Raw genomic sequence first — 60948 nt, 5'->3', positions numbered from 1 at the left:
GCTTCTCGTACTAGGGTGTTCGGGTGAGTAAAATTTCCACCATGAATAATATTATTCCTTCGAGTCCAGATGCCCCGAGCCAATATTGCTATACATGCCAAGTCTTCGTCACTGCTCCTCGCAATCAAGGATTCCATAATTTCAAGAAAGCTATTACCAGTACTATGACATTTCTGGATCCATCTTTTGCTCCCTGCCCATACATCTTGGGCACCTGGGCACTCCCATAATGCATGAGAGACCGATTCAACTGCTGTCGTGCAGACTGGACACCAGTCCTCCCTTATTACTCCTCGCGGCTTGAGGTTCTCCTTAGTTGGGAGGATGTTATTACATGCCCTCCAAATAAATACCTTAGTGGAATTAGGCACCTTGATAAATAGTGTCAAGTATCTATAAACATTTAAAATGCATATTAGATTCTTAACATCATTAATTAGAAAAAAAAATTCTTAACATCATTAATAGTAGTTTACTAACTTAGATTAAACTTAATGTGTCTTTTAAATGTTTATAGACATTTATCACTATTTTAAATAGATTGGCCGAACCACTCTCTAGGGGTGGCCGGCCACCCCCAGTTTGACCTTATGGGTGGCTGCCACCCCCAAGGGCCAAGACGGGGGGTGGCCGATACCACCCCCATAGCCCGAGCTACCCCCAGACCGGCTTTGGGGAGCCACCCCCAAGGTCAAACTGGGGGTGGTTCGGCCACTCCCATAGAATTTTTCAAACTGGAGGTGATGATTTGGTCTTTTTCAAAATCTGAAATACTAGTTTTGTCATGTTTTAAAACCTAGGGAGGAAAATTAAAAAACCTCAAAATTCAAGTACCAAAAAAGTTATTAACCCTTTTTTTTTTCTTGTTAACCTTTGATTTTTAGCGAAACTCTTAAGCACCCATATAAAAGGTTTTAAAATGATTTGAAAATATAAGAAAGCCATATACCATGCAAGGGAAAAGAAAAATATGAGAAAAAAAAAATTGGGTCTTACAAATTATGAAGAGACATTTGAAGCAATTAGAATAAATCAACTTGATCAAGGATGTGAAATTTTATTTAAACGGAAAGTTGTTTAAAAAAGATAATTTTTGATAGAGTAATAAGATAAATCAAAAGGTTTTCTTTTTTTGTGAGTTAGATAGATCATAAGTTAAGTGGCATATATTCTTTTACTTTTCTTCTAAAAAAAAAAAAAAAAAAAAAAAAACTTGCCCATTTATTTGTGTTAATTATGAGCTTCCAAAAAAAAAAAAGTTACTTCCTAAATAATTAATAAGGTTAAATGCCCTTTCAGTCCTTGACTTTTATCGACTTTATTTTTTCTTTCCTTTTAGTTTTATTTTGTATCATAGGGAAAGTGCTTTACTAGCAATAACACACTTGTAAAGGCAAGAGTTAATGTCTCTTTGGTAATTTTAAAAATGTATTTTTGTGTCCATTAATTAATAAGTGTCTTCAACTAGAAATGTTGCTTTGTATTTAACTAGAAACAAAATCAATAAGGATGGGTGAGGGAGCTCTAGTCTGAGGAGTCTCAATGTGATGATAATTATGCTTCTTCTACTAGTTGTTGCAGAGGCTAATCGCCCTCTCTCTTTTGAGTGGGTTGACGAGTTTTGCTACAGTGCGTGCAGACTCAAATGCAACTTTCACTTTTCCAAATATCCCAAAGCATTTACACTTTGTTTTGATGTTTGTACTGCAAAATGCTTGAGGTTTTGGTCCTATGTATTACGCGGAGAGGTTTGGTAAATCTTTTCTTTTTCCTTCTTTTTACATATCCCCACATGGGTGATTTAATATGGTATTCTGAGTTCGAACATTGTCTCAATCATTTACACCTTATTTTAATTAAATATTACACATATTAGGCTTTGAAATAGTCATTTTCCGATGATAAAAACTCCCGACTTACAAAGTTATTTTAAGAAAGAAAATCTTTTTGAAACAACGGTGAGCATTTTAAAAGAAAAAAGGTGTATATTATTTTACATGATCAAGAGATTATATACTAAGTTGTGGACTTACACGTCTGCTTTTAAATGCAAATTTGCAGAAAAGGGTAAAGAAGTGTTCAAGGAAGGACCCAGAAGTCCAAGTTGAGCAACAAATAAGAAGAGATAGAGAGCTAGTGGATCTAAGCTTTTGAGATTACTATATTATATCTTTTATGTTTTGGCATGATGTTAATTTAGAGAGGTTGGACTCTCACATGTTAGTGAAATATGCCAAGACCCAAAACCTTGTGGCTTCTATGTTGCAAGGGAAGGTATTATGGCAACTATCAATAAAAGAATAAGTATGTTTACTGAAAGAGAAATGTTAGTTAAAAAGTTTTCTATATTTAGTCTATATTTTCTTACAAATTTAATAGATAAACCATTAGATTTGTGGGGTCTATCATTGACTTATACGAGATCTACATAAGTTCACAACTCTAATGATTGATTTATAAGATGAAATGGACCATATATATATATATAGAAAATATTGACTCTTATCATTTCTCTCAAAGGTAAGTCCACATATGTTATGGTTCTCTCGTATTTTTAAAAGGTAAGTTTGTGGTTTTGTAAGTTATTATGGATTGATATTTATAGTACTCTATCCGGTGCTTTTATATTTTGTGGGTTTTATGCTGCAAGCCCAATAGCTCTACCTCCCTTAAGATGGCGTTAAACACAAAATGAAATATTTTGAGGAGATAGTAATCGAATTGGAAAAAAATATATTTCAACTCGGGCTACTAAACTGATGTATTTTCAAATTATATGTGATTTTTACTAGGAATGAAAATGTGGTTACATGTAAAAAACTACACAATTTGTAACGTGTCTACTGTTTATTACTTTTTGTCACGTTACCATTTAGTAACGTGTCGAAGTACCGTGTCAAATTTGACACGTTACTAAATCGAAAACTTAAAAAAAAAAAAAAAAAAAAATTCGAAAACTTTAGTAACGTGTCAAAGTTGACACGTTACTAAATGGTAACGTGTCAAATTTGATATATTACTAAATCGAAAACTTAAAAAAAAAAAAAAAATCGAAAACTTTAGTAACGTGTCAAAGTTGACACGTTACTAAATGGTATCGTGTCAAATGGTTAGCAGTTATCAGTTAGTGCCATTAACCCCTAATTTTTGCGTGCATTTCTAATAGAGCATCTAAGAATAATATATATTTTATGCACATGTTAATTTAATTGGCTGAATTAGAGAAAAATTTGGAAGAAAACTTTGTCCCACATGGTCCATCCTATCCATTCCTCAGTTCAAAGTCATGCCTGACTTTTCAAAGTCTTGCCTGCCTTTCTTCCTAGAAGGAGAGGAGCTCATTCCTTTTATCAAATTTTCATTAGGGAAATTAAGCATTTATAAACAAAAGCTTTTTCAAGAGCATTTCTCTCTTGTCCTCAAAATCAAAATCAAGCATATCATCATGGCTTCTTATGGAACCATGCACAGGCCAACAGCCTCCTCCTCAACATCACCCTCAAAGGGTGATCGACCAGATGACTCAAAGGACTCAACAAGAAAGAAGCGCAACGATTTCAAGCTCCTATGCCCTTTCAACGTCCCCTTAAGCCCAGAAGCCGCCGCCGTCCGAATCATCCGAAACTTAGGGTATTTTGGATTATACTACACGATTTTTGTATGGATTATACTCTTTACAAGCCTTGTGCCAAAGCGCAAGGTCTCCTTAATTTTCTTGGTTGCTATGACTCTTGTGACATGCTTTTACCTTATACTACTGCGTGCACTTCCAAATTCTGTTGGGCTGCTGGATAAGGTTATTGACAAACGGCTTGTGCTCGCTTTTCTAGCCGCCGTGACGGCAGCGGAGCTCATTCTGACACGCGCAGGAATCCATCTTTGTGTCACTTTAGCCTGTGGAATACCAATCATTTTGGTTCATGCAGTTTTGAGGGTTACTGATGATCTTTTTGTTGGGGAGGAGGCTTGTGCTGCTGGGGAATTGGTTCCTCTTGTAAGCATGAAAAGTAGTGGTGATATTGAGTCTCCCGCTTCTATGTAATTGATAAATTAGAAAAAAATTTACATGGTATTTGAGCTTTCTTAATTTCCAGCTTCTGTGTGATGGAATTACTTTAATTCCAGAAATCCCCATCCATTCGTTTCTCTTATTACAGCAACAAAACCATATCTAATCCAAATGTCAACCAATTAAATATTTAACTTCTTCAAAATAAATTTCGAAGTAGTTAATTTTTTTTTTTTTTTTTTTTTTTTTTTTTTTTTTTTTAACTATCCTTCACTTAAGTAATGGGTAAGCAAGTGGATTCAAATGTCAACCAATAATATGAGAAGCATATGCTTGTTAGTCAAAGCAATTAATCTTGTGGGACATTACCAAGCAGTTGGGTAAGTATTATTTGGGTGAGGGTTCGACTCCCATAATGAAAATTTTAAAACTTAATATTAGCTGCTTTAATTTTCACCGTTGTCCAGATGAGGTCGGATTAGATGTCTCAATCGGACTTAGAGTCTGTTTGTGATTGCTTTTAAGAAATAAAACGTTTAAGTCAAAAAGTATTTTTTGGAAAAGGTTCATTTTTAAGATTTTGCCAAAAGTGCGTTTTGGGGCCATTTTTAAGCTTTTTAAACCCTTAAAAACGCTTTCAATATTTTTACCAAACATGTACCTTTTTTTTAAACGAAATTTTTGAGTGTTAAATGCACTTTTAAGCTCATCAAAGCACACCCAAACATGCCCTTAAGAGAGCTAGCGTTTGTAGTTCTCACCATTTAAGCTTTTTTGGTGTGATTCTTAGTAAGCATGTGTTACTATAAGTTGTGGTTCTTGGAGATTGCTTGAATGGTATTTTTGCTCATTCACATACTGTGGGTTTGGGTGGGGTTTTCTTGTGGTTGGTGGAGCAAGATGGCGATGAAATTATTTCTTTTGATTTCACCGACAAGGTGAATAGGGTTAGCAAAACATTAGGATATGAATTTCATCTAAAACATTAATGCTTAATAAAATAACGCTAAAACAAGCAAAACATTTTCAATATCGTTTTTAATAAGTCCTTAATAGAGACCGAAAGAAAGCCCAAAATGTCCATTATCTAATGTGGATAATGCATACTTAATAACTGCAATAACTACGTAAATAGTGATTACTAATCTCATGACGCAGATGTGATTACCTAATAAAAAGAGATTGATAGGCGATAAAAAAATAACATTTATTTTTTTAAAATTATTAATAAATTTAGGATGAATCACTATTAAATTTTAATTTACTAATAAAAAAAATTAAGAATAAATAATAATAATAATAATAATAATAAAAAAGATACAACTCTTAACGTATAGCATTACTAAATCTGATGTTGTCAAATCCTCTAATTGGAGGCTGCTTTGCAGGAGGTTTCCCATTCACCTCTGCCTCCGCGGATTGTCCAAGTCCCTGTCAAGTAATGTGGGCTGGACAACGCAGCCTTTGAAGACCAAATTATAAGTCTGCATTGGACAAAGTCTGAAATGACTGGTAATTACTTGGGAGTTTCATAGGAAACTCTTAAAAAAAAAATTAAATTTGAAGGGAATTTTTTTCCTTTAAATTTTTTCTTTTTGAAAAGTCATTATATATATATATATATATATATATATATATAGGGACTCAGGACATCTAAAACTCTCAATTTCCGCCTTTGTTCATATAATTGGCTAGATCGTCCTATGTTTTAGCTAAATTTGAGAGATTGTATGCGATTTTTATGGTTTAGACTCTTCCTGTGCAGCTATTAACAAACAAATACTACTATGGTCACGCCTGCCTCCGGCGTGCCTTTGCCTTATTTTTAATTTAAAAAAAAAAGAAAGGTTTCTGTCCTAGTTTATTATACTGTTATAAAACAATAACAAGAGGAGAAATATAGAGCTGAGCTGAGCAGAGCAAAGCAGGACTTGGGGAACCATAATGTCAACCTCTCTACCTGCAGACGTGGTGGTGGAAATCCTCTCGAGGTTGCCGCCAAAATCCCTGCTCCGATTCAGGTGCGTCTCCAAGACCTGGCTTGCTCTTATCGGAAGCCATGATTTCTTCTCTAGAAACCTCCTCAACGACTCTATTCTCACCCCCCAAAACTCCAGTCAACCTCTTCCTCTCATCCTCGTCAAAGCCACGGACAAATCCGACGCCGAGAAGCTTGTGTTCTACTCCCTCTCTTACGATACCCTCGACTGTGTTTCTCAGATCCCCATGAATCTCCCTCCAGGACCCGTTGATTTCCTCATAAAACCAAATTTTTACCTCAAGCTCGTCGGTTCCTGTAATGGGTTGCTATGCCTTTACAATTTCCGATCCAGAGACGTCTATCTCTGGAAACCCACCACACCATCTGCAGAATTCAAGGCTATCCCGCCCTTGTCTCCTCATCCGTTCAGCGTGGGGTTCGGGTTTGACCCAAAGTCCGGCGACTTCAAGGTGGTTAGCCTTCGTTACGTAGCGGACGGCACCGAAACTTCAACGCTGGCAGCGGAGGTGTACAGTATGAGCCGTGGATCTTGGAAACGGCTTGACCTACGCGTGCCGTATGGTATTTTTGCCCACTCACAGACCCTGGCTTTGGGTGGGGTTTTCTTGTGGTTGGCAGAGCAAAATAACGGCCAGATTATTTCTTTCGATTTCAGTGACGAGGTGTTCCGTACGACGACGCTTCCGTACACTAGAGATGCATTGGGTTCTTATCACCAATTGATGGAGCTAAACGGGTATGTTGCAATGGCCCTTTTTCCTCTGTCTTTTACGAATATAAAGATGTCTTTGGAGATATGGGTTTTGCTCGAATTTGGTGTTAAGGAGTCTTGGATTAGATTTGTCAGCATTGAGCCTCCCATGGATTTGGAAAGGCGATTGGGTTTTTGGAAGAACGGGAAGTTGTTCATGGAGAATAGTGAGGGGCAGTTGGTGTTGTATGATCCTTTTACACAGACAAAGAAGAATCTTCAGATTGAAGGGCTTAAGGAATCGTTTGAAGTTGTACTCTACACGCAGAGTTCTTCAGTTGCCATCAATGGAGGGGAGGATAATCCATGAGGTATGGCTCATTGGACTCTTGTTTGATATGGATCAATCAAAAGTTTTGGTATTAGATAGCATTCAGTTCCATCTATAATGGTAATTAATAGCTGAAATCACGTAATGATTCGATATTGTCTCCAATTTTCAATCTAATCTCCATAATTTTAGATTCTGCAGAGAGGTTCTGGTTGATTATGATTATATCAGCAGACAAATGTAGAATTTGTGTGAATCTTTTTATTATCAGAATGTGTGGTTGGACATTATTATTATTATTATTATTATTATTATTATTTTTCTGATAATGCCATGTCAATTAGGAGAATAAGAAGGTGCTGGATCCGTAGGCTTTGCTTTTGGGAAAGTTAGATTCAAGAGTTTTTACATCTTTAATCATGTAGAACATCAAGATTTTGGGAAAGGCATCACATTGATAATTCTCTTGCATAGTGTATAACAATAATCAATAGTCATTAGAGTAGATGTTTAGAATTCAAATTTTATCATTTTAAACACCAAAAACAAAATACTTTTGTCTTTTATAAATGATTAGTCACCTCGACTTGGTGAAAGGGTCACTATGGCATAGAAAAATATGTAAGTGTTTATATATATATATATATATATATATATGTATATTTTTCCAAAATATAATTATTGAAGCAGAAAAGGGAATGCGAGAAGTATATATAGAATTAAAAAATGGGAGTGGTGACTCACAAAAAAAAAAGAAAAAAAAAAGGGAGTGGTGAAAATTGAGGGCAGAATTAAGAGAGGTGGCAATTTTTTTTTTTTTTTTTTTTTTTTTTTTTTTTTTTTAAAAAAAAAAATTAAATGATTAATTACTTGAACTACATAAAAGGTTAATTTTTACGGAAACAATGTATGGATAACAAACCCCTCCATGGCTAAGGCACCTTGAGTTGTTGAATCATAGGTTTTTTTCAATTATGTGTACCCAGCAAACTATTGTGCGTGCCATATGACTATTTTTCACATGATTTGTTAACACAGTTTTCGGTCACCCCGGAGAACTTGGATTATTTTAAGGTGATATGGAACACTGGGTTCTATTTGCCATTTGGGAAAGATCTTTTTAAGTGGAATGGTAGAAGGAATGAAGAAGATGATCAGAACTACGGCTCAGTTTATTAAAGAATTCTCCTCTTTTATTAAAGATGCACATTTTACATATATACATGCATACGTCTGACCATTGCACGTTTCACATACGTGTACACAGTATAGTGCCATGCAAGGGATGGTCGAAATCTTTTGTTAGGTGGTGTAGGGACGTGTGCATGTCAGGTTGAACATCCTCCTCATACGAACGCCCTTGTGCTGATGTGGGGATGGCATGGCCATGCTGTGGGCCCCGCGAGACATGTTTGCTAGGCAAGAGGGGCTCAAGGCGACCTGCTCTGGGAGAGCCCTCGCCTCGCTTATGGCGAGCCATTTTTCCCTCCAACATAATTCATTTCACTTTTGAGGTTCCAACTTTGGTCCTCAATATAAAATATACTTTGGTTAAATTGTTTGTATAAAAAAAAAACAAAAGAAAATTCTAATTTTTAATTGACGTTTGAATTGTGTTGAATCTCATATAACCTCAAATTAGCCCCATTTTTTTTTTTAGTCAAATTAGCCCTCTTACAATCTCATTGTTTCTGTTCATACGTAATTTTTTACAAACTTTTCTAGAAATATTTTTCTTCACTAGCCATTTTTTTTTTTAATTAAAAAGGGTTACAATTGAAGGGGAGGCTGCCTCTCACCACAGGAATTAGGATCTTCTCCATTTCATTTGAACTAGAAAATATCCAATTAGTTATAGTAGATAGACATTTTTGTTCAATCAAAAAGTGAAAAGACAAAAATACACTTTTACTATAACTAACTAGATATTTTTCAGTTCATTTAAATTGGAGAGGATCTTGGGGTGGTTTAGGACTGTTAAAACGAGTTCATGTCAACCGGATTAATCCATCAATCAATTTATCTCAACTCAAACACAACACGTTTATTAAACAAGTTTATAACCCGTTTATGACATAAATCCGTTGTGCTCGCGTCGAGTTTATGGGTCGCAAGTTTTGAAAACTTTAAAACTAAATTGAAATAGCACGGAAAAGATAAAGACTAATAAATTTGTCCTAAAAAAGCATTTAAATTATATTTTCTTTTTGCAACTTTTTACTTTCGGTACTTTTTCATCACTCTTCTACAATGAAAGCAGAGGAGAGCAGAGCAGAGGATTGCAGAACTAGGGAGAAGAATGTTGACCTTTTTGCCTGAGGACTTGGTGGTGAAAATACTCTCTAAGCTGCCACCAAAGTCCCTGATCCGATTCAGGTGCGTATCCAAAACCTGGGATGCTCTCATTGGAAACCCTGATTTCTTCTCTAGAAACCTCCTTAACCAATCCATTTTCACCCCCACCAAAAACCCAGATCGTCCACTCCCTCTCCTCCTCGTCAGCGCCACCGACAAATTCAACGCTGAAAGGGAACTGTTCTCTTTCCTCTCTTACGACACCCTCGAATGTGTGTCTCGGATCCCTCTGAATCTCCCTCCCGCACCAAACAATGACTGTTTCGTTACAATTCCAAATTGTAACCTCAAGGTCGTCGCTTCCTGTAAAGGGATACTCTGCCTCTACGATTTCCGAACCAGAGACATCTATCTCTGGAACCCCGCCACGCCGTCGGCAGGGCTCAAGGCTCTGCCGCCCTTTTCCCGGCACCCTGAACCCGGAGTTATTGTTTATCTGCTCGGCGTCGGGTTCGGGTTCGACCCCAGATCTAAGGACTTCAAGGTGGTGAGGATTCGAAAAGTTGCGCGCGGCCCTGATGCCACAAAGCGGGTGAAGAAGGAGGTGGAAGTGTACAGCGTAAGTGATGGGTATTGGAGAATGATTGATGTAAGCGTGCCATTTGGTTTTCGTGGAGGTTGGCGGACGGCGGCGTTTGATGGGGTTTTTTTCTGGTGGTCGTTGGGTCTAATAACCGTTGCTTTCGATTTCAGCGACGAGGTGTTTCGAACGACGCCGTTTCCGCATGCTAGAAGTGCCTTGTATTTTTCTCACAAATTGATGGTGTTGAACGGGTGCATTGCTATGGCGGTTTTTCCTCGTGCTTCAGGGAAGGTAAATATGTCTTTGGAGATATGGGTTTTGCTTGAATTTGGTGTTAAGGAGTCGTGGACTTTATTTATCAACATTGGACTCCCGCCGGATTTAGAAAGGCCATTGAGGTTTTGGAAGAACGGGGAGTTGTTCATGGAGAATAGTGAGGGGCAGTTGGTCTTGTATGATCCTTTTACACGTACAAGGAAGAATCTTCAGATTGAAGGGGTTAAGGAATCCTTAGAAGTTGCTCTCTTCACGCAGAGTTCCGTCGCCATCAATGGAGGGGTTGAGCTTGAAGGAGGGGATAATCTGTGAGGTATGATTTCGTGTGCTTTTGTTTGTTTCATATATGTTTTGTCATGAACTAATTTTCCTTTATTCGTGAGTACGTTTGGTCCTAAATTTGGCTTTCGGCTTTTACATTATTGTGTACAATCTTCTTGAAAAGCCATTTTGGTAACATTGGCTGGTTTGATATGGATCAATCAAAAGTTCTGGTATTAGATGGCATTCATGGCATTCATTTTATAGTCTTAGGTACTTTGAAAATGTGAGGTGTTGAATATATATATATATATATATATATATATATATATATATATATAAGTAATGTTGAATATATCAAAAAGCGCAGAGGGGCACAACTCTAATACACGGGCAGTATACAAAAGAACGCCTAAGAGGGAGAGGAAAATAGAACAAGAAAGTCAAAATGGTTAATCACTAAAGGAGCTAGACAAGCAAATGCCCAAGTATAGAGAGAGAAGAAGAAAAAGGACTTGAGCTCCTCCTAGGTCCATTTCTTTCCCTCCACAAGCACCAAATAATGCAAAAGGGAATCATCTTCCACACGACAGCGCTCCGAAAACAACCACTTGTCCACCAACAAGCAAACAAATCCGCCACTCTATTAGGCATAACCCAAGAAAGCCCAAAGCGGCTGAAAATGGTGTTCCATAAAGCACTGGCAACCTTGCAGTGGAGGAGAAGATAATCAACAGTCTCCCCATCCAATTTGCATTAGCAGCATCTATTGACCACGATTAGATATCTCTTTCTAAGATTGTCCATAGTGAGAATTTTCCTCAAGAACCGCCAACCAAGCGAAGAAGGCCACTCTCGGGAGAGCCTTGGTCCGCCAAATACTCATTCAAGGGAAAGAGATAGCCTCTTTGCAAGCAAAGATCTTATAGAAAGATCTAACATCAAACTTCCTTAGGCGAGATGGAACCCACCAAAGCTTGTCCTCTCCTTCCCTTCTCATTATGTGGAAATACAACAAGGTATAGAAGGAAGCCACCAAAACATCCACTCCCCATTCCCAATCATGATGCCAGACAAATGAATATAATTCTTTTTTCCCATAAATAACATAATATTCTATCTATGAACCCTAGGCTATAAAGCTTTAGTAAATGTCATGTTAATTAGGGCATTAAGAAGGTGTTGGATCCAGAGGCTATGGCCTTGGGAAGATTATATTTCAAGATAGCTCTACAGGAAATATGGAATGGCTTTGCGGTTTAATGTCTGGCTGGTGCAAGAACTGTCTTGGTGGCTATGACAGTTGTGACATGCTTATTACCTAGTACTATTACGTCCACTGGCCAATTCTATTTTGCTACATAAAATAATTGACGAACAACTAGTGCGGGCTTTGCTAGCCATCGTGTCTGCAGTGGAGCTCATCCTGACATGCACAGCCATTCATCTTTTTGTGGGTGAGGAGGCTTGTACTGCTGGGGAATTGGTTCCTATATTGTACTCATGAAAACAGCTGGGGAATTGAGTCTTCAGCTTCTGTGTGATTGAATGTCTGTTTGATTTGATTTTTTTTTTCTTTCTAAAGAGTAATTAACTTTAAATTTCACTCAAACATGTGCGCTTAAATCAATTTTTATTATGCATATGCTTATAATCAAATCATTTTTGGGTAACTATATTTCCAGAATTGCTTGTGCTTGATTTGCTCCATTCAAACAATATTTTTTCACTTCTCTCTCTGATTCTGTCCTTAAAAATTGAGTTTATTCACCTAGCCATCTTCATTAGATGCTCAAAAAAATCATGATGTTATTGTAGTGCACTGGCTGATTGAATTATGTGTGCCATGCTTCAATGTTTGAATGAGCAACATTAGGATTTTGGTATTGTTACTTTTACTGACTTTATCCCAACATGCAGAGACAAGATTCATGCCCTTTTTTTCTTAGGGCCAGACCCTCCTCCAACTTGTCATCAGGGATTAGAAATCTTACTGGGATGATGAGAAGAGTTAACAAATTAGAAAATGAAAATTTTATACTGAAGGCAAAAGAGAAACGCTTGATGTTTGATGTTTGCTCTGGAGTCGCCATGATTTTTATTTAACTATTGTTTTTTCTCTTATTAAGTGATTGTTAGATAATGGAAGTTGTTATATACCGTGAGTGACTCAGTGATATGTAATGGAAGTTGTAGCAGATTTGGATTATCCATGTGTGATTGTGAGTGGTTGTTTGATATATATAACTCACTAGAAGTACATATAACAATAAAACATAAATTAAAAGAGAATGTGTTAAATAAATGACACGGCCTATGTATTCTTGGCACAAAAGCCAAAAATATTGGCCGCCAGTCATTTTGTGGTTGTGTACTAGAGCTAGCACAGCCAAGAGGCACGATGAGGGACACGATCCTTGAAAGGTTCTTTAACTCTTCTTGAACCCAACCCCCCCCCCCCCCCCCAGCAACAAAGATGACGCTGAAGGAGGTCGGAACAAACACAACATAGCATGAACAAACACAATGACACCAAAAGTTCAACTAGCTGTCCCATAACACTGAACAAAAAAAGATGTTCCATAACATCCTTGCTTGGATCATATTAATACCACAAGTTCAACTGTCCCATAACACTGAACAAAAAAAGATGTTCCATAACATCCTTGCTTGGGTCATAGTAATACCACAAGTTCAACTGTCCCATAACACTTAACAAAACAAGATGTTCCATAACACCTAAAAACAGGATATGAGAAAAAAATAATAATAATAAAAAAAGGCATAAACAGTGTCCATTGTGTGATCCTTTGTTGGTTGGCCCTAGATTGAATGTCATGTTGCCCCGATGATTGAAATGGTTAGAAGGAGACCAAATCATTGCCACGTGGTTTGTTTGTTTGTTTTTTTTTGAATATATGAATTTTTAGGCATAATTACTTAAAAACATAAATAAATTAGGGATATATATATTTCAAGTAAAAAGTTAGCACGTGCACGTCATGTGTGGCATTTTTATATATTTTATTGTCAAACGCTAATAGCAGGGCCTCTCGATAAAAATTTTGAGGCTTAAGGCGACAAGTTTTAGTGAGACCATTTCTTTTATATTTAAATGTTAATCAATTTATATCTATTCCTTAGCATGTGAAAAACACATGTTTTTTTAATAGCATTAATAAAAAAACATATACTTCTCTCACCTGCTTAAATGACACGTCACTTTTAGAGATTGATTCGTAAAAACTCTTATTTCATTTTGTAATTCTATATGAGAGAAGTACTTTTAATCAACAATTACAAGAAAAACTAAATTGGTGACCTTTCCAAATTACAAACATGACTTAAAAGAGAAATTCATTTGCCTTAAAGGCTTTGCAAAAGTCACCATTTTAAAATGGCTCTTCGACTAGATCAATTTATTTATTTTTAATTAGTATTTTTTTTCAAAGTTGAATTTATATCAAACTAAACTAACCTTGTGTTCAGCCTTTATATAGAAATTTTGCTTTTGTATTTAACTTCAAACAAATCAAGATGGAGAAGGGAGCCACAAGTATTAATAGTATGAGGAGTCTCAATGTTATGATAATGGGATATATTATGCTTCTACTAGTTGTAGTACAGGCTGAGCACCCTCTCCCTTGTGATCTTCTTCTCTGTTCCTCTATGTCTCCCGCTTTCCGGCTGCTTACCCGTTGGCTTGAGACTCTCAATCCGCCCGAGATTCCTCCGTTCTTGGAGGAAATTTGCCACAAAATGTGCAAAATAAGATGCCGCTTTCACTTTTCCAAATATCCCATAGCACATACAATTTGTATGGATCATTGTGGACCGGCATGCTTGCGTTTATGGAGCTTTAAATTGGGTTTAAATCATGAGGTTTAATGCAAGAATTTGGTAAACCCTCTCTCTCTTTGGAAGCACATCTACATAATAATACATTTGGAGCTTTTCTCGAGAATAAGTGCAAATGAATGGACAAATATTTTCTCTAAACTAGGTTGGAGGAACTTCTGCTAACTTAGTATATAAAAGTACAATGTGTTCATTTGTCTATGAGATGCATATGTTTTTTTAATAAATTTTCTTCCAACTTTGTCATTGTTATTAAAAAAAAATGTACTTCCTACATACAAAAGGGCATATGAAATTTTTATAGATTGGATTAGAGTATGTTTATCCAGCCCAATTTAGAGGAAAACATCATTCCAAATTGGATATACTACCCTTACATTTTGAATTTGAGGTTGAGTTAAAATATTTTTGGGGAAAATATTTTCATCAATGATTTTTATTGTTTGGTTGGTATTACAAATATTTTTCCACAACAACTAAAAAGGAACTGAAAACCACTCAAAATTGCCTAACAACATCAAGTATTGTCATCAACAATTCAAAAAAGAAAAACACCCCCACAAAAATCATAGACAGGAAGGGGGACATCAAATTTGTTATTGACTAATATTTTCTATATGCATCAAATACTTGAACTAGGAAAATTATTTTTCAAAAAAGATGATTTACGCCAAAACAAATGTAGTTTAAGTCACTTTTTTTTTTTTTATAATTAATTAATTAATTAATTTTAATCCTAAGCAAATAAGGAAATGGTACTGAAAAAAAAAAAAAAAAAAAGAAACTAAAAAATGGTGGGTTCTCCAACAACTAACAAAAAAAAAAAATAGTGCTAAAATGAGTTTATAAATGATCTCAAAAAGACCATAAACGACCCAGTCCTTTGAATCTTGGGCAAAAGCCAAGAAAAGGTAAGCAAATAAGTCGTTTTGAATATGATACTTATGATCTATTTTGTTTGCAGTTGATCTGATGCGAACCAACTAGTAACAAAACATAGGAAATCATAAATCGAATACTTCGAGAAAGCCATAACCTCTAATGGCTACTTCGAAGGAGCCTTAACCTCCAAAGTACAATAAATTGTATTGTAAATTAATATTCAACTCATACCTTTCTTATGATAGTTCTCTTTTAGGGAAAAATCCACTTTACTACCTGAAGTTTAGAAGTTTTTTAATTTGAATCCAAAAGTTTAAAAATTAGTAATGTACCCCCCTAATGTTTCAAAATTTTTTAATTTAAACATTCCATTACTAATTTTCTGTCAAATTGGATGAAATTACGTAATTACCCTCAGGCTTTTTTTTTAAAAAAAATTTCCGTCCAATTTAACGGAAATTAATAACAGAAGGTTTAAATTGAAAATTTTTGAAACGTTAGGGGGGTACATTGCCAATTTTTAAACTTTAGAGTTCAAATTGAAAAACCCTTAAAACTTCAGGAGGTTAAAGTGAATTTTTCCCTCTTCTTTAAATAGAGAAACAATAAACCATTGATTACATAATAGACCAATTAGGTCTTGATATGGATGACTCTACTAAGGAAGGAATGTAACTGTTTATTGGACAAAAAAATCTACGGAGATATACTCCTTATTAGACTCTAAAACATATTAGACAATATCAAATAATATTTTTTTTTTTTTTGACATGTCCACACAAGGGAAGATGGAAGATGGATTCGAATTAGTGACTTCCGCTTCATGAGGCGTTGTTCATAGCCGATTGAGCTACTCCTTGGGGACACAATATCAAATAATTATGATCACATCCGGCTCCTTTACGGTACTTAATAAATAGGTAAAGGATTCATAAAGTCGAATTGTTCTCTTAATATATCTTTGAGAAGAAAAGTTTATATATTTCCCTCAAACTATTCACCAATTAACAATGCCTTCTTCAAAATTTTAATTGGGACAATGTTCTTGTCAAACTACCAAAAAATTGACAATATCAAAAAAAATAAGAAGACAAAAATGACCCTAAAATTTTGTCAATAAGACAAAAAAAGCCTCTATAAATTTGAATAAATAATTTAATTTTTTTTCAACCGCCTGCCTTTCCACCCCTAATTTTTTAGGAGAACATTGTCGCAATTGAAAGTTTGGAGGGAGAGACATTGTCAATTGAGTAATAGTTTAAGGGGACTGGGGAAGTATGCGGACTTTCCGGTATCTTTTACATGCATTTGTTCTAGATCTAATATGGGACCTTATATTTAACTTACTACATTTTTATTTTGTCTAAACTACACTTTATCTCCCTAAACTACTATCGAAATTGTACTTGAGTTTCTAAATTATGACTCACTACAATTTCGACGAACAAACAACTAAAATATTCCGAGTTGCCCGTGTTAGATTTAACCGTTACTAATGTCACATGTGACTAGAACGTGCACAATTGGCCTAAGCTCAAAACTCTCATTTAAGCATCAAAGCTATTTTGCACCAACACCCACAAGCAAACTCTCGTGCTTACCTTTAACTAATCACTGTCGTCAAACCCACACGGACATAGGTGGTGTGTAGCTGAACAATAAGCTAAACCTCAATTTAACTTTGACTAATTACCATCTCATGTATATTCGACCGTTAATGTTCCTGAAGACTCTGAATACCTTCCACTACAACTTGCACATTTGAGGAGCTTAGACCAAATGGGAGTGTTTGGGGCAAGTTTTCCATTTTGAACAAATGTCACATTTCTCACCTACGTAGCTACCATGTTGTGCAATGTATGAGAGGAAGGTTGGTGTCGCATGTTGCCTTTCTATCTTCTTTTCTACCATTGGAAGGGCTACCGACAGGTTTTCGGGGTGGCTAAGCTACCCCCAAGTGGTTTTTTGGGGGTGCGCCTCTTTCAGGGGTGGCATCAATTTCGAGGGTGGTTCAAAATCACCCCAATTTTTTTCTAATATTTTTTAAAATTTTATTTATATTCCTTAAAATACCTAAACATTATCTCAACTCTTTTTTATCCTCGATATTTACAATTTTAAAAAAAGTTGAGAAGAATATATAAAAAAAACCGCACACTCAAAGGACCCCAAAATTGTAAAATAGAAAATTAAGGTATATATGTTTAACGAGGAAAGTGCCTTATTGGAAATAATATGCTTAGAATGACAACACCTATGGCTAATTTATGCTTAGATGTCTCTTTGTATTTTTAAAACGTTATTTCTGATCGTCTTTCCTACTTTTTTTGAATAAAAAAAAAAAATGGTTTTGACCCTTAAATATTTTAATTTTTTATACTTTTTTATTCCCTCTATTTCTAGGACATGGATACTCAATAGAAATTAACCCTTCCTTATGTTTTTGGCTAATTCACACATTCATTTCATCTAAATGCTATCGCTAAATATATTGTGATGATCAAGTCACAACATATGGCCAATTTATAGCAACAACATATAAAACAAAAACAAGGAATGCTACACGTGTTCTTATTTCTTTATACAACATTTTTACACTCATAGGTGGCTTTTAATTTAAAACCATTACTAGATTAAAAAATCCAATAAAAATCAATCTCATATCTAATTGTGGTTTTAAAAGCCACTTATGTAGGGTAACTGCTAACTGCTTATAACCACTAACCATTAACCGCTTTGGTAAACGATTATTAAAAACCACTAACCACCTAGGGTGGTTGCGGTTAGCAGTTTTAGAGGTAGGGCAAGGCGATTATAACCGCTAACTACCTTCATTTATATATAATAATATAAATATATAATAAATATTTTATATTAATTTTTTTCATTTGTATTTGTACTAATGGATTTGGGCTATTTATGACTATGTATGTGAAATATATAATAAGGTATGTGATGTTTTGGGCTAAGCCTTATTCAAAAATATTGGCTGGCTCAAAAAACAGCACGTTTTTTCCCCTTTTTTTGGAACATTTTTACTTTAAACCCTTAAAATAAGTCCAAAAAAATAAGCAGATCTCATAAAATAAGCCCAAAAAATAAGCGAAGGCCCGAAACAAAAGCCCAAAAACCTATATAAAAAAAGCGGTTATAAAACCGCCAGATATTGGATTGAATAATCTCTAACCGCCGGTTATAAAATAACCGCTAACAGCCTAGGCGGTTGTGGTCATTAAAAATCGATAACCGCCCAAGGCAGTTGCGGTTGCAGTTATAACCGTTTGAGCAACCCTACTTATGGGTGTGAAAAAATTGTGTAAAAAAGAGGGAGTAAATGTAACATCATTATTATTATTATTATTTTACATGTAAATGTAACATTATTAAACAACAATTACAAGCAAAACTAAATTGGTGACCTTTGCAAATTACAAACATGACATAAGGTTTAAGGTTTTCCAAAAGTTACCGTTTTAAAATGGCTCTTTCACTAAAATTAATTAATCTTTTTATTTTTTTTCAAGTTAAATTTATATCAAACTAAACTATATATAACCTTGGGTTTAGTCTTTATATATAGAAAAATTTCTTAGTATTAACTTCCAAAAAAAAAAAAAAACAAAAACAAAAACAAAAATCAAAATGGGGAAGGGAGCTACATATGTTAATATGATAATAATGGGGTTGATTATGCTTATACTAGTTGCAGTACAGGCTGCTCCTCCTCATCTTCGTCCCCATCTCTCTGATCAGAACGTGGCTTCCAGGCGGCCGATTCCCCATCCTTGGAATTTTCGGGACTTTCGCATTATTCCGTGCCGGCAAAGATGCGTCTTTCACTTTTCCAAATCTCCCATATTATATAAAGTTTGTTATGATTCATGTATGACGCCATGCAGTCTTAGATGGAGTAATGCATTGACCATATTCCATTAATTAATGCGAGATTTGGTAAAACTTTCTCTCTCTCTCTCTCTCTCCATATATATATATATATATATATATATGTATATATGTATGTATGTATCTTCATGGATGCACATCGATATAATAATGCATCTATGTTATGAAGCCATGTGAGATTATTCTCCCCAAAAAAAAAAATTAATAAAATAATGTTTGGCCCATGTAAGGACAAAAATTATATTTATTTTGATTGTATGGTAGTGAAAATAGCACGATAATAAAAGTGGAAAAATCTATTGACTTTAATTTTATAAGTGAAAATAATACAATAATAAGGCTTCGTTTGTTTTGACGCACGGATGAAAAACATTTTCTCTATTTTTCGGTGTTTCGTACGACTGAAAATCGTAATTAATTGTAAAATTTTTCTTTAAATATTTTTGAAAAATGGTTTCCCTTTTTTAAGAACCGAAAAACATCTTTTGAGTTTTACTTTCGCCTTCACAAATCATTAGAGTTCGTCAGACCACTGCTAGAAGATGTCAAACCACTATTAAAAGCTATTGAACTACCACCGGAGTTCAATGGACCATTGCTAGAAGCTATTGGACCTCTGCCAAAGTTCACTGGACTTCCACATGAGGCTTTCAGAAGTCGCCGGCAAAAAAAATAATTTTGTTGAAAATATTTTTTGAGGAAAAGTATTTTACCTCGAAGTAAACAAAACCTAAAACCAAGGGGGTGGTTTTGACAACCATCATTTGGCCATTTGAGGATGGCCCAACCACCCTCAATGGCCATGGGGAGTGGTTTGGCCAACCCAAACCGACCATAAAGGTAACCGAACTAACCCCATGGCGAGCAACCATGAGAGGTGGGGTTTATGACAAAGTAGGTGGATGGCGACATGAGGAGGCTAGGGGTTTTGGGTTCCTTTTGTTGAGGAGGGGGGAGAGGAGGAGAGAGAGAGTCAATGTGGGGGAAGAGGAGGGGTAGGAAGGGATTGGGAGGATGGTGGCCGACAGTCAAAGAGGGGTGGTGCCGAGGGAAAGGGGCAACTGAGTTCCTTCATAAGGATGGGTGGTGGGGTGGTTCAAGGAGAAGGGAGTGAGAGACAGAGGGGTGCCAAGTTTATGAAAATAGCATAATATTGATCTTGAGAGGTGTAATCCTTTTCCCCCCAATAGTGACAAATTTGTTATTAGTATTTTCTATACACCTCAAACACCAAAAAATATGAAAAATATTATTTAAAAAGACATTTTACGTCAAAACTAACGTAGGTTAAATAACTTTGAACATAATACTTATGATCTATTTTGTTTGAAGTTGATCACTTACACTCAATAAATAGGTAAATGATTCATAAGATGGATCTGTTCTCTTAATATATAGTTTATAGACATTTGTTCTAGATCTAATATGGAACCTTATATTTAAAATACTACATATTTTCTTGGCTAAACTACACTTTATCAGTTTATCGCCCCAAATTATTATTGAAATTGTACTTAAACTTCTAGATTATTACTCACTGCAATTTGGACTTACAAACAACTAAAACATTCTGAGTTGAGAAATGATCTTTTTACATCTCCTATACGTCTCCAGTACATATAACATGTGTCTTCCGAGTCGTCGTGTTAGATTTAACCGTTATTTTGGATTAAAAACGTCACATGTGACTAGAACATGTATTTAAATCATTTTTGCATGACTAATTTTTAACGATTGTGAGTTACTATTTGATGCAGGAGTACCGTTCAACCTGCAATAAACAAGGTCTTGCAGCAAAACTGAAGAGACCCTTGAGGAAGTGTAAAAGAGCCATCAGGAAACAAGTCTATTTACTCTAATTAAATAAGCAGGGAAAAGAATGTGAGGGGTTTGAATACAGAAATGATAGAAGTAGAACTAGAGTCCTCCTAGAGTCATGCCAAATGTCATGTGGCATTAAAAATCATCATTGAATTTGAGATGAAGTAATGCTATAAGTTTTCTTAGAGTCTTCTTAGAGTCATCACAAATGTGATGTAGCTTTTAAAATCACCAATAGATCAAAAGTCAATAAATCACATCTTAAATTCAACGGTAATTTTAAATGTCGGCCCACATCACATTTAGGATAACTCTAGGAGGACTCTAGGAAGACTTATAGCATTACACTTTGAGATGATCATTATTAAATTTTGATCTGTTAGTGATTTTAAATGTCACATCATATTTGGGATGAGTTTAGGAGGACTCTAATTCTACTTATATCATTACTCGTTTGAATATGAAGAGTCTTAGAATAATTGATAAGTACTAGGTCGATGTTTATTCGATCTATAAATTGTTGTCTTGTATTGCCTTTTGCAGATCATCATTTATCATATTTTATCAACTGAATTTCAAACATTGAGTTGAGTTCAGATTTTCTATCTTTTTCTTTGTATTTTCCTGATAACCCACTGCACTAATCAGCCCTGCATCACACGACGCTAGCTAGCTGAGTCGTCGCTAATACTTTTTTTTTTTTTGAGCAAATAGAAAAAGGGTTACAAGAAATTAAAAAACTGAAAAAATGGGTAGGCTCTCGGGATAGGCTCTCCAACAGTAAATTCAAACGAAATACTGAGACTAGAAATAAAAATTAAGTCCATATATAAATGATCCATTTGGATCATAAACGACCTGATCCTCTAAAGCTTGGACAAAAGCCAAGAAAAGAGCAGTATAGAACAGTAAAAACACCGATACTTGAAATTGTTCTATTGAGCTATATTTGTTGCTAAACAATTAGAAAAATTTATGCAGTCACAAGTCATCACTTGAGAAATCCAAGAGCTAGCTGATTTATGAATTCTTTGAAATTGAGATTCTCGCTTACACTTTTTTTTTTTTTTTTCTTAATGAATGAGTTTTTCCATTAATCACAACAAGGAATACTAGCAATAGTTAGAACCCAGCAATAAACAAATGACTCTAGCAATATAACCAAAGCCACCCAAAAAACCAACCAAAACTATCAACAAGCACTATAACAGACAAGAGAATATGCTTGATATCTAGAGCTGAATAGACAAGCGGTTATTAACTGCTAACTGCCTTAAAAGCGGTTAGTAGCGGTTAGCGGTTATGGGGTTTACAAACCGTAACCGCTAACCGTCTTTTTATATAATATTTTATTATATTTTTATAATTATTATAATAATAATATTTATACTTATAACATGATCATTAAATTACAATTTTTTTTTGAGATAATTAAATCACAATTTAAGTATTAATATATAATTTATATGATTATATTATATGATAAATTGATCATTAAATCATATGATTATATAATAACAAATAATACATATACAATATGACATAAGTCATAAGTCTACAAGTTAATCATATGATTCATATTATTTATGTACAATGATAATCATATTTCACATAATATCAAATTAATTATTAATTGGCATTGGATTAAACATTGTGTTACTTATAACCACAATTGAAGTATTAATGTATTATCATTATAATTTATATGATTATGTAGGCTCCGTTTATTTCGACGTAAAATGGTTTCCGTCGGAAAATATTTTCAGGAAAGCCATTTTCCCTGAAAATATTTTCTGTCGAAAACATTTTACGGCGTTTACCTTGCACATGGAAAATAATTTTTTTTTTAATATCTTTTTTTTTTTTTTTTTTTTTTTTTATATATATATATATATAAAATTTTTTTCCAATAAAGTCCCCGCAGGAACCTGCACAGGACTTGTTCGAGACCCAGCAGGGACCTGCCCAGGACCCCGCCGGAACTTATCTAGGACATGATCGAGACCCGCCCTGGACTTACAGGAGACCCGCCTAGGACTTGACTGGGACTTGACCGAGACTTGACTGGGACCTGACCGCGACTTGCTCGGGACCTGCCTGGGACTTGATCGAGACCCCGCTAGGACTTGACAAGGACCTGCCCGGGACCCCGCCGAGACTTAACTAGAACCCGCCCGGGACCCGTCGGGACTTGACTGGGACCCGCCCAGGACTTGCTCAGGACCCCGCTGGGACCTGCCCTGGACCCCGACGGGACTTGACCGGGACCCGACCGGGCAAGTCCCGGGCGAGTCTTGGGCAGGTCCGGTCAAGTCTCGGGTGGGTCCCGGCGGGGTTCCTGTCAAGTCTTGGGCAGGTCCTGGTCAAGTCTCGGGCAGGTCCTGGGGGGGTCCCGAGCAGGTTCGGTCTAGTCTCGAGCGAGTCTCGGTCAAGTCCAGGGCAGGTCCCAGGCGGGTCTCGTCGAGGTCCCGGGCGAGTCCCGCCGAGGTCCCAGGCAAGTCCCTGGCAGGTCCTGGTCAAGTCTCGGGCAGGTCTTAGGCGGGTCCTGGGCGGGTCCCGATCAGATCCCGGGCGGGTCCTAGTCAAGTCCCGGGTGGGTCCCGGTCAAGTCCCTTAGAGGTTCTGGGTGGGTCTTGGCAAGGTCCATCATTTTCTGAAAATTAAAGAAGAATTTTCGATCAAAAGGAAAATATTTTCCGTTGACCACTATTTTACGTCGAAGTAAACATCGTAAAATACGGAAATCATTTTCTAGAAACCATTTTACGTCGAAGTAAACGGAGCCTTAGTTCCAATTTATGTTATAAACTTATAAGTCCATATATATTATAAATTATAATTATACATTATGCATATTGATTAATATAAATGTATAAGATTAATACTTAATCATATGATTCAATGACAATTTAAATACTTAATCAATTTAATCATATGGAACTTGCGTTAGGAACTGGCGTCCGAGGAAATCGAAGTTGTTTACGAACTTGGGAAGCAGCTTCCCGAACCATTCTCTGGCATCTCCCTTCAAGGTTAATGGGAAGGCTCAGCATGTGATCTTGTCGAGGGTGTCATGGAGGATGAGATGAGCTCGGAAGCTTTCCATATGATCGGTCGGATCTCCGCTCCCATTATATTTATCGACCCGTGGGACTTTGAACTTCTCGGGCAAAGGAAACCTCATTATTCGATCAGTTAAGGGCAAGTTTATGTTCTGCATTAGATACTCCACGACCGATCGGTCTTTTCCTCCTTGACCCATTTCTGGAGCCATCTGTGCATACTTCTTTTTCAAATCCCTCACCTCATCATCAACGTTGGCAGTTTCATGCCTCTTATGATGAGGACCACCTTGAACGGTTGTTTCATGGTTGTCCTGAGTAGAACTTTCTTAGTCCATGTGTGGCTGCTTCTCTTTACGCCTTTCTTCACGTTCCCATTCCCCTCTCATTGTGAGTCGGGAAATGAGATCTTCGTTCTGCTTCTTTAGGGCCTCTATAGTTTCCGACATTCGCTTCATATGATCTTCCAATGAAGTGATTCGGCTTTTCAGATCGACTGATGTTCCTGGTTGTCCAGCTTGGACATTTGGTTCAGGATCCCTCGAACATGTAGTCACCATACCGGATTTTGAATGTTGAGAATTGATGAAAATCGAAGTTTCCCATAGATGGCGCCAAACTGTTGATGACAGTTTTCCGAGGAGTGACGCTGTACGGAATCTGAGGAGTTGTTGTTCTGCAAAAGAGGAAATTTAGGATAAGGGCTGCTGGGGTGTGCCGGCGGGGATAGCTCCGATGCCTAAGTCAGTGTTTGATTTGAGAGAAGGAGTGTAAGTAAGCAATGATGAGCTTGAGAGATTTGTGATTACCAAATAATGAACTGTAGCATCCCTTTTATAGGCATTAGGTAGCGGTTGTCATTCCTCGATTCTCTGCCCCACATTCCCGAGGATCCACTGTGTGCAATGTATGGTGAAGTGGATCATGGGTTGTAGGTTATTCCACGATCATGAGATTGTGGGTTTGGAGGGTGGCTTGGCGACGCTTATGTTGGATGTGGGCTCTCGAGTTATCCTCGAGTACACGTGGCTCGGCTTGGCGCTGACAGTTGGGCCACATTCTGGTGAACGTGGAGCTTTGCTTGGGTGTTAGGTGTATCCCACGTTCATTAGTGAATGTGGGTTTCCTTCACATGCCGAAGGACCATTATACCCTTGGTGGGCTGGCCATGCCTTGGTCTGGGCCGACTATTTCTCGGTCTGGGCCTGTCTTTAGTAGGCTTGCACAATGGACTGGGCCTAGAGGTCTGTTGGGCTTCAAGTGGCAGATCCATTACCCAACAGATTATACGGAAAATATATAATATTTTCATCATAATTAGGTTGATATCAAATATTCTCTATTTATGGGTTGATCCTAATGAAATATTGGGATTTGAATCAAATCAAAAAGATTTTATTACTATTTTTGTATTTAGACACTACCCTGTAAATAGGAACATTTGTATTGTAGACAAATCAAGTTAATAATCACAATGTAACCCTTAGGGGAATTCTGAGTGGTGGACGTAGATGTCTAACATCGAATACCTGTAAGTTCTTTGTGTTTATTTTCTATATTGCTTCCGCTCTTATTTCCACATCATCATTATTTCAACATGGTATCAGAGTCATTTTCTTGTGGCCTTCAATTTTATTGACGTTTAGTCACGCTCGGCCCACACTTTCTATCCATTCAGCCACGTGCCCTCAAGTTCATCCGAACACCTTGGTGTTCGGACCATTCAATAGATTAGACGCCATATATTTCATAGCTGCCAAGAGCAGCCAAAACAGACACTACACGCACTCCCACGCGCCATCTCTCATTGTGAGCGTGGGATTCACATGCCTCCACCGCCACTGTCGTACACGTGCCGCTACCAAGTCCGGCCAGTCCACAGATCCACCGTCCCACCACTCCACAAATCCACTGTCCCGCCACTCCACAAATCCACCATTGCAGATGCCAGATCCGCCGAGCATGCCATCATCAAAGGTTCCACGTGCCACTTGAAGCTTCTGTGACTTTGCCTCATGTGCTACCACCGGGTCTCCTCTACCCCGCTGTTAGCCACTTTAAGAGAAAACCATCGCCGGATCCTTAACCAGAAGCTGTCGATATACATGGAGAGCAAGCGCTCAGAAGACGCTTGACACACTGCTGTCTCTTTGCCCATTGTCGTCCATCTCCTCAACTGTCACTGTTAGCCATTCTGTCCACCTACACTCGCCAGCCATCATTAGTCCAAGCTCTCCACTACCGCTGACAGTCCTCTAGTTACTAACTCCGCTGTGTAAGGCATCTGCTACTGTCCCCTGCATCCTTTCTAGCCTAAGCTCACAATCTAGTTTGGTTTGTGTTGCACTGGATCAGAATCTCTCTTCATCAGTCCATGTCAGGTTTGTCAACAATTTACTAGCTTGAGCTCACACTTAATTCTTAAGCATTGCCGCACCAAATTCCACCCTCTGAATCAGGCTCACAATTGCAGACGCACACACCCGATCCGCATCAAGTGAAGCTCACAAACGAATAATGCATCTGTCCGCACCAAATCCAAACAAAAGAAAAAGAAAAAAAAAAGAAAAAAGAAAAAAAAAAGGAAGGGTCCAAGTGACCACATCACAAGCGCCAATCAGGTTTAGTGCGCCTATCTAATAACCACCCAAGTGGGCTTATTCTTTTTGGTTACAGGCCCAAGCCAGCCCCACTTTTTTTAAGTTTGGCCCATTGTCGGCTCTGGCCCATAGTCGGCCCTTTTTAATTTTGACCTAAGCCTATTATTGGCTTGAAGTTTAGCTTATTGTCAGCACTGGCCCGTTGTCGATCCCTTTTGAAGTTTTGGCTCATTGTCAACCCTGGCTCATTGTCGGTCCCTTTTGAATTTTGGCCCATTGTCGACCCAATTGAATTTGCATTCACCAGCCAGCCTTTATCTCCTCTGACAGTCGCCCCCTTCTATGGCCCGTTCCCAGCCTCCCCCATCGCTATTGTCATCACTGTTTCTGATTTCAAAATCAAGGTTCCAGAATCTTCCACCTTGAGTTTAAAGGAGGATGTTAGATTATACGGAAAATATATAATATTTTTCGTATATTCTATAATTAGGTTGATATCAAATATTTTCTATTTATGGATTGATCGTAATCAAATATTGGGATTGGAATCAAATCAAGGGGATTTGATTGCTATACTTGTATTTAGACACTACTCTATAAATAGAAACCTTTGTATTGTAAACAAATCAAGTTAATGAGCACAATGTAGCCCTTACGGGTATTTCGAGTGGTAGACGTAGGTGTCTAACACCGAACCACCCGTAAGTTCTTTGTGTTTATTTTCCATATTGTTCCGCTCTTATTTCCACGTCATCATTATTTCAACATATTTATTCATTTTTTTATAAAAAGAACCCATTTGTTAATGCCCATTTGTTGCTCAAAATAAAAAAAGAAGACCCAAGTAATTTGTGCATTAAATTATCCTTGCAATAGCCTCAGATTTTTTATTTTTGTGACATGTCCGCACAAGAAGAGGGAAAACTTCATTTTAAAAAAATTGGAGTTTGAAATAATTATTAGACCAACATTTTTAGGCTATTTGTAATTATAAGTCACAAAATTTGTAGGTTGCCTTAATAACAATGAAGTGTGCTTCAAGCCATGCAACCATGTTGAAACACACTATCCTGATACACTCTTGATTTAAGGGATATGGGATGCTTAAAGCTAGGACATCGTAAGGAAAATTCCCATGATTTGGCTAGGACATGGCACGAAGGAAGTTAGGTTAAGAATATTATAAAAAGGTAAGCTGAAGCAGAGTAAACAGAACCTTTGGCCTAAGCTCAAAACTCAAACTTAATGCGTTCGTCTATTATTTTCAAAACATCCTGATTTAAGCATCAAAGCTATTTTTCGCCGGCACCCACCAACAGACTCTCGTGCTTACCTCTAACTAATCATTGTCGTCAAACCCACACTAACAATTCCTGGTGCTTGGGAACTTAATGACAGAGGTGGTGTGCAGCTGAACAATAAGTTAAACCTCAATTTAACTTTGACTAATTACCATCTCTCATGTATTTTCGGCCATTAATGTTCCTGGAGACTCTAAATACCTTCCTCTACAACTTGCACATTTGAGGAGCTTAAACAAAATGGGAGTATTTGGGCAAGTTTTCCATTTCGAACAAATGTCACATTTCTCACCTACCTATCATGTTGTGCAATGTCCGGGATCCCGGTTGTTGTCACACGTCGCATTTCCATCCTCTTTTCTACCATTGGAAGGGTTCACTCTCCTAAATAAGGAAGATGATTCCAAGCCTCAAGTAGCAACATAACTTAATAAGACCTTTGTAATACTACAAAAAAAGAGAGAAATAGATAACAAAAGAAAGAGAGAAAAAAAGATCAATTTGAAAGTAGATAGGAGTGTGGAAAACAAATAGCTTAGGCCGATCAAGTTATTGCTAGAAGCTTGCCAGGTGATCATTGTTAGTTTGAGGTGATGCCATTCATTGTCAGTTTAATAACGGTCCTAGCCCCCAAGGGGTAGCTCAATCGGCAGTGGACCATGCATTATGAAGCGGAGGTTACTAGTTTGAATCCCCTCTCCCTCTTTCCTTGTGTGGACATGTCAAAACAAATAAATAAATGAAGGTCCCATTTCTCACATACCTATCATGTAGTTCTAATTAACCTAAATTCCTCAAATATTAATGTGACTTAGGACTTTAAAATGAGAAAATTATGTGGAGAATGCAATGAGAAAAAAAAGAGAAAAAAAAAAAAACTTTGGAATCAAACTTTTTCCAACCTTTTTATTTGCACCATTTTTACTTAACTCAACTCAACTAATAAAAATTAAAATAAAAAAAAACAAAAAAAATTTAAAAAATATAATTTTAGGAGTATTAGCCAAACCGCCCCTAAGAGTCTGGATTGGTTTTGAGGATGGCTAAGCCACCCCCAAGTGGTTTTTTGGAGGTCGCCTCTTTCAGCGGTGGCTGACCAACCCCCAAAATCGTTGTTGGTGCGTGGCTTAGCCACCCCCATCAGTTTCAGGGGTGGTTCAAAACCACTCCAATTTTTTATTTTTTATTTTTTTATTCTTTTTTTTTTCTAATATTTTTTTAAAATTTTATTTATATTTCTTAAAATTCCTAAACATAATCTCAATTTTTTTTTTTTCAATATCCACAATTTAGAAAAAAGTTGAGAAGAATATAAAAAAAAGGGCACAACCAAATGAGCCCGAAAATTATAAAATAGAAAATGTTATATATATGTTTAACAAGGAAAGTGCCTTATTGGAAGTAACATGCTTAGAATGACAACCCCTATGGCTAATTTATGCTTAGATGTCTCTTTGTATTTTTAAAAAGTTATTTCTGATCGTCTTCTTCTACTTTTTTTCTTAATAGAAAACAAAATGGTTTTGACCCTTAAATATTTTTATTTTTTATTCTTTTTATTCTCTCTATTTCTAGGACATGGATACTCCATATAAATTAATTCTTCCTTATGTTTTTGGCTAATTCAGACATTCATTTCATCTAAATGCTATTGCTAAGTATTGAAAGCGTTTAAAAGTTGAAGTGTAGCATTATTAAACAAAAATGACAAGCAAAACTAAATTGGTGACCTTTGCAAATTTCGAACATGACGTATAAGGTTTAAGGTTTTCCAAAAGTTACCATTTCTTTCACTAAAATTAATTAATCTTTTTTTGTAAGTTGAATTTATATCAAACTAAACTATACATAACCTTAATTTGTGTTTGTATAATTAAGTTGAAAACAACATGAAGATGGGAAAGGGAGCTTCAAATGTTAATATGATGATAATGGGGTTGATTATGGTTGTATCAGTTGCAGTACAGGCTGATCTCCCTCTCCCTCCTCATCTTCCTAATTCTCATTCCTCTCCCTCTGTGGCTTCCAGGCCGCTTACCCGTCAGTTTGAAGTTGACACTCACATTCCGCCACCTTGGTCTTTGGAGGAGTTTTGCATTATTCCGTGCCAGAGACGTTGTGACTATCACTTTTCCAAATATCCCGGAGCATATAAACTTTGTTTTGATCGATGTATGATAACATGCAGTCGCAAGTGGCGTTATTTGTTGACCATATATCAAGTTCTGTTCCATTAATGCCAGATTCGGTAAAACTTTTGCTCTCTCTCTACAGAAATCTTATACATCTCAAATTTATTTTTCAAAAGTTGGTTCCAAATGATGTGTCATCACCATCTCATGAGTTGATTAAGTAACATTGAACATAATACTTATGATCTATTTTGTTTGAAGTTATCATTTACACTCAATAAGATCGAACTGTTCTCTTTATATATGTTTGATAAACAATTGTTCTAGATGGATCTAATATGGAACCTTATATTTAAAATACTACATATTTTCTTGGCTAAACTACACTTTTTCCCCCCAAATTATTATTGAAATTGTACTTAAACTTCTAGATTATACTCACTGCAATTTGGACTTACAAACAACTAAAACATTTTGAGTAAAGAAATAATCTTTTTACATCTCCTATACATCTCCGATACATATAACATGTCTCTTCCGAGTCGTCATGTTAGATTTGACCGTTATTTTGGATGAAAAACGTCACATATGACTAGAACATGCACCTAAATCATTTTTGCCTGACTAATTTTGAACGATTGTGAGTTACTATTTGATGCAGGAGTGTTCCACCTGCAATAAAGAAGGTCTAGGAGCAAAACTGAAGAGACCCCTTGAGGAAGTGTAAAAGAGCCATCAGGAAACTAGTCTATTTACTCTTTTTAAATAAGCAGGGAAAAGAATGTGAGGGGTTTGAATATGAAAGTCTTAGAATAATTGATAAGTACTAGGTTGATGTTTATTCGATCTTTAAATTGTTGTCTTGTATTGCCTTTTGCAGATCATCATTTATCATATTTTATCAGCTGAATTTCATACATTGAGTTGAGTTTAGATTTTCTATCTTTTTCTTTGTATTTTCCTGATAACCCACTGCACTAATCGGCCCTGCATCACATGACACTAGCTAGTTGGGTCGTCGCTAATACTTTTTTTTCTTTGAGCAAATGAAAAAAGGGTTACAAGGAATTTAAAAACTAAAAAATGGGTAGATTCTTCCGATGGGCTCTCCAATAACAAATTCAAATGAAATACTGAGACTAAAAATAAAAAATAAGTCTATAAATGATCCATTTGAATAAAAAATGACCCGATCCTCTAAATCTTGGACAAAAGTCAAGAAAAGAGCAGCATAAAATGGTAAAAACACCAATACTTGAATTTTTTTTTTTTTTTGAGCTATATTTGCTGCTAAACATTTAGAAAAATTTATGCAGTCATAAGTCATCAATTGAGAGATCCAAGAGCTGATTTATGAATTCTTCGAAATAGAGATTCTTGCTTACCTAACTTTTTTTAATTTTTTTAATTTTTTTTTTTTTTTTTTTTTTTTTTTTAATTTTGTAATTTTTATTTAATTAATGAGTTATTTCATTAATCACAACAAGGAATACTTGGAATAGTTAGAACCCAGCAATAAACAAACCACTCTAGCAATATAGACAAAGCCACCCAAAAAACCAACCAAAGCTATCAACAAGCACTATAACAGACAAGAGAATATGCCTGATATCAATGCAAAATATACCTAACAAGCGGTTACAACGTTGTGGTTTGGCCATACATAACTTGCTTTCGGAGGAATAAAGTCTCAGTTTTGTTCTCACTACTTACTTCGTGATAAGGATTAGGAAAAATATCGGCTTGCATATGAGGGACAAAGGGAGAGTGTTGAAAAATAATTCCACATTGCTTGTGGACAAGACCTAGGTCATGTTTATAAGGAATGAACAACTCTCTCTTATTGAACAGGTTTTATGAGATGAATTAAGCTCATGAATTTCTTTAGAAACATATATAATAATTCTCTTAAATTTTGGATCTAATGATAATTTTCACGACCATTTTGAGAATATGCACTTTTTTTTTCTTTTTTTTTTGAGAAGATTTAAACTAATAACCTCTGCTTCATTAGGCGTGGTCTATAGCCGATTGAGCTACTCTTTGGAGACAAAATATGCACTTGAGAGTGTGAGAATAAAAGTTTGTAACATTTTTGTTTTTTCAATAGTTTACATCTAATTCTAAAACTTAAAATTATATCTAAACTAATTAAAAAAAACAAAAAAAAAAAAAAAACAGTAAAAAATTGTTTTACAATACCTAGACCAAATCCTTTTTCTTGAAACCTAGCCAAAAAAAAGATAAAAGAAAGAAATTAACACGAAAGAGGGACTTTGTGGTAATTTCTCAAACTTATCCACAAACTCGAACACAGAGAGCAAGACCAGAAAAGACACAAATCCTGGGTGCTGTGTTTTACACTTCCAACCAATCCACAATCAAAAAACCCTACCAAAAATGCTTCTCCAACCGTCCCTTCACCACCACAACGTTTCTCTTTCATCATCCCTCTCCTACGCTCGGCCCCTTCCCTGCAGGGTTCCCAGTTTGGCCCTCCCCAAAACTGCAAATTACCGGGGAGTCCCAATCACAGTCACCTGCTCAATCTCACAAATTCATAGCTATGGGACTGTGGACTACGAGCGCAGGCCAATGGTAAAATGGAACGCCATATACAAGAGAATATCTTTGATGGAGAATCCTGAGTTGGGTTCTGGGAGCGTGTTGAACCAGTGGGAGAAAGAGGGCAGGAAGCTCTCAAAATGGGAGCTTTGTAGGGTGGTCAAGGAGTTGAGAAAGTTCAAGAGGTACAAGCATGCTCTTGAGGTAAAAAGAAAACAAAAATGACAGATTGGTTTTTTATTTAATGTTTGTGGTCTATTTTGGTTAATGGGTATCAGCTATTTTTTTGGCTGCAAAGCCAAGCTCTAACCAAAAAAAAAAAAAAAAAAGATGGTATTTTGTGGTGTTTGATTCTTTGGGTGTGTTTTGGCTGAATGGTTTGTGCTATTTTTGGATAGAAATTGGTTAAATCGACTGCTTGGATTTATGGGCTGCGATATTGTGTAGCATTTTTGTTCTTTATGATCTGATTTTGGATTTTGGGATTGCATTTGATGTTTTCAGTGTGTTCTGCTTAGTGAGTATGCATTGCTTTTGGTGGGAATTCTTTGAAATGATGTGCTTGTTCGATGGGGTTGTGAGTTTGTGCATCCTTGCTGTTTCTCTTTCTTGCTATAATCTTGCTCTTTAGGTGAAAGCTAAAATTTCGGAGTTTATTTCGTGCGTTTTCAGCAAGTTCTCTATTTTTAGCAGAAGTCAGACTGATTTGTAGGCATACAAATCAATTACGTTTGATTAAGTAATGGACAAGCAAACTTACTACACCCCCCAACCCCACCAACCCCCCCCCCCCCCCCCCCCCCCCCCCTCCCTGCCAAATGATGATTTTAAAGCCAACGTTAGAATGATAGAATGCATTATGCGAAAAGGAAAAGAAACTGAAGATTAAGTTATTACCTAGTGCAACTATATAGAGAGATTCAAATTTACGGATCCTTGAGAATCCAAATTTTGGTCATTGACCATGATCGTGTGCTCTTGTAAATAATCTACACATATTAGACCAACTTGAACAAGAGTAGGATAATGCTGGTTTACAACCTGAAAAAGATGTGGGACAAATTTTGCAAATATGAGTTTTCTATCCGGTAAAAGCACATAAAAATTACCCTTGCTTTTGGATTTTTTTTTTTTTTGGTAATAATATGTTGAGTTCTTCTGTTTTTCTAATTAAATGGTGTTTTGTAGATTGTCTTGCATCAGATAGCAGTCTTATGTGCTCACTGTCTAGCATCATATTCATGTAATTGAAAATATATCTCAGAGCAAGGTTTGGTTTCTTTATCTGGTTTTCCTATATTTTAAAGAATGAAGAGCATCTATTTTGCTGGATTCTGCTGTTCAAAATTCCTCTTTATTGGATGAGGGCTTAAAATTTCTGACTAGATGCTAGGGTTATCATAAATGATTGGTTCTTTGAAATTGCGTGCTAAGATTTCATTAATTGTGGTGGATTTTCTGTTCACAAGCTTCTTTTTATTAATGCAGGGCAAAAAATTTCTAATGAACGTTATATGAATGAGTAGATGCTAAGCTTAAGCTTATCATGATTGAAATAATTCATTCTGTGCAATTGCATGTGAACTCTCAACTCTTGGAAGAATCTGTTAATTGATGCTCACAGCCATCTCCCATTCTAGTTCGTCTTTTAGCTCTTTTGATTGCAGCATACCCTGGTATATTGGGTTACAGCACTGTATCTCTTTCAGTGACTCGTCTTGCTATTTCTATTTTTAGTTTTTGGATGAAAAGCCATGTCTTGCATTATTCTTAGCTTTGAATATTTTTTTTCACTTTGCAGGTGTATGATTGGATGAACGATCGAGGAGAGAGGTTTAGATTATCTGCCAGCGATGCTGCAATTCAACTAGATCTCATTGGCAAGGTTCGTGGAATTTCTGGTGCTGAAGAGTATTTCCTGATGCTGCCAGATGCTTTGAGGGACAGAAGGATATATGGCGCTCTTCTCAATGCTTATGTGAGGTCTAAAATGAGGGACAAGGCAGAATCTTTACTTGACAAAATGAAAAGTAAAGGTTATGCCACGCACTCACTTCCTTTCAATGTGATGATGACTCTCTATATGAACCTCAATGAGTATGATAAAGTTGACTCGATCATTTCAGAAATGATGGAGAAAAGTATACAGCTGGATATATACTCTTATAATATCTGGTTATCATCTCGTGGATCGCAAGGATCTGCAGAAAAGATGGAACAAGTATTTGAACAGATGAAACAGGACAGAACCATTAATCCTAATTGGACTACATTTAGCACGATGGCTACAATGTACATTAAGATGGGGCAGTTTGAAAAAGCTGAGGATTGCTTGAAGAAGGTGGAGAGTAGGATAACAGGTCGGGATCGAATACCGTATCATTATCTAATAAGTCTTTATGGTAATGTTGGTAACAAAGAAGAGGCTTATCGTGTGTGGAAGGTTTACAGAGCAGTTTTTCCCAGCATTCCAAATTTGGGATACCATGCTATAATATCCTCTCTTGTTAGACTAGGTGATATCGAAAGGGCAGAAAAAGTTTATGAGGAGTGGTTGCAGGTAAAGTCATCTTATGACCCTAGAATAGGAAATCTTCTCATGGGTTGGTATGTTAAAGAAGGAAATTTGGATAAAGCTGAGAGTTTCTTCAACAATATGCTCGAAACCGGAGGGAAGCCAAATTCGAGTACATGGGAGACTCTTGTTGAAGGGCATATGGGAGAAAGGAGGATTTCCGAGGCCTTATCCTGCTGGAAAGAAGCTTTTATTGCTGAGGGATCAAAGAGTTGGAGGCCAAAGCCTTCCAATGTGTCTACCTTCTTTAAGCTCTGTGAGGAAAAAGATGATGTAGAGAGCAGGGAGGTTTTGGTTGGATTGTTGATGCAATCTAGACATCTTGAAGATGAAGCATATGCATCACGCATTGCCTTAACCAACGGAGACATCCCCGGCAATGAACTGTCGGCGGGGAAAGATAGAGTCCTTGATAAGAACGACAATAACGAGGACGAGAATGACGGGTCTGAACTTCTCAACCAACTTCAGGGTAGCCTTTGATACTTCTGCTTCTGTGTTGTACAGGAAGATGCTTCTTTGGACTAAAAGCTGTGGGGAAGTTCCCTCTCTAGTGGGTCTCTTTCAAGTTTCAAAGAGCTCCTACCAAAATGTCAATCTGGTACGCCATATATATTTCTGCTAATCGTTGCCATGGATATGGATTTTGAATTTCTCAGTGGGGCTTTGAGCCTTAATACCCATGTTCGTGTTGATACATGAAGACTTGCTCAATCTCAGATGTTTACGAGGTCCGAAACTTCATGTGTGTTTCCCTGCTGTCCGACTCTTCTATATAATTCTCTTACTGTGGCTTTCCGACCATATGGGTCTCAATTTTATTTTTATATTTTCTGTTTTTACAGTTTTTGGAAGGGACAGGAATCATGTTACCAAACGTCTCCGAGTCTTTTTTGCGAGGTGGTCCATTAATCATAGGCTTGTTTTAATTCCCAACCTTTCTCTCTCCTGTAATGATATATGGCATTTCTCTATAGTTGTGCAGCTGAAACTGTGTTGAATTGAGGCCTGCTGAGTTTTTTTTAGTACTCTTTAAACCATTGCTGCATATTAGGTGCAGGGAAATTCTTAATTGAACTATTGAATCCGTTTTATTTTATTTTATTTTGGGTAATACGAAAATTTTATTGCGGGAGACGTTTTTGATGATGTTTAGAGAGAGGTGGCGTCTCGTGGTGCTTGATGCTCAAGCGACATTGTTGCTTGAAGCCTTCATTTGACAAAATAGGACTCACCTATTGAAATGGGGTTCTACATTTGCCTCCTAGGGGTGAAAATGTGGGCTATTATTAATTTCCCACTAACCGCTAACTGCCTTTAAAGGCGGTTAGTAAAAATCACTAACCGCTTAGGCAGTTACAGTTAATGGTTTTAGGTTTTGAAAAAATTGCTGATCGTTAACCACTAACTGTCAACCGTATAATATATATATATATATATGAAATGACTTTTTTGTGTTTAAATATATAAAAATTTAGAAACAATATCATATGTTGTAGGGTATTATCGTATTACCATAAAAATGACGTTTTAATATATATTTTTTTAAAATTGTTTTGATATATTTTTTTAATTTTTTCTTTTAAAAAACGGTTAGCGGTTATTAGTTAACCACCGGTTAACCGTCTAGGCGGTTAGCGGATGCGGTTAGTGAATTTTACTAATTGTTTAGACAGTTACGGTTAACGGTTTTAGCCAATAACCACTAACCGTAACTGCATTTTCACTCTTACATTTCAATGGAACAAGGCATAGGTGCATGAAGCTCACACACATATAAGGAGGTGCGTGGGTGCATGAAGCTCACACACATATAAGGAGGTGCGTGGGTGGCGGGGTGGAGCCAATGATGGGGCACGTTGGTAGGGGTGATCAGTGATGGCAGAGAGAGAAAGATAGTAGGTGTCAAACAAAAGAAAGAGGAAAAAAAAGACAAGGGAAGAGAAGCTAGAGATGGAGGATGGATCCTCTTTCACCTCAGAGAGGAAAGGGGATGTTTCAATATTTATTCGATTTTGGAGGTTTACTAACGGTTTTATCTGTTATTCATCTTTGGATTCTTGGACACCCCCCCCCAACCTCTCCAAGAACAAGAAAGAAATTAAAATAAGAAATATATATATATATATATATTGCTTTCCAAATGATTATTATTTTTTTAAAAAAAAATTTTAAGTTAATTACCTTATGCTCCCATAAACTAACAAACAAAATCTCAAGGAGTTAGGCCGAGGTGATAAAGGCTATGTACTTTGGTGGCATAAGCATCAAAGCCTAAGGTTCAAATTTACTTGGTGCAAACAATTCTTTGGGGCCACACCTCTGATAAAAGTCAAATTTAACCCATTCGTGTGATGAGAGTGCACTACACGGGTCTGGGTTTATTCTTCAGGGCTAGATACAAAAAGTGGTATTGTCTTGATGGAGTTCCTGTCATTAAAAAAATAATAATAAATAAATAAATTTAAGTTTCCTTTATGAATTGATATTGTCACGCTCAGTTGCACTAAAGTCCCATTTTGTTACAAAAACACTCCGTTAATCAAAATCATTTAAAAAAAAAAAAAAAAAAAAAAAAGACCAAATACCCTAAGTTTAGAAACTAAATTTACCTAAATACCCTAAAAATGATTTTTTTTTTTTTTAAAAAAAAAATAGCTAGACACAAGAAAAACAATCGACCACTCCCAAGTGGTTTGAGATGGCTGATCCACCCTGAAAAGCGTATGGCCGTGGCTCGGCCACCACCCATGACTTTCAGGGGTGGCTCAAGCACTTATGGGTGGTTCAACGACCACCCCTTGTTCTCTCTCTCTCTCTATTTAATTCTTAATTTTCAACTTTTTTTAATTTTTAAATTTTTTTATTTGAGTGTATTTTCATCTTTTAGAGAGATTTAACGTCTTAAAAAGGCATATTCCATTTGATTTAACTAAATTCCATAACGGCAAAGTTTTTTTTAAACAAAATGATACTTCAATGCGACTTAGTTTGACTAATGCCCGTTAATGGGGGAAACTTATACATGCAAAAAGTAATAAACCCAATATTTTTTTAGAGAAATGTTTGGTTTCGATCTTTTGTTTATTTCTTGTTCATTGCCTATTTCTTGTTCATCTTCGTATGAGAGATAGACAAATTTATCATTAGGTCTATCCTACATATTTAATGATGAATTTACGAAAAGATGAACAAAAATTATATAAGAGAATAACACCAAATATCTCTCTTTTTTAAGCTTCCACCTAAAAATGATAAAAGGACCCTTTGAAGCAAAAGACTCACTCCTAGTTTTCTTTCATATAAGAACATTAATATGTAGCCATTTTTTGGAATTATATTTTAAATCCATTTTCATGGATAAACTAATGATTTTTCAAGTGGCTTTATTCTCGAATTAAAATTTGTTGAATTAGGGATATAATGGTCTATTTGTTGACCTGTATAGGTTGTCCCCCACGTCGTTCTAGGGACATCAAACCGGCCCTCCATTGGGAAACACTACCATACTTTAATTTTATTATATTTTGATGATATAGCGGATCGCGTGGTTGCTTTTATGTATAAGGTCAGATCGGAGCCTTATCGGAGTGCCAGCAAGGGATAGTTTCGTTGTTTAAGTTGGTAAGAGTAATCGCTCAATACTTTTCTTGATGAGAATGAAGGAATACGATTCATCTTGTATAGTGAAGTTATAGACGATATATAAAAGAAAAATGATTAGTGTCAATATTTTGTCTATATTTCTTTCATATCATCTTATAAATTAATCATTAGATTTGTCTACTTATGTTGACTTTACGTAAGTCAATGGTGGATCCCACAAATCTAATAATAATAATTTTTTTTTTTTTTTTTTTTTTCAAATCTAATAGTTAATCTATTGAGTTTGTAAGAAAATATGAAAATGGGCCAATTATTAACATCAATCATTTTTCCATACAGAATTAGCCAAATGTCATTAGGTGATTGGATAGGACTGTTATTCCTTTTCGTGTAAGAGTACATGCTCACCGACATGTTTAGAGCATTGCCTAATTTTTACTGAGAATAATGGAACAATTGAGGCGTGGCAACAGGAGGAGATGAGACACGTGACTCTTTTTACTAATCATTTGAGTGAGGAGATTGTTTTTTTTTTTTTTTTACTCACAAAAAAAAAAATAAGGGTATTTTTTTTTGCCCCCTTTTTAGGTAATAGAGAAGTTTGGGAAAAATATAGTCCTCTATTGTCAATGAAAGATTTCTTTTTTGTTTTGTTTTGTTTTTTTTTTTTTTAAAAAAAAAAAAAAAAAGGCAAAGTGCCTTATTAGTCATACATTTATTTCATCTAATTGCCTTCACTAAGTATATTGTCACCGTTGAGTCATGGATATCAAGTTGGGGTCACATCAACACAAATAATGTGTATATATATATAGTACAAATAATGTAAATATAGCGACAACATAAATCAACAATAACAAGATAAACTAAATTTGTGACCTTTGCAAATTCCAAACATGACTTAAAAGAAAATTTCACTTAGCCTAAAGGTTTCACAGAAGTCCACTTCAACCAAAAAAAAAAAGTTTTGCAAATGTCACCATTTTAAAATGGATCTTCTGCTAAATCAAAAATTTTAATTAGATAATTAATTTGTTTTTGCAAGTTGAATTTAAAATTTATATCAAACTAAACCAACCTTGGGTTCAGCCTTTATATATAAAACTTTTCTTTGTATTTAACTTCAAAAAAAAATCAAGATGAGGAAGGGAGCTACAAAGAGTATCAACACGATGATAATGGGGTTGATTATGTTTCTACTAGTTTCCGTACATGTTGATCTTCCTCCCCGTCCCTCTCCCGTTCTCGCATTCCAGCCGCTTACTCGCCGTCTTAGCACTCCTTGGTGGATGCCCAATCCGGACCCTAACACTTATAATTAGGCTACGGACTTGTGCATCATTCCGTGCCGATTAAAATGTGGCCACCACTTTTCCTCCCATCTCAAAGCACATGCACTTTGTTACGACGGATGTATGCAGGCATGCATACATGTTATTAGGTGTATATCAAGTTACGGCGTGAAAAACATGTACTATTAAAAAAAATATGTATTTTTCACGTGTTAAAGGTATACATGTTATTTTTAGAAGTTTATTTGTAAAAAAATGGTGTCAATTTTTGTTGTCATCTCTCTTTACGGTTGCGTGGTTGGTATAAAAAATATTCGGAAAAAATAAAAAGCCAGTCTCTATGAACTATGGTGACACCGATTTGCAATCAACTCCATGACGTTTTAAAATGACTTGAAACTCCTTATGATAAATGTAAATGACAGATAACTCCTCAAGTTGACATGCTGTTTGAATTGAGAAATTCTATAGTGCAATAAACAAACTATTTTTGGCCCATAAAAGTTATAGGTGTCAAAAAGCCATAGACTCCATCCGTAGTTGCTATGACCCCACTCACTGATGGCCTATTGACTTCTTGCCACTTAAAACTTTTATGAGTAAAAAATAATCTTTTTATTACACTATAGCATATTTGGTTTGAATTCATGATAGAAACGGTCACTGTGCAATATCATCCCCGACCCCGATCAAAATACACATGCCCCTTATAATAAAAAATATATATATATTACAAAAAAAAAAAAAAAAAAGAGAAATGTGTTATTAAAAAATGAGATGATTAAATTACATGCGTGGCCATGAGAATGGTTTGGTCACCTCTAATTTGCCTAGAAGGAGTGGCCAAATCACTCCATGGCCAAATTGTCTGCATGACCATTAGGGAACAGTGCCTCAACCTTAAGGAGCTTATTGCAAATTTGCACAACCATAAGGACTTACTTTATATTTTCCCATAATATTTTTTCACTGCAACGAAAAGATAGCTAAAACCCACCCAGAATTGCTTGTCTTCGGTTTTACACGTCGCCTAGTACTACCATTCAGATGATATTCATTATTATTCAGACCAATGAGACGGTACCGTTTGGATGGTCCGTTTTGCTTCTTTTTCTTTTTTTGCAAGTTTTTTTTATTTTTCTTTCTATTTTTTTATTTTTAAACTTTCAGTGTATTTAAGTAAATTTTAATCTAAATTCAGGGTATTTTTTGTCATTTCACATCTAAAAAATGAACGTGTATGGCACATGGTCAATGATCCTCTACAATTTTAAAGAAATAATAGTGTTAAATCACCAGTTTTCTTAAAAGTTTAAGCTGATAGGAAGATGTAAATTTAATTACTTAATCATTGCTTTAACACTCCCGCTTACGTGTGGGGGCTCAAACTCCTTTTTAATATGTAAGGCCCAACACATGGAATATTTAGCAATGATTAAGTAATTAAATTTATCTCTTTCTATCTGCTTAAACTTTTAGGAAAATTGGTGTTCTCAAGCGGTAGCTCAATTGGCTGGGACTACGCCTAATTAAGCGGAGCTCACTAGTTTCAATCTTCCTCCCCCCTCTTGTGCGCATATGTCAAAAAAAAAAAAAAAAAAAAAACTGGTGATTTAACAAGTAGATTCTCAAATTATGCAATTTTGGTCTTTTTAGGCATCAAAATGTTTAAAAAATGCCACATATTAAAGCGTCTCTACAAAAATGAAGATGAAGTTTTTTGGGAAAAAAATTATTTTTAGTTACTTTTATAACATGCCACATTTTTAATATTTAGCATTTTTCAAGTGTTTCGATGCTAAAAAAATGCCTAAATTACGTAATTTGATAATCTAAATTTTTTTAAAAAATTATAGGAGACCTTGATCCCAATATTCCACCCCTCTTAACGATCTTGGCTAACTAAAGAGTTTTTTACTTTTTTTTTATAGTAGAATTGGTACTTGAAGGGGTTTAGTATGATAGCTGCAATTTGTGGAGGCAATGTGTAGATGAGGAAGGTCAAGTGTAATTAATCCTTTTTATTAACCTAAATCCTTTAAATATTAAAGTGCCTTTTCAAAATTCCAACATAAAGAGGAGAAAATACTGGATAATGGAAACCCAAAGAGGTTAAAAAAAAAAAAAAAAAAAAAAAACATTTTTATCTCACAACTATTCTAGAATGTTGAGGTGGAAAACACAACCAACCTTTAGACCAGTAATTGTTTTTTTTTTAAAAAAAAAAAAAAAAAAACAAAAAAAAAAAAATCTAATAGTTGATTGAAATTTGCTATGAAATAATTGTAAAATAAAATGTGGTGTATAACATTACTCTTGAAAATTATATAACATAAGTGGTTTAGGGTGTTTAGCCTTAAAAAAAAAAGTGTGCTTTGTGAAGTTGGCAGTTACGCTATGTGAGGACCAAGTGTGGAGGGAGACATTTCCAGTCTGTGTAACAGATATTGTACTTGCTAAGCAAGCTTATATTGACGCATGGGTCTTAATTGTCTCTTGGTAATTTCATAAATCCATTTTATAATTACTTGAATCATGTTTCATTTTTTTTTTTTTTTTTGACATGTCCACACAAGAGGGGGATGGAGAATTCGAACTTGAATCGTGTTTCATTTAATTTAAAAGGTTTTCCAAAAGTTGAAATGGCTCTTGGTCCAAATCAAAATATTTTAATTAATTAAAACTTTCTTCGCTAATATCTCCAAGCAACTTTGCTAATTTTGTATTTAAACATCCCATTTACTCATTTTAATTAAGGGTATATGATGATAATCATGAGATTGATTATGCTTCTACTAATTTTACTATTTACTAATCACCCTTTTGCTTTTAATCCTCTCACTTTTACCCGTCGCCTTGAATCAGAATCTCTCCCACCACCCCTGCCCTTCAAAGTCAAGACTCCATATTATGTGAGAAGTGACTGCTCAAGAATGTGTGAAAGAAGATGCAAATTCCACTTTAGACGCTATCCCAAACTCTATGCACTTTGTTTTGATGCTTGTGTGCCGGCATGCATATTTAAAGGTCATTATATTATGAATAAAATAACTAGAGAATTAATCATAAACTTTGTGTTTGAAAAGTCTAAGTTCTTTTAAAACCTAATTTATCCCGTTGCGAACTTAGGTTCGTAACACAACACCTAAGCTGAGGCTACCATTTGTGTGTCTCTTAATTCCATGTAAGGCTTCAACCATTTACATCCATTTTGCCCCTATTTCTACCCGAGGGGTATTCCATTTAAACAAATAAGCCTTTTGTGTTTGTGTGTGTGTGTTTTTTATTTATTTATTTTTTATTATGGACTAATTAACACATTCCGTCCATCTAAATGCTTCAACTAAACACATACGATGTGTAAGAAAATACATCCTCATCAAATCAAAATATTTTAATTAAATAAAACGTTCTTAATTTGGTACGTAGATGATTTTATATATTTTTAAGCTAGTATATATATATATACATCCTTAATGAGTTTGAAACTCTCTCGAAGAGGCTTTGCTTTTGTATTAATTCAAACTTGCCATTTACCAAACAATACAAAATCATGAGGAGTCTAAAGGTGATGAATCTGGTGATGATGGGATTGTTTATGCTTCTTCTATGTGCTCATCACCCTCTTGCTTTTTATCGTCCACTTTCCCGTCGCCTTCAACTTCACCGAGCGCCCGTCAGATTCAAATCTCCATATTATGTGAATTATGATTGCTCACGATGGTGCAAATATACAAGATCCAATTACCACTTTGCAGTCCATACCAAAGCCTTTCAACTTTGTTTTGATGCATGTGTGCCAGCATGCATTCGCCGTCATTACCTTGAGCTTGAGATATCAAAGATTCATAATTAGTCAGAATTTATGGGGATTTATGTGAATTTGGTAAAATCTCTCTTTCTCTCTCTCTCAAAACAATTTTGTACAATTTTGGGTTTTGACTTCTGAAATTTTTAGAGTCTTAAAACAACACAGTATTATTCTTAAAAGTTTTTTTGGGTTTAGTTTCTTTTGTGGGTGTTCTGGCCGGGATAATGTCCAAATGGTGAAAATTGTTGTTAAATATATAGATTAGATTTTCTTTTACAAAACTTTTTGTGGCCGCCAAATAGGCACCAAAAATGCTAGAGTACCTACTCCGGTCTTTCTAGCTTCCATTCTTCTCCATCTTCCATTTTTTTTAAATCAACCATTTGATTCACCTTTAGTTAAATGGGTCTTACAAATTTAATGGTTAATTTTAAAAAAAAAAAATGAAAAAAAATTGGTATAGATTCTCTAGCATTTATCGTTTATTTAAAAGAAAATTTTTAAGGGGGGTTTATCTTACACTAGCTAACAATAATTGGTGTGAGCGATATTTCTAGGAAATTGCTTTATTTCCTTTCTTGATTCTTCGCATTCTCTCACTTTTTAAAATTACTGTTAGATTTGTGGGGGTCATATGGGTCCAATACATACACCTCAAAGATCCAATGGTGATTTTAAAAAGTAAAATGAGAGAAGGATGAGTGAAGAACGAATAGCAAATCTCATTTTTCTATTTTGAAAATCATGATGTGTCAAAAACCAATTTTCCATGATAGGCTTTGCTCAAAATGTCAGAGGTCTTGAATAGAATTTTCAAGACCCATGATCGTAACACAAAAGAGGGTGAGACCAGTAGGTACAAAAAAAACATAGCAGCCATTATGAGATTTTTGTTAAGAAAATATTAAGTAGAGATTCATTTTAAAGCTAGGCCTCTTGTCTTGTATTTTTCTTTCATAAACTTAGCAAAGAAATTCTAGGCTAATGTTTAGTAAAATTTCCCAAATCAAACGTATGCTTTGCGGGTAGAGTGCAATAAAATTGATTGACCCTATATATATATATATACTTGATGTTTTATTGCATAAATTGTATAATGTTTTTAGTATGAGTACGAGCCCTGTATATTTTGAAATATGATTATGATAGATTATATATGTTGCCAAGATATATTACATGTGTTAAAAGAACATGAGTTTTAAAGGAAAATGAAATGTGAATATATGTGATATGTTAAAAAGTTTGTGGAATATGGGTACTTATTAAATATATGTTTATCAAACATGTCAAATAGGTTGTATCGGGTCACCTACTTATTTAAATGTGCCATGTTAAGGTTAAAGAGTATGACCCATTTAACTAAACGAGTCATCATGGTTGACCCTTAACGAGTTGGAGGGTCAACCTAAACCCAACACGCCAATCTGAATTATCAGTCCTAATTTACAAGCGACCTCCTATTGAGGTGGCCACCCAACTCTTTCTTTCTTTTCTTTTCTCTTTTTTTTTTTTTTAAAAATAAAAAAAAAATTAATAGGAATGACACAATTGTATTTTATGTTATTTATTTGAAGAAAAAATAGGTGAAAAATATTAAATTTAAAATACTTGTAAACTGGGATATTAAATTTCCGAAGTGTTGTCCATTTCTTTTATAATATAAGATTCTCATGACAATTCTTGGTGTGACATGAGTCAATGCAGAAATCTCACAATGAAGAAACATCCTCAAAAGCAATAAGAAGAAATATTAACGAGTGAGATGCAGCATGTACTTTGTTCAAATAAATGCTTTAGATATTATGGACCATGGAACCTTATTGTGATTGTACCAAGTTTTTTTTTTTTTTTAATAAAAATTCTTGTGATGTGCAAATTATAAAAATTTTCTCATCATCTATTACCATAATTACCATGAAAGAAATAGACATAAATTAGCTAGAAACTGGTCATAAGATTTTTGTTCACTGCTATCATGTTTGGATTTGAATCCAACACAAAGAGCCTTTGGGTGAGAGAGATTAAGAAGGGTTTTAGAGGGTAACTTAAGTTTTAGCTTCCTAACATTGAATTCATGGAATTCATGTACGGCCTGATTTGATTGGCTAGGGACCACGTCTCATGAAGCAGAGATTATTAGTTCGAATCCTATTGCTCTTTTTCTCTCCCGTTGTGCAGACATGTAGAAAAAAAAAAAAACCATTTATAAAGATCTAAATTGCACAACATGTGCTCCCGCACGTTGACACATTGAAATCAGGAAATTGCTTTCTAACATGTTGACATGAGAAAGACATGTTAGAAACTCGTGGGTTATTGGGTTCTTTCTTCCACAATGACTGGAGCACCATTTTCTATCAATATAATCAATCAAATTAGGTACATTAATATAAAGAACTTTTCAATTTTCACGTTTCAAGATAGCTTAATTGGCTTTAACAATAAGAACGTTCATATTAATGAAAAAAATTTCCTTTTTTTTTAAAAAAAAAAAAAAAAAATGTTTCCAATATTTGTCTGTTACTTGACACAAAAATAAAAATAAAGAAATAAAAAGCCGTGGGTGACATAACCATACATCGAATGTAAAGGGGAAAAAGGAAAATAAAATTTAACAAAAATCCCTTAATTAATAAGAATATTGTACAATTTTATTGGTAGATATCCGAAATCTAAGGTTGGTCAGGTTGGTAATTTTTGACATGATCCGCGAATCTGACACTAACTCAACACGCTTAACCCTTTAGTGACCTGCATAAATTATTAGTATTAATTTTTTTACTATTAAAACTAAAAATCCTAAAAGTCTAAAATTCATTTTCATATAAAATTCGTTTTTAAAAAAAATTCATAAATTCATATAAATTAGTATGTCGAGTTACCGGCTAGTTTAAATGAGTCGTGTCAAAATTAAAATACTTAACCCGTTTAAATCAAATTGACCCATAAATCAACCCGATACCAATCTTCCTAAGATTCTTGTTTGGTAAGAGCTTATTTGTGGCTTGTACCCTGAAGGGCCATATTGTGTAGGAGGCCCACTATTTTGAATCCAAATGAAGAACATGTTGGCTGGTACCATTTTCGAGTGTATTTTTCATTTATTGTATAAAGAATTTTTAGGTAATTAGAAGCCAATAATGCAGGGCGATAGGCAATAGATATTAGTGGAGGGGACTCACATGGGCAGCACATGGGGTCGGAGAAGCACATGAAAACATGCTTTGCGTACTCTCTTTATCATCCAAGATAAACATGCTTCCAGCTTGGCATTTTGTCTCTTGATTACCATTTTCTCAAATTACCCTCCATTTATTAGGTAAATTTGGGATTTGGGGTAAACTGTGTCATTATGAAAAAATTGTGGGTATAGAAATGGTTTTTTTTTTTTTTTTTTTTGAATTCTTAAACTACGACTAGAGGATGGAGTAGAGAACGAAAACAACAAAACAAAACATAAGACATAAAACAGGCTGATCATTTCAACAATAAGTGCCAATATAACCAATTCAGTACATGAAAATAAATTAAAAAGAAATGTGCCAAATGAATGGTAGGCCCATATGTTTTCTTGACACAGAAACTAAGAAAATTGACTACCAATTAAGACGGTTTGTGTTGGTCCATCCTCACGACCCACATACAGGAGAGGAGGGGTCATAGGGATGGGGTCCCTAGCAACACCTCCCACGCGCAAATCCACTAATTTTTTTAATGGAATATACACAAAAGAGTAGTTTGTTAAAACTGCAAAGCACATGGACAAACAAATATTAAACCCTAAAAATAATAACAATTAACAACCTAATTACCTAATTGCAAAGCATGGGTATTTCGGTCACCCCATGAAAATGTTTACAACATGGGAAATGCCGGCTAGTTAAGACAAAGGTGGTGGGGGTATAACAAAAGGTGATAGCGGCCGGATAACAAAATTCGTAGGGTTGCCCATCATTTAAGAAAAGCCACAAAATGACATATTTGCTGTAAAGTCACTTCTCCTCTTCTTCATTGTGACGCCTCCATTTATTGTCCTATATATATATATATATATATATATATATATATATATATATATATTTAACCCTGTGTTTCCAATACTATATGTATGCCCTAACCAGTCATTTGGGCCACCACAAGAAGTACCTTTTTGAGTATCATATACAGTTTTCAAGCATAAGGATTTTTTTTTTTTTTTTTTTTTAAATAACGTGAAAAATTACATTTTTATTTTACAATTATCCTAAATCTTCGATGTTAAGGTCATTGCGACATGAGAGAGGTTGAGACAGGGAGAACCGCATGATGTGAGATTTGAGAGGAGAAAAAGAAAAAACCTAAATTAAACGCTATACCAATTACCAAAGGTCCAAATCGACATTGTTTTCGTATAATTGTTTATATATATAACGGTATGCGGTGAAAGATTTTATGAAATAATATTTCTTCCTTACTAATATTCACGAGCTTCTCATGTATTTATAGAATCAGATATCCTAGCTAGTTTGACATATACTAGGCTATAACATAAAAAACCTTATTCAACTAACTACATAAATTAATAGTACTTATTCATCTAATTTCTATGTTATTGGAGTGGGTGTAAACTGTAGACTTCTGCATTGGATAAACTTAATCTTCAACATGTGGATGCCGTTATTAATTGCTTTCGCTTATCCTAAACCGTTATCTTCATCCTTATATGCGGTTAATTAGTTCCTGCATATACGGATATAGCGGTTAGTTGCAATTAATAACGACATGTTTGTACAATCAGTACTTATATATTATCCCTTTATTGGGGGTTTTTAGATGACAAATCAACTTTATGTGACAGCTGGTAATGTTTGGTGGTTGAGGTCATCACGTCCATATGCCTGTCCCTTAAACTCAACCTGCCAGCTTGAAAAATAAACATAAACACAAATTAATGAAAAATACAAAGCATGTTTGGATATAATCCCCATTATAATATGTGGCTACAAATTTTGATTCTGGGTGTCGGTAGATCTTATCAAAAGCCAATTTGGGCTGGAAAAAGCTCTAATGCAGCACGCGATGCACGTATTTTGTGTAGGGTCTTAAGTTCCAGCGACAGAATAAGATAGATTGCACTGATCATGCAAAAAACATATTTATATCAAATCCTAAAGCATGCATGAAGTGTAAAGCTTTCTTCTTCTTTTTTCTTTTTTCTTTTTTTTTTTTTTTTTTTGTTTTTTAAAAAAGGAGTTAATATGTACATATTTGTAGGGTTAGTTACATTTTTAGTACCTAGGTTTTTACATTTTTATTTTTTCCCACCTAAGTTTCAATTCGTATCACAGATGACACCTGACTTATAGATAAATACCAGCTTAGTACCTCCATCACCATTTCATCAGTCAAACTAACGGACTGCAATGGGAGTGGTTTCAGCCACCCCCTTTTTGGTCATTGTGGGTGGCGAACCACCTCCAAGAGCCCTAATTAGGAGTGGTTCGGCCACCTCTAGACGGGCAACAAGGGGCAGCCACCCCCATGCAGTAGTCAGTTAATTTGGATGACTGAATGGTAACAGAGGTACTAAATTGGTATTTACCCATAAGTCAGATATCATCTATAATACGAATTGAAACTTAGGTGTAAAAAAATAAAAACGTGAAAATATAGGTACTAAAAAGGTAATTAACGTATATTTGTATTTGGCAAAATAATGTAGATTAAATTTACTGTATTTTGATCCTAAGAGCAAACAAAATTGTTAGATGCACTCCAATTTTAAATTTTGACCAAGATTCAAATGAAATCCAGAGTATCGTTTTCCATAAGCAAACACATTCTGGTTGATTTTGAATGCTTAAAAATTGTAGATAGATTTATTATACCATTAAAAGGGTAATGTTACTCTACACACTCATTTTATATCACCTGACGTGACATATTTTAAGTAGCTTATCATATCAGCCAATAAAAAGGAATAAAATGTAAGTTACTTAAAACACACAACATCAGTCAATATAAAATTAGTATGATAAATCGTATTACTCTGGTCAGAATTCATTATTTGAGAGATCTAAAAGAGATTATGTTAAAGTTGCGATGCTTGCCTGTCCCAAGATTAGTACTGGTGAAGCTTGGTATTGACCCAGATCACATGTCTCAAACGTGAATCCAACGAGCCAGTTCTAAATTGACAATTCTCTGTATGTTTGGAACAATGTCAGCATATTCTAATGCTATAAATCAACATTGCAAATCCATGTTATGTCACCCAAATGTATGGAATCAAAACACATGCAAGACCTCCCAAAAAGTGGGCCCTTCAACTACAATCACTAATTTCCCACATGTAATCACATGATGGGTATGGCATGCCATCACCATTGTCATAATAAATCAGCCGAAAACCCCAAAGTTTTTCAATAAAAAGACACTAATCCACCTATGTTCCCTCCTTCACAAGTTAAGTTTTGAAATTAAAAATCATTACCCAATTCAAAATCACAAACTTTTGATTCATAAAGAACACAAACCCACTAATAGAGACTTCCCAATCATTGTTTAAAAAGTAATATTATCAGTAAACTGTTATACAACTGTCACGTTATCTCAGTAATACTATCAGTCTTATTTAAATTAATTGAGGGTGTTTTGGTCCATTAAAGTACCTACCAATTAACGACCACTATATATGAGAAGCTATGACCCAACAGAATTTCGAACTCAGAGAATTCAAAACCAGCTCAACAATGGCGGATTTAGAGAACCCAGATGTGATGCCAAAGCTCATAGCATTTCTGTCTTCTCTTCTCCAAAGAGTGGCGGAGTCCAACGATCTCAACCCTCGGCTCCAACCGCAGAAAATCTCAGTCTTCCATGGCCTCACTCGCCCTAACATCTCCATCCAAAGCTACCTGGAGAGAATTTTCAAGTACGCCAATTGCAGCCCCTCTTGCTTCGTTGTGGCATACGTTTATCTCGATCGCTTTGCTCAAAGGCAAGCTGCTTTGCCTATCAATTCCTTCAACGTTCATCGTCTGCTAATTACAAGTGTCATGGTGGCTGCAAAATTCATGGATGATATGTAAGTTTTCAAGTTATTGTTTTGATTTTCCATGACCTTTTTCTAGATAAATTTTCTATCTTTTTCTAGAAATTAAGATTGTGTTTCAAATTTCTGTGGAATCATAATTAATCTGATAATATCTATAATAATCTTTGTAATAGAATTAATGTTTGCGTGTGGGAATATATACGGCCATGTGAAAACCTGGTTCTCTTACAGATTGCCAACCAAGATGCATATGATTCCAGCAATTTTACAAATAACTTTGAAGTCAATGAAGATTATAAAAAGATTGCCTTTTGTCACTTCATTTGAATGGCCTTTGTTGGAACTAGTGGCTCATATTAGAAGATCAATGGTTGGCCAAGTAAACGGGGCGGAGTGAACGGAGCAAAGCAAAATTCACGGAGGGGGTATTTTGGAGATTTTCAAAATACAGTCGTACAATTAGGGTTTTCTTATATATATGCTATGACATAACTCTAAATCATTAATATAAAAAATACAGCCGTACTCTCTGTGACAATGTAGACACATTGCCGAATCACGTTAAATTTGTGTCTCAACTTTCTTATAATCTCTCTTTAATTCCATATTAGTCATCATTGTTGTTTACGATAACAACAGCCTTACATAATTTGATAGGCATAGATGAAATGAAAGTTTGATATCATGTTAAATCACGAGTTATCTCAAAAGTTTAAACTGATCGATGACAATAGCAGATGAAAATAAATATGGTAAATTCTTTTTGGTAATTATGTATCTAAATATTAAATTATTGTTTATGCTGTGAAATTCTTCAGGTTCTACAACAATGCTTACTATGCAAAACTAGGAGGAATCAGCACAACAGAAATGAAGTTTCTTGAAGTGGACTTCCTATTTGGCTTGGGCTTCCGATTAAATGTGACACCCACCACCTTCCACACCTACTGCTCCTACCTCCAAAGAGAGATTATTCTGCAGCAACCTCCTGTTATTGTAGCAGAACCTTCTCTAAATTTAGGGAGATTACTAAAAGCCCACTTGTGCTTCAATGAGGATGAACCCTCCTCCCATCAGAAGCAACAACTAGCTATTTAACCTCTAATTAATGCACATGATCTCTAAATGTAGTTTAGACATAGAGGTAGTTTCCTTTTTCTCTATATTTTGGGTTGGCCAAACGAGCACTTGACTTTTGTGTACTAAGCCGATCGGATCCAAATCTCCAGCACTTTACTGTCTAGATTGTAACAAATGTAAGAAAGTTTTTATAAGAATCAATCACCCGTTCAAACAGATCTTGGACAATCCACTCACTAGTTGGAGCAAGTAGGTTGTATCATATAGACTCTTATATTTGTTACGGAAATTACTAACAGTTCGGACCGCAAAATCGTTGGAACATGTATTCTTGTTTTTATTCTCTTTTTACCTTTTGGGGGCTTCGGATTTGAAGTTATTTGCTATGTACAGATGGGAGTTTCCGCTTTACAGACTGGCTATCAATTTCTAAATTGTTAAATCTGTGGCTCATACTTGCTCTTATCCACTATTGGGTTCTCCAGCTTCTTGGATTGCCTTATGTGTTGAGGTGGCAAAAGAATTAAGGTAAAGGGCAGTCTGGTAATTTGGGTAAATGGCAGTTTGGTAATTTTGGTAGCTTTCAAAAGAATTAGGGTACACGAGCGACTGAGCGAGTACACGAGTACAAATTGTTGGGGTTGTTTTCGGTAGGAATGACAGTTTCTTCTATTTGACAGTTGTACAGATTCTATAAAGGGAACAGACAACATGTGCAATCATGGGCAACTAGTTGGGTGAAGAGAGAGAGACAGTGCAAGTGCATGGCAGCAGAAAAATGCTGGCAATGTTTTTTTTTTTTGTTTTTTTTTTTTAAATTTTGTTTTGAACAGATAATCTAAAATATAAAACCTTTTTTATATATATATATATAAATGTGTCTATTCTTGAGAAAGTAGATTTTAACTTTTATTGTATTAAGCTCTAACTTATTATTTAAAATATTAAATAATTTTCCTAAAAAAAGTTTGGATAATTATATGACCACTCTAAATAGAGAAAAAGTAACTGCACCGTCGTACTAATCTAGTAGGGTTGTCTGCCTATATATATAAAAAGTGGTTATTAGTTTTAATAACTTTTAACCGCCGGTTATAAAAGAACTGTTCACCACTTAAGCAGAATTATTAAAATTCAATATTTATTGCGGTTAGCGATTTTAGCCAACAAATTCTAACCGCAACTATTTGTACACCCCATAAGAAAGTAGTAAGAGTAGCTTCTTTTGCCCAGTGGCCCAACTCACCACAAACACCCAAAATTCTTTCCTTTCTTCGGCTGTTGTGGGCTTCGATTGAGGGTTTGATTTTGGTTGGGTTGCTTGGATATGGTGTTCAACAAAAGAATAAATTAAAAAGAGTAATATTTAAATAAAATAGATAGTAGAATAGATAATATGTTTGAGTACATATAAAAAAAGTAGTAGTTCAAATAGAAATTTATACCTTTTTACTAGGTATTTTAGCTACTATTGTTGATGATGCTCTTAGAGCATTCACATTGAGTTGGCTATTTTGTTGAGCCATGTAACTAAAAACACTCCCAATCTTGCTAGCTACAAATGGTCAAGCCATTGTTGAGCAGCAACACTCTTCAAATTGGACAGCTACAAATAGTCAAACTATTGTTGAGCAGCTACCGTACGTGCTCAGCAAATTTGCACTAACTTTCGACTACTTTTTATTGAATAATAAAACACTACACTACAACGCCTTTTACAAGGCTGCCAAACCTAAACATCATTGGACTTAGAAGTTAGAACCCTCAAACAGAGTTCCACTTAACTTAACAGACAAGTAATATAAATAAAACACACGGGATAACACCAGACGTTTAACTCTTTAGTGTTGGTAGTAGAACTAGAACTGCATAATTAACGGGCAATGCACCATGATTCCGTTACGCTTCAAAATTCAATAGTGTTCTGTCCCGATTGAATTCAATAGTAATTTTGAAAAGATGATATATAGCCAAGGGCAGACCCATGTGCTAGGGTGGGGATGAATGCGCACCCAAAATTTTTACTAGTTTTTTTTTAAAAAAAAATTACATATTTAATGAATTCGTCCTCCCAAAAATGATATATTTATCCTCCAAAATTAATATATTATGCATTATTCCATTTGTAATTTTTTTTTTCCTTAGCCATCTTCCTCGCATCTCCTTTTTCCTTGCATTTATTTATTTATTTTGTGTATTTTTAGTGCAAAAATGTGGAATATGATGAAAATATCTGTTTTTATTTTATTTTTTGAGTAATTATTTAGCAGTAATTTGAGTTTACAATATTTAGTTATTTACCATTTTTCTTAACTCTATAGATCGTGTGTTAGTTTATTTTGTTAATTTTTTATACTATTCTGTGTTTATGATGCCATGAGATTAAATTTAATACTTCTATATTTTTTTTTTATACAAACAATCACAAACACACATATAGAGAAATTAGATGTATTTATATAAATCAATGTTCACAACTTATCAAAAAAAAAAAAAAAAATCGTTCCACACAGCATAAATTCTGGTTCCGCCTCAATATAAAGCATCAATTCTTCTCGATCACTTTATTTTTACACTTTTTAAAAAGATGACACATTATGACAAGAATAGATGCAGAAAATGCAAAGGTGTTAGAAATCAACAGACATTTGTTTGACGCATAAATTGCCCTCCCGGCGATATGTCCGTCCTTGTCATCTTGCCAAGTCCCGCCGGGAGGGTTCACTGCGGCTTGAAACGTCACTGCTGCAATCTAAGCCAGCTCTTTGGAGGTGGTGGGGGAGTTGTATGATCCATTTTTTCTTTTCTTTTCAATGGATGAATACCAAAGTTGTTTCCAAGAGGTAGCTTAATCGGCTGAGACCACGCCTAATGAAGAGGAGGTCACTAGCTAGTTCGAATTTCTCTCCCCCCTCTTGTACGGACATGTCAAAATAATAATAATAATAATAATAACTCATACCAAAGCTTGTGCCAATGACTATATATAGAAATTAACAAAGGCTACCAACTACTCTTTGTGTTAATAAACTTTTTTCATAAGCTTATTTAATCAAAGTCTACACACATGTAAGACGTGTTTTTAATAAGGTTTTGAGTGATGCTATATATTACTCTTATTTCACCCATGTTGGTTTGGTAGTACATGTCTATCGGTCCTTGGATCAGCATTAATTAATTTTATATATATATATTAAATCAATGAAAATAGTTAGAGCTAGAGGGATAAGAATTTAGTAATTATTGACGTGTCAATTCGGTATCAGAGCCAATTTGATATTAGAGTCAACAAATGGTATCAAAGCCATAGTTACAGCTAGAGGCATAAGAATTTAGTGGGGGATGAAATTGATGCTTCTACTAAATTATTCTCCATATATATATATAAAAGTTACTTTTATATAAATTGGTCCCGTCATTTCTGAATTTGTGGGTTTCTCAATTTAAGCATATTTTGTCATTTTGCAATCATTTGTTCAATAATGTGACAGTACCCGAGCCAATTTTGTGGTGGTGTATGTGATGGGAGCTTGTGTATTTACTTCTATAGGGCAATTTTTTTTTTTCTTTTCGGTTTTGTGACGGAAAATTTCTTCGTGACAGAGTCATTTCGTGTATTTATTTTTGTTGGGCAAATTTTGGACTTATGCAAAGCACTTCCTCTACACAGATTAAGTAAAATTTCAACCGACATAACTTCAAGAAGGGATTCAAACCTTCAACTTGATCAATGAAGATATATACCACTAAAATCAAGGCCTTAATTTACTACTTCAGCCAATCCCTTGAGGCCTTAAGGGACTGAAATTCTTGCTTTGCAATTAGTGAATATGGCCTTCAAATCAATCCTATACACATACCATATATTCCCTTTGAACTCAAAATTTGCATATGTAATTATACTGTACGTGATTGTGCTATTCTTAGTCATCCTAAATAGGGAAAAAATAAATCACATCTCAAAAAGAGAAATTTCATCTCAATAATTTAGAGCTAGCTGTAATAAAAATATATACTTCATTCAGAATTAATCACCACACTAGATCACCTTATATAAGGCTACCAACTTATTAGACATAAATAACATGATCAACAACGTTGGACTTGAACTCTGAAACATAAAACAACAAATAAAACACCTAAAGGATAAGGAAATAAAAGACACCTAACAACATTAGTCTTCATACTCCAACGGTATTTATCTTTTCAACATTTCTCAGTAGTTTCATCTAATTCCTTGTTGGTTTCTCATGCTTAAAGCAACCTTTCTTGATCATCCAGGACAAGGAAAAGATCACTGCCCGTATTACGATCGGCAGAGCCGCAACAAGAGCGATGAGACGAAACTTGCCAGTCTCATATGGTGTAACGGAAAAGATTGCAGCTGCATAAGTCCCGGACATTGAGAAAGTGGCAACTAATAGTTCTAAGAAGAAAGGGTACCCAAAAGTAAGAGATAGTAAGAGATAGATTGAGGAGGAGAAGGCCAGGGTGTTACAAATCAAGAAAAAATGAAAGGCTACGGGTTGAGAAGAGTATATAGCCCGCCCCGCGTTGTGTCCGCCTACATCATCTTGCCAAACTCCTCCGGGAGGAGCGACTCCGGCTTGAAAGGTCACTGCAGCAATCAAAGCAACCGCCACCAACATAACGTTTCGGATTTCATTAGGAAGCTCCTTATGTTGAAGACAAGGCGGGTGGGTTGGGATAATAAAGTTTTTTAGGAAGGTAGTCAATTTGCTATCCTTCGTAGCACCAGAGTTGTCAGGTGGATTAGCCATTTTAATAAGGAGGCTTTTTCCTCAAAAGGTTTTGAGTAGAGGATGAGAAAGTGTGTTGTAATTAGACCCTCTTGTAGCAAGAGCCAAATATATAGTAGAAGATTCAATATGATCAGTCAATTTAAGGTTCAATAATTCATGAAGTTACTGATATATATATATCACTTTTCCATAGAGCTTTTGCCTTGAGCTAGCATTTTTGGGTGACTACTTTATAGGGTTTTTGGTTAATACCTTTTGTGGTGACTGGCCAACTTATGATGCTTTTAGACTATTATATGTATTTTAGATTGTGACTACAAGAATTTTAGTCTTTAGCAATGTCATTATCAAAGATGACATTTTCTGGTTGTCGCTAATAACCAAATAAATATAAGCATTGGTATTTTTTGGTCATCATTGATAATGTGAAATTTTTTATATTACCGATGACAACATTGTAAAATACTTTTTTCGCATGCAGGATTCGGGAGAATTTGACTACTATATATTGTCGTTGCTAAAGAAAAATATTAGTGACAAGATAGGTTTTATCGCTGCTATATATTATGTAAATTGAAAGAAAACATAAAACACATACCAATTAACCACTGAGAATTATATATCAACGACAACAAATCGTGTCGTCATTGAGAGAGTAAGAAATTCGACCTCTATTTTTGTTGCAAAAATGGAAATAAGCTCAGTTTTCACATTATGACAGAAACAACTAACAAGCTCCAAGTTACGCTGCACAACACTAAAACTAATTGATCGAGAAGTAATAACAACGGGTAATTAAGGTTATGCCTTCTTAAATTGAAGAGAAAAGTCATTTTGTTTTACACCATCATTTAATTGGGAGAGAAAAATCAATCTTCATTTTTTTTTTACGCAAGTCAGGCTCTAAAAGAGTTTACACTATCGATTGAATGAATGAAAGAAAGAAAGAAAAAGAAGTGGGCATGAGATAAAAACGTGCTTTTCACTTTTGTATGAGCCATTTTGAAAACTCAACGTACAAAATACATGCATGTAGATTGTAGGGCCATTGCTTCTTGAAAGGGCATACAATTTTTTATTTTTTATTTTTGTGCCCCTTTAGGCCTTTAAATGCTCCACCACTGGAAAGAGAGAAGAAAGACACAAGAGAAGAGAGAAATTAAGAGCTATATCTTATATATTAAAATATATTAATATGTACTATAATAATTTTTTTTTTTTTATAAAGAGGCTATGAATGATTCAAAAGTAATTGAGGGGGAGAATAAAATCTAATATAAAAAGTATTTTCTAAATGTTCATGTTCGCATGCTGTTTTTTTATAACAGTTCAAATAATGAAAACTCTCATGTAGCAAAGTCGAGGGATAAGGCGGCTACCAGAAGTAGTACGACTTAGGGAGGAATCTATTTGGCAACGAGATTGATGTGAAAAAAAAAAAATGAGAATATTTAGTATGAGAAAAAAAAATTAAAAAAAAAGGAGAGAGTTTTTTATTTAAATAATAGTAAAAAGTTATTAAAATGATTTAAAAAAAAAAAAAAAAAAATTGGCAATTAAATTTTTTAAATAAATAGTAAGAAGCTTTTTGCAAAAGGTGCCAATAAAACTACATACCCCTTATTAATTTGTAAAAGTGAAATGATTTTTGCTTCTTGCTTTTGTTAGGGGATAAAAATTAGCTTTTCAAGGAATATCATTTCTTGTGGATAAATCAGGTATATAGCGCCACCAATATAACGCCTCGCATGTCATTTGGAAGCACCTTCTCTAGAGGAAAAGGCAGGCTGATTGGGATAATAAAGTTTAATTTAAAAGGAAGCTACTCCATGTGGATCGCTCAGTATTAGATTTTTTTTGTGAATTATTATTAGCCATTTCTCACAATCCACAAGCAAGCTAGAATAGGGAGGCTTTTTCTTCCAAAAGTTTTGTGCAGATAATGGGAAAGCCCTGTTACTTGTAACTTGTTGTGTATATATATATATATATATGTGTGTGTGTGTGTGATGATAATGTTGGGTTAACGTTGGTGATCATGTCATGCGATGAGATGGCTCTTGGGTCATCAATAATCCATTAAAGACTTGGAATTGATGCATGGCCAAGGTGCGCATATATGGACCAAAAATGTCAACATTTGGCATAACGTACAGACCACTATACATGATTGTTAAGGTGGGGCAGCTTTCGATTGAAACAAATAAAATAAAAATGAAAAAGGACATCAACAACAAAATTCCCCTTTTCAACATTCCTTACTAAGCCACTTCCGATCCTCAAGTTCAAGTATTGCTTGGGCTTGATTGGTGTTTGTCGTTTGTAATTACCCTTAGGGGTGATGGAGGAGACGTCTTGATGAGATTTGTGTTGAAGACTTGATGAAATTCAAGTCAAGATGGAGATTTGTTAGATTATGTGACTTGAATTTATTCATCAACCTTACCGTGGGCCCCAAAGCATTATGGCATCCCATACCTTTTGACTTGTGTTTCTCTCACACATGTCCATTTTGCTTCTCCATTTATTGAGCTTCTTCTAGAAGCTTTGTGAAAAGACCTTGTTGTTTTATTATTGAAGCCATTCGGTCATCAAGAAGAGAGAGGCAGCAACTTTAGCAAAAAAAAATAGAGAGAAATAAGAAATAGCTTAAGTTGCCGAGAGAGAGAGACTTGTGTTGCTCTAGAGAAAAAGAGATACACAATTTTTCTTCATTTTGATCTCACTTTTGGAGTGCTGAAAAGCTTTGAGAATCTTAGAGAATATTTTTCTCTTTTGTATCTAATTTTCTTTTGAGTGAGATTGGGGTGTATTTGGGCTTTTGAGTTTGAGTGGTTTTGTTTGTACTACTCTTTGTACTCCACTTTTTGTTAGTAAATTTCTCCTGGATCGTCTTCGCCAGTAGATGTAGGCTTGTTAAGCTGAACCACTTAAATCTTGGTGTCTTATGTGGTTGTGTTAATTTTTCTATTTTGTACTTTTCTACTTCTTTTGTGATCTTGAATTTGCATTTCTCACAACAATTCCTTTCTCCTCCTCCATACCAATCACACCTTTAGTGCGGGTTTGCTCTTGCCCTAAAGGACGAGCTAGTTCATTTTCTTTTGAGTTGTTGTATTGGGTGTGTCCTCAGAGCATTCATCAACATGAATGCTAAAATAGTCTACTGTTAGAGATGCTCTAAGAACACCAAAATATACGTAGTTCAAAAATTCATTAGCCAAAGATAAAGTATAAAAAATATTAAAGATAAAACTATTTAAAACACAGCTTCAATACATACAAATCTTACTTTAAGGAAAAAAAAAAAAAGCAATTCCTCTTGATTTTCGTTCGGGTCATCAAACGGAGGGCTTTGCTCACTTATTTGTTGTGTCTTTATTGGGTGAGGAAGTTGGCTACTACACTTCTTTCTTTTACAAAGGCCCCCCACAAGTGACTTATGGAAATCGTGTCACACACGTCAAAATTTTCACCTTAAATTCCTTCAAGCTACAAACAAACACATTTTTTTTTTTTAAGATGTCTCCGTCAAAACTCTTAAAGACAATCACAATTCATAAGTACCACCATTTCTTAAACTTGAGCATAAGACATGTTTTTGACATAACACCACGGTTCTCGACCGGTTTTGTTGGCCATAATCCTATCTCAACTAACTTTGTCTTATGTAAACCCATTTGCACTTTATGACTCTATTTCGCTTTGACAACTCTCATCAATTCTTAAGTTTTACTCTATTGTAACAACTCTACTTCTTTTTGGCATAACATTATAAACAAACAATGGATCTCTACTACCGAGTACTAAAGCAAAAGAAATCGTATCGTCAAATTCATACCTTTATCTTGTTGTATCACCTCAAATTTTAATACCCGAATAAAAAGGTTTTAATTTTAGGATTTAGACCAAATTGTAATGGACAAAGTAATAATTTTGGAGGAATTTAAGGGAATACGTGAATAGTTATGAACATAAATATCGGTTTGGTAGAATTTAGTTTATAGGCTTTGCTTTTATTGTTAGTAAATTTATTTTAGGTTATAATTCTATTGCAATGTATTTTAAAGTAATACGGGCTTTTAATTGGATATATATAGAGAGAGAGAGAGAGAGAGATATGGATGCGTTTGTTAAACACTTTCAACCCCTTCTGCAAAGGTTACAAAAAAGGGATGATCCCCGCCAACACTGTAGCTAATCAAGTGGTATA

At 35.2% G+C, this 60948-nt stretch overlaps 5 protein-coding genes across 7 annotated transcripts; all 5 read left to right on the top strand.

Annotated features, from left to right (window-relative positions):
* Positions 1-3371: 3371 nt before the first annotated feature.
* Positions 3372-4072, top strand: LOC132172633 (PRA1 family protein F3-like). Its single transcript, XM_059584171.2, has one exon. The coding sequence runs from the start codon at positions 3446-3448 to the stop codon at positions 4040-4042; it is 597 nt and encodes a 198-aa protein (XP_059440154.2). The 5' UTR covers positions 3372-3445; the 3' UTR covers positions 4043-4072.
* A 1845-nt stretch (positions 4073-5917) lies between these two features.
* Positions 5918-9360, top strand: LOC132187685 (F-box only protein 8-like). Of its 2 annotated transcripts, none has more exons than XM_059602081.2 (2): positions 5918-7073; positions 9294-9360. In XM_059602081.2, exon 1 carries the CDS (start codon positions 5954-5956, stop codon positions 7070-7072), a length of 1119 nt encoding a protein of 372 aa, XP_059458064.2. In that variant the 5' UTR covers positions 5918-5953; the 3' UTR covers position 7073; positions 9294-9360. The 2 variants fall into 2 exon arrangements, with proteins under 2 accessions (XP_059458064.2, XP_088369858.1); XM_088513732.1 differs by lacking the exon at positions 9294-9360 and adding an exon at positions 8072-8129.
* LOC132187674 (F-box protein At3g07870) lies at positions 9294-12657 on the top strand. 2 transcript variants are annotated; one of them, XM_088513731.1, is made up of 2 exons: positions 9294-10500; positions 12404-12657. In XM_088513731.1, exon 1 carries the CDS (start codon positions 9333-9335, stop codon positions 10497-10499), a length of 1167 nt encoding a protein of 388 aa, XP_088369857.1. In that variant the 5' UTR covers positions 9294-9332; the 3' UTR covers position 10500; positions 12404-12657. The 2 variants fall into 2 exon arrangements, with proteins under 2 accessions (XP_088369857.1, XP_059458052.2); XM_059602069.2 differs by having other exon boundaries at positions 12369-12657.
* A 19644-nt stretch (positions 12658-32301) lies between these two features.
* Positions 32302-36228, top strand: LOC132164216 (Tetratricopeptide repeat (TPR)-like superfamily protein). The gene is made up of 2 exons (XM_059574669.2): positions 32302-32776; positions 34374-36228. Exons 1-2 carry the CDS (start codon positions 32408-32410, stop codon positions 35628-35630), a joined length of 1626 nt encoding a protein of 541 aa, XP_059430652.2. The 5' UTR covers positions 32302-32407; the 3' UTR covers positions 35631-36228.
* A 14347-nt stretch (positions 36229-50575) lies between these two features.
* LOC132167171 (cyclin-U4-1-like) lies at positions 50576-52309 on the top strand. The gene is made up of 2 exons (XM_059578075.2): positions 50576-50922; positions 51711-52309. Exons 1-2 carry the CDS (start codon positions 50588-50590, stop codon positions 51988-51990), a joined length of 615 nt encoding a protein of 204 aa, XP_059434058.2. The 5' UTR covers positions 50576-50587; the 3' UTR covers positions 51991-52309.
* The last annotated feature ends 8639 nt before the right edge of the window (positions 52310-60948 follow it).

Source organism: Corylus avellana, chromosome 2 (genome assembly GCF_965113065.1).
Source record: "Corylus avellana chromosome 2, dhCorAvel1.hap1.2, whole genome shotgun sequence".
NCBI classification, from domain to species: domain Eukaryota; kingdom Viridiplantae; phylum Streptophyta; class Magnoliopsida; order Fagales; family Betulaceae; genus Corylus; species Corylus avellana.
The sequence above is the reverse complement of the archived record's forward strand: the minus strand, read 5'-3'. Positions and strand labels throughout refer to the sequence as shown.

What these genes read in the sequence shown, in the direction of transcription:
- LOC132172633 (XM_059584171.2), top strand. Translation starts at nt 3,446, where the DNA reads ATGGCTTCTTATGGAACCATGCACAGGCCAACAGCCTCCTCCTCAACA.
- LOC132187685 (XM_059602081.2), top strand. Translation starts at nt 5,954, where the DNA reads ATGTCAACCTCTCTACCTGCAGACGTGGTGGTGGAAATCCTCTCGAGG.
- LOC132187674 (XM_088513731.1), top strand. Translation starts at nt 9,333, where the DNA reads ATGTTGACCTTTTTGCCTGAGGACTTGGTGGTGAAAATACTCTCTAAG.
- LOC132164216 (XM_059574669.2), top strand. Translation starts at nt 32,408, where the DNA reads ATGCTTCTCCAACCGTCCCTTCACCACCACAACGTTTCTCTTTCATCA. An exon ending in GGTACAAGCATGCTCTTGAG is followed by an intron (nt 32,777 to 34,373) that starts GTAAAAAGAAAA and finishes TTCACTTTGCAG; the next exon opens with GTGTATGATTGGATGAACGA.
- LOC132167171 (XM_059578075.2), top strand. Translation starts at nt 50,588, where the DNA reads ATGGCGGATTTAGAGAACCCAGATGTGATGCCAAAGCTCATAGCATTT. An exon ending in GCAAAATTCATGGATGATAT is followed by an intron (nt 50,923 to 51,710) that starts GTAAGTTTTCAA and finishes GAAATTCTTCAG; the next exon opens with GTTCTACAACAATGCTTACT.